General features: G+C 39.0%; 4 protein-coding genes across 8 annotated transcripts; 3 read left to right on the top strand and 1 right to left on the bottom strand.

Annotated features, from left to right (window-relative positions):
- The first annotated feature begins 146 nt into the window (after nucleotides 1-146).
- Nucleotides 147-4,560, top strand: LOC145949994 (uncharacterized). Its single transcript, XM_083060906.1, has 4 exons — nucleotides 147-235; nucleotides 1,103-1,241; nucleotides 2,785-3,908; nucleotides 4,011-4,560. Exons 1-4 carry the CDS (start codon nucleotides 147-149, stop codon nucleotides 4,558-4,560), a joined length of 1,902 nt encoding a protein of 633 aa, XP_082917032.1.
- A 20,214-nt stretch (nucleotides 4,561-24,774) lies between these two features.
- LOC145949993 (uncharacterized) lies at nucleotides 24,775-26,784 on the top strand. The gene has a single exon (XM_083060905.1). The coding sequence runs from the start codon at nucleotides 24,775-24,777 to the stop codon at nucleotides 26,782-26,784; it is 2,010 nt and encodes a 669-aa protein (XP_082917031.1).
- A 2,928-nt stretch (nucleotides 26,785-29,712) lies between these two features.
- Nucleotides 29,713-30,099, top strand: LOC145949992 (uncharacterized). Its single transcript, XM_083060903.1, has one exon. The coding sequence runs from the start codon at nucleotides 29,713-29,715 to the stop codon at nucleotides 30,097-30,099; it is 387 nt and encodes a 128-aa protein (XP_082917029.1).
- Nucleotides 30,100-37,381: 7,282 nt separating this feature from the next.
- On the bottom strand, nucleotides 37,382-60,715 carry PRR7 (pseudo-response regulator 7). 5 transcript variants are annotated; one of them, XM_020349965.3, is made up of 10 exons: nucleotides 60,441-60,714; nucleotides 60,243-60,356; nucleotides 59,478-59,918; nucleotides 46,126-46,287; nucleotides 45,875-46,008; nucleotides 45,430-45,591; nucleotides 44,033-44,213; nucleotides 42,409-42,775; nucleotides 41,512-42,325; nucleotides 37,382-37,787 (listed from the first exon to the last, which is right to left on the bottom strand). In XM_020349965.3, the coding sequence occupies exons 3-10, from the start codon at nucleotides 59,812-59,814 to the stop codon at nucleotides 37,680-37,682; spliced, it is 2,265 nt and encodes a 754-aa protein (XP_020205554.2). In that variant the 5' UTR covers nucleotides 59,815-59,918; nucleotides 60,243-60,356; nucleotides 60,441-60,714; the 3' UTR covers nucleotides 37,382-37,679. The 5 variants fall into 5 exon arrangements, with proteins under 5 accessions (XP_020205554.2, XP_020205555.2, XP_020205556.2 ...); XM_020349966.3 differs by having other exon boundaries at nucleotides 59,478-59,908; XM_020349967.3 differs by having other exon boundaries at nucleotides 42,409-42,763; nucleotides 59,478-60,356; nucleotides 60,441-60,715.
- Nucleotides 60,716-72,089: the final 11,374 nt, after the last annotated feature.

The following is a 72,089-nucleotide window of genomic DNA, read 5'->3' as shown; positions in this document are numbered from 1 at the left end:
AGAGAATTGCAGCCATAGTTGTAGATTCTCCGCTAAAGTGTTGAGGCATGGGAGATCAAGAAAAATTCCAGAAACTCACAGCCATAGCTATGGTTTCACAACTGCAACGCTGGGGCTTACTTCACCATGAAATATTTGTCACAGTTATGGTTGTGGATCTACAACTGCAGCGTTGGAGGTTACTTCACCTTGAAGAACTCTCCACAACCATAGCTGTGGATTTACAGTTGCAGCCGTGAGAGAAAAAATCTCATTTTGGCCCCTGTTTCAAAGCTAATATAAAAGGAAAAAGAGAGAGAAAACAGGGCATCACAAAAATAAGGAGAGAAAATAGGATTAGGAGGCACGAAAGGAGAAAAGAACGAAGATTTGGGCAGCTGGATCATTTGGGAACGAAGTCTAACCTCTTCTCTTCATCTTTCACTTTGTAATCTCTTCTTTCACTTCTCTTATCTTATAATGGCCATTTGTGGCTAAATCTATTAAGGATTGGTTGGATGTAACTACTAATTCTTCTTCTTCTTAAATATATGCATTTTAATCTCATTATTTGTGTTTGATTCTCACTCAATGCTTATAGCGGTTTGATCACCCGTTGTAAGACCCCCTTCCCTCTCTTTTTCCCCTTTCTTCACTTCCAACCACTCCAACTCTCTCTTCTTCCCTCTCATTCTCTTTTCTCTAAATTGGTGGCTTTAGGTGCTGAGCCAGGGGCGGGTGGAGCTAGTTGAGGGTGGTGCTTCCTTTCAAGTTTAACATTCTCCTCCGGACAAGCTCTTTCTTCTTCTCCGCTCAAGCTCCCAGAACTCGGAATCTTCACCCGAGGTAAGGGAAGCTAGTAATTTTGTTTCCTTTTCGCTGTTCTTGACTGTGGACGAGTTTTATAAACTCGTTAGATGCTTGTTGGTGTCTGATTCATGGCTGGAATTGAAAGAAAGCTTGTTTTCTTTGGGGTTTCGGGGTTGTTGAGAAATTTTGCGGAAAATCCTTGATTTGTTGTTGCATGTTGAAAAAGGTGGTATTTTTGGACTCTTGGATGAAATTGTAGTGATTCGAACCGATTGCATGTGAAGTTTCTGGTTATTTTGCAGATTGTTTGAAGAGTTTTTCGAAAATGGTTGGTTGCTGCTGAGCTTCGCGCTGAGCGCGATTCTTCGCGCCTGGGCGCGTGGCCACCAGGAGACCCCATTTGGCCAAGCTCGCTGAGCGCAATGATGAGTGCGCTGAGCGGGCTTGAGAATGTGGGTCTCTGGCTGGCCCGCGCTGGGCGTGACTTGGACCGCGTTGGGCGCGATACCAGTTGTGGCAGGTTTTGGTTCTTCTTTTGGGCGCTGAGCGCGCCCCTTGTCGTGCTGGGCGTGAGACTCCTTAGGAGTCTCTGCCTTGTGGGTGCTGGGCGCGGGACCAAGGGAGGTCTCTGCCTTCCCCGCGCTGGGCGCGGGTTTTGGTGCGCCGGGCGCATGAGACTCCTTGAGTCTCTGCCCGGCCAGCGCTGGGCGCAAAGACTATTGCGCTAAGCGCGAGATAGTTTTGGGTTCTCTGGTTGAGTCCCGCTGGGCACGGGCACACCTGCGCTGGGCGCGCAGGCCCCCTGGTGCTCTCTGGTTGCGCTGCGCCGGGCGCGGAGATGGGATGGTTATGTATGAAGTTTTGTGCTGAGTTGAATTGAAATAGAAGGTTATGAAATGATGTCTAGTAGATAAAGTTATTATTGATATTAAATTGTATCTGATGAATGTGTTGAGAAGTGGGGTTATGTTGTGGCTGATTTGTTAAACTGTGAGTTGATATGTTGAGATGTATAAGTTATGTTGTGCTTGAATATTGATGTGAGTTGTTGTAGGCCGCAAGACTGAGTTGTTGTAGGTCGCAAGGGTGAGTTGTTGTAGGCCGTAAGGCTGAGTTGACGTAGGCCGAAAGGCTGAGTTGTTGTAGGAGATCTCCGAGTTGATATGCGTGACGACGCATTGTATGCTTATTGATGATCATGTTGAAAAATCGATGGGATGTATGTTGATGAAGTGTTGATAGTTGTAGTTGTTTGTATTACTTAAATCTTTCTACATGTTGTTTCTTTTTATGCTAGCTTACCCTTTTGTTGTTTCCATGTGGTTGGACTGCAATGATCATACTATGTATGGGAGCAGAGCAGGGATAGGTGGTGGATAGTGGTGAGTCTGCAGCTGGTAGGCGGAGCTGAATCCTATGGATGTTTTGCTTTGTTTTGTTACGGCTACTTGATATAGTGGCTTTGGATGTATTTTGTATTCTACACTCTAACTCTAGTCGGATGTAGGACATTGTATATATTTATATTCTAGACACTATATTTATATACTCGTTCTATCCTGTCTCGAGTTTCCGGTGTACTGTGATGGTGAGTGTAGTGATCTGCCGGGTCGTTACACTTTAGTGGTATCAGAGCAGGTCGAGTCTAGTGGACACTCTTTGGGGGTGGTTCCTTTAGGCTTTTGTTGTGTTAACTCTGTGATGTGTTGCCTTGTTGTGTTGCTTGCTGTGCTAGTTGATGTGATAAATTATTGTGTTGATAGTTGTTGTTTGGGTGATTGGTAGTGTACTAAAGATACTGTTATTTTGTAGACGATGACTAGAACCAACGAACAGATAGCCCGTGCCATAGAGATGATGACTATGGCTATGCAGCAGCAGAATGCATATTTTGCTAGGATGGAAGCTGAGAGAGCTGCAGCTGGTGCAGCAAGGCCCACGGGGTCACAGGAGAGCCGGGACTTAACTAAGTTCCGGAAGTGTCATCCCCCGCAGTTTACGGGTGAAGCGGATCCAGAGGTAGCTGACCGCTGGATACGTGAGTTAGAGAAGATTTTTAATGTTCTGGGGTGCTCTCCAGAAAAGAGGTTGGCATATGCTGTGTATATGCTGGTAGGAGAGGCCGAGCACTGGTGGAGAAACACTTGTCAGATGCTTGTTGCTAGGGGAGTTACAGTGGACTGGGAGTGTTTTAGGATAGTGTTCATGGAGAAATACTATCTGGAGAGCGTGAGGCACGCCAAGGAGGCCGAGTTTTTGCGATTGATTCAGGGTGGGTTGACTGTATCAGAGTATGCATTGAAGTTCGAGCACTTGGCTCGTTTCTATTCGCAGGCTATTTCTGAAGCCTGGAAGTGCAGAAAATTAGCGGAAGGGCTGAAATATGAGTTGAAGAAGGTGGTGGTGCCTATGGCCATCACCGAGTTTCCTGCCTTAGTAGAGAAGGCGAAGATTGTAGAGAGGTTGGAAGGGAGTAACCGGGTAATCAGAGCTGTTGAGGGACCATCTGGGTCCAAGAGAGGAAGTGGAAGTCAGGGGAAGCCGTATGATAGGCCCCAGCCACAACAAAGGGGTCCTATTATTAGGCAACCTACTAAGACTACCAGAGGAGGAGGACAGGGTGGAGGTGCTGCCCTTAGGTGTTACAGATGTGGTGAATCCCATTTGATCAGGGATTGTCCACACATTGAGAGCAGGTGTTTCAGATGTCAGCAGATGGGACATGTGTCTTTCAACTGTCCCACCAGGGGTAGACCTGAGAGGAGTACTCAGAGGAGCGATGCACAGAGAGCCGATACTCCGAGGAGTAGCGTTCAGAGGACTGAGACTCAGAGGGGTGACCGACCCACTGCAGCTGGTAGGGTGTTCGCTTTGACTGGTGCTGAGGCTTCAACTTCTTCTGACCTAGTGAAGGGGAAGGGCAAGGCTGCTAGTAAGGATGTGATGCTTTTGTTTGATTCTGGGGCTTCCCATTCTTTTATTTCCTATGCTTGTGGTGCTATGTTGGGAGTGCCTGTGTCTGATTTGGGATTGAGACTGCTAGTGTTGACGCCCGCTTCTGCTTCAGTAGTCACTTCTAAGCTGTGTGTTGGCTGCCCCATTGTTGTGAATGGGAAGAAGTACAAGGTAAACTTGATTTGTTTGCCTTTGGTTGATATTGACATAATCTTGGGGATGGATTGGTTATCTGCCAATCGTATTCTTATAGATTGTGCCAATAGACGGTTGATCTTTCCGCAAGAAGGAGATGAGTTATTGATTTCAGCTGGTCAAGCTGAATCATGGTTGAGGGATGGAGCAGAAGGTTGCCTTCTGTTTGCTATGATGAGTGAGGAGACTGAGAGAATCATTTCTGAGATAGATGTGGTGAGAGACTTTGCTGAAGTATTCCCTGATGAGGTGCCTGGGTTACCTCCTGTTAGGGAGATAGAGTTTGGCATTGATCTGGTTCCAGGTGCGGGGCCAGTGTCGGTGGCTCCCTACAGGATGGCTCCTGCCGAGCTGAGTGAGTTGAAGGGTCAGTTGGAAGACTTATTGGAGAAGCAGTTGGTGCGACCGAGCGTTTCACCGTGGGGTGCTCCTGTGTTGTTGGTGAAGAAGAAAGATGGGGGCAGTCATCTTTGTGTGGATTACCGACAGTTGAATAAGTTGACCATCAAGAACAAATATCCTCTTCCCCGGATAGATGACTTGATGGATCAGCTAAGAGGAGCATCGATGTTTTCTAAGATCGATTTGAGGTCGGGGTATCACCAGATTAGGGTGAAGTAGGGTGACATACCGAAGACTACTTTCGGGACTAGGTATGGTCACTATGAGTACGTCGTGATGCCGTTTGGTGTGACCAACGCCCCTGCAGTGTTCATGGATTACATGAACATGATCTTCCGGCCGTTCTTGGATAAATTCGTGGTGGTGTTCATTGATGATATATTGGTTTATTCAAGAACCCGGGAAGAGCATGAAGAGCATTTGAAGATGGTGCTAGAGGTTTTGAAGGCGAAGCAGCTATATGCTAAGCTTTCTAAATGTGAGTTTTGGTTGGATGAAGTGAAGTTCTTGGGCCACGTGATTTCAACTGAGGGGATTGCTGTTGATCCGGCTAAGGTGGAGTCGGTGTTGCAGTGGGAGCGTCCGAGGACTGTCACTGATATTCGGAGCTTTGTGGGATTGGCGGGCTACTATCGTCGGTTCATTGAAGGATTCTCTAAAATAGTAGCGCCTCTGACCTAGTTGACGAGGAAGGAGCAGCCGTTTATTTGGACAGATGCCTGTGAGCGGAGCTTTGAGGAGTTGAAGAGGAGGTTGACTACTTCCCCTGTGTTGGTGTTGCCAGATTCTGGTGAGCCCTTTGATGTATATTGTGATGCTTCTCACCAAGGTCTTGGGTGTGTACTGATGCAACATGGGAAAGCGGTGGCCTATGCTTCAAGGCAACTGAAGAACCATGAGAGGAATTACCCCACTCATGACTTGGAGTTGGCAGCTGTTGTTTTTGCCTTGAAGATATGGCGACATTATTTGTATGGAGCTCGGTTCAGCGTCTTTAGTGATCATAAGAGTCTGAAGTATCTGTTTGATCAGAAGGAGCTGAACTTGAGGCAGAGACGATGGATGGAGTTCCTGAAGGACTATGACTTCCAGTTGATGTATCATCTTGGTAAGGCCAATGTTGTGGCGGACGCGTTGAGTAGGAAATCCATCCACATGTCGAGCATGATGGTGAGGGAGATGGAACTAATTGAGAAATTCCGAGATTTGAACCTCGATGTGGAGTTAGCTCAGGATCACATTAGTTGTGGGACAGTCACCATAACTAGTGAGTTCTTGAGGCAGGTAGGACTTAAGCAGTTGCAAGATGTCGAGTTGGTGAAGCTTCTTGGGTTGTTGGGTACCAAGAAGGCTGTTGGCTTCGAATTAGGAGGAGATGGAATCTTGAGGTTCAAGGGCAAAGTCTGCCTACCTCAGGATGCTGAGTTGGAGTTGAAGAAAGCTGTGTTGGAGGAAGGCCACAAGAGTAGACTTAGCATACATCCGGGTATGACTAAGATGTACCAGGACCTCAAGAGGACTTTCTGGTGGCCTGGCATGAAGAGGGAAATAGCTGAGTATGTGGCGGCCTGTCTGACTTGTCAAAAAGAAAAGGTGGAGCATCAGAAGGCGAGTGGGTTGATGCAGCAGATGGAGATTCCGGAGTGGAAGTGGGATAACATTACTATGGATTTCATTGTCGGGTTACCTAGGTCAGCTAGGAATAGTGATGCTATCTGGGTGATTGTAGATCGGTTGACCAAGTGCGCCCACTTCTTGTCTGTCAACATCAAGTGGTCCTTGGAGAAGCTGACACAGTTGTATATGCGGGAAATAGTATGGTTGCACGGGGTGCCTTCCAGTATTATTGCAGACAGAGATCCGAGGTTCACTTCCAGATTTTGGCAGAGTCTACACCAAGCCTTAGGCACGAAGTTGAAGTTGAGCTCTGCTTACCATCCACAGACGGATGGTCAGTCAGAAAGGACAATTCAGTCCTTGGAGGATCTACTTAGGGCTTGTGTGTTGGACCACTTGGGTAGTTGGGAGGAGGTCCTACCATTGGTTGAGTTCACTTACAACAACAGCTTTCACGCAAGCATTGGGATGGCACCCTTTGAAGCATTGTATGGCAGGAGATGTAGGACTCCTTTGTGCTGGTACCAGGATGGTGAATCAGTGGTGGTAGGCCCGGAGCTAATCCTACAGACCACTGAGAAAGTGAAGAGGATTCAGGAAAGGATGAAGACTGCTCAGAGTAGGCAGAAGTCGTATGCTGATAAGAGGAGGAAGCCTTTGGAGTTTGCTGAAGGGGAGCATGTATTTCTGAAGGTGACTCCGACTTCGGGTGTAGGTAGAGCACTGAAAGCAAGAAAGTTGACACCGAGGTTCGTGGGTCCCTACCAGATCATACAACGTGTGGGTCCGGTTGCCTATCGGTTGGCTTTGACACCGTCTCTTTCAAACCTGCACGATGTGTTTCATGTCTCCCAGCTGAGGAAATACGTTCATGACCCGAGTCATGTGGTGGAGCTAGACGATGTGCAAGTAAAGCAGAACTTGACGTTTGAGAAGTTGCCGGTAGCGGTGATTGATCATACGTTGAAAGAGTTGAGGGGCAAGTCCATTTCTCTGGTGAAGGTGTTATGGGATGCAGCTACTGGTGAGGCTACTTGGGAGGTGGAGCAGCAGTGCAGGGAGCGGTATCCATTTCTATTCCCAAGTAAGTCTATTTTCGGGGACGAAAACTCTTGTTGTTGGGGAGGTTGTAAGACCCCCTTCCCTCTCTTTTTCCCCTTTCTTCACTTCCAACCACTCCAACTCTCTCTTCTTCCCTCTCATTCTCTTTTCTCTGAATTGGTTGCTTTAGGTGCTGAGCCAGGGGCGGGTGGAGCTAGTTGAGGGTGGTGCTTCCTTTCAAGTTTAACATTCTCCTTCGGACAAGCTCTTTCTTCTTCTCCGCTCAAGCTCCCAGAACTCGGAATCTTCACCCGAGGTAAGGGGCTAAAGTGTAACGACCCGGCTGGTCACTACACACACACCATTGTACACCGGAAACGCCAGACAGAAGGACAAGTATATAAATATAGGGTTTAGAATATAAATATATACAAAGTCTCTATCCGACTAGAGTTAGAGTGTACAACACAAAGTACAATCAATGCTACTATCCCAAGTAGCTACATAACAAAATAGTCACAAAAATGATCAGCTCTACTGGTCCGCCGAAGACTCATCCTTAGATGCCCACCTATTCCTGCTCTGCTCCCATACATAGTATGATCATCGCAGTCCAACATCATGGAGACAACAAAAGGGTAAGCTAGTGTAATTAAAATTCAACATACAATATATATATATATATATATATATATATATATATATATATCAATATAAATAAATAGCAGATACAATTATCAGCACACTTATACAGCTTATACCACTCAGCAATATCAGCACCGCAATGCGGCAATATCAGCACTGCCTTAGCGATTAGAATCAGCACCACATATGTGGCTAACAACAGCACCGACTTAGCGGCTATAATATCCCCCAACTCAGCACAACCCAGCACAGCACAGCACATCACTTCAACACATCAATCAATTTAACAAAATTCATTTAAAGTACCACATTATTTAGCCATAACAGCACACATCTTCAGCATACAACTCATCGATCTTACAGCATAATCAGCAATCAGCACACAATGCGTCGTCACGCATATCAACTCGGAGATCTCCTACAGCAACTCAGCCATTATGGCCTACAGCAACTCAGCCATTATGGCCTACAGCAACTCAGCCATTATGGCCTACAGCAACTCAGCCATTATGGCCTACAACAACTCAGCCATTATGGCCTACAGCAACTCAGCCATTATGGCCTACAGCAACTCAGCCATTATGGCCTACAGCAACTCATATCAACATTCAACACAACACAACGTTTGTAACTCAACATATCAACTTCCAACACAACACAACTATACAACTCAACATCAAATTTCAACACAACTCAACTGTACAACTCAACATGTCAACTTGCAGCACAACACAAATATACAACTCAACATCAATCAACCAACATCATCCATTAGTCATCACATTATATTCGTCTACAACTCAACTAAGCATAAAACAACATTAACCAACATATATAAATTTCTCATCTCCGCGCCCGGCGCACTCATGGTCGCGCCCAGCGCGGTACAACTAGAGAGCACCAGGGGCTAGCGCGCCCAGCGCAGGTATGCCTGCGCCTGGCAGGGCTCAGCCAGAGAGCCCAAGGCTCACACGCGCCCAGCGCATGCCAGGCAGAGACTCCCAGGAGTCTCGCGCGCCCGGCGTGCCCATACCCGCACCCAGCGCGGGGAAGGTAGAGACCTCCCCTTGGTCTCGCGCCCAGCGCAATTCAAATTGCGCCCAGCGCCCACAGGGCAGAGACTCCCAAGGAGTCTCACGCCCAGCGCGACAAGGGCCGCGCTCAGCGCAGCACACCAATATCAGCATATACATATGTATCCATTACAGCGTAGCATTTCAACATCAACAACATAAAATAGCATGATCAACAATTTCACAACGTACGACATGTTCAACACATACTACGACCCAATCCTCTTATTTACAACTCATCTATCTTGTCAAATTACCCACCCAAACAACACCAATCAACCTAAGCACCTAAAACAACTTTAAACTTAACCAAATCATTGAATGGAAAATGGCAACCTTCACAGAAAATAGCACATCATGAGTTATACTACTCCTACCATGCTCATCCTTATCTCATATGAAAGATAATCAAATTTCCTACAACTCTCATGAATACACCAAGTCTTAATTCATTCATCTACCTTGTTAAATATTCTAAAAACCGCAACAGCTATAGGTAAAGCTGGCAGCCTGACCCCTCTTCACTAAAACGGCCATATCTGGAGTTCTAAAACCCCTTTTTGAGTGATTCCAGTGCCATTGGAAAGCTGACATCCAAGGCTACAACTTTTATGAAGACTATAAAGTCAAATTCTGAAACACAAATGCGCGCCCAGCGAGTTAAGTTCGAGCCCGGCGCAATTCTCAACCAGAGACCTGTAAATTCTATTGCGCCCAGCGCTGTCCTCATCGCGCCCAACGCGATTCACCCAGAAACTTCCCATTTCAAGTCGCGCCCAGCGCGAAGAACTGCGCCCGACGTGAATTCAAACGGGAACTCTCCCCAGTTCGAAAAATTTCATCAAACCTGCACAAATCAACTTCCCAGGCACATGCAATCGGTTCAAATTATCACATTTCCATCCAAGAACCCAAAAATACTACCTTTTTCAACATGCAACAACAAATCAAGGATTTCCCCAAATTTTCTCAAAAACCCCAAAACCCCCAAAAACAAGTTCTCATTCAACACAGCCATGAATCAACCATCAATAAGCATCTAGTGAGTTTCTAGAACTCATCCACAACCAAAAGCAGCGACAAAAGAAAGGAATTTACTAGCTTCCCTTACCCCGGTTCAACGGCTCCGAGCTTCGGGAAGGAAGATGACAATGAAGGAGGAGGAGAAGTAAAGGGGAGAATGAGAGACTTGAGAAGGCTCCGCACAGCTTCAGAAACAATCACCTACTCCGCACCTATGAATCAATTCGGCCACCACCAAGAAAGGATCAACAAGAGATAGTGAGAAAAGAAAGAGTAAGTGAGTTTAGTGAGAGTTGAGAAGGAGAAGAAGAGAAGGAAGGCACAGGTCTCACAACCTCCCTAACAACAAGAGTTTTCGTCCCCGAAAACAGACTTACTTGGGAAAAGAAACGGATACCGCTCCCTGTACTATTGTTCCACCTCCCAAGTAGCCTCACCAGTAGCTGCATCCCACAACACCTTCACCAGAGCAATGGACTTGCCCCTCAGCTCCTTTAGCTTATGATCAACTACAGTTACTGGCAACTCCTCAAATGCTAGTCTCTCCTTCACCCGCACATCATCCAGCTTCACCACATGACCAGGGTCATGAACATACTTCTTCAGCTGGGATACATGAAATACATCGTGTAGGTTTGAAAGAGACGGTGGCAAAGCCAACCGATAACAACCGGACCCACACATTGTATGATCTGATAGGGACCAACAAACCTCGGAGTCGACTTCCTTGCCCTCAGCGCTCTACCCACACCAGAGGTCGGGGTCACCTTCAAAAACACATGCCCCCCCTTCAGCAAACTCCAAAGGCTTTCGCCTTTTATCAGCATAACATTTCTGCCTACTATGAACCGTCTTCATTCCTCTCCTGAATCAGCTTCACCTTCTCAGTAGTCTGTAGGATCAACTCCAGTCCCACCACCACGAACTCACCATCTCGATACCAGCACAGAGGAGTCCTACATCTCCTACCATACAAGGCTTCAAACAGCACCATCCCAATACTGGCATGAAAGTTATTATCATAAGTAAACTCCACCAGCAGTAGGACCTCCTCCCAGCTCAAAACCAACAGCCTTCTCAGTTCCTAGTAAACCAAGAAGTTTCACCAGCTCAATACTCTGCAACTGCTCAAGTCCAACTGCCTCAAGAACTCACTAGTTATGGTAATTATCCCACAACTAATGTGATCCTGAGCTAACTCCACACAGAGGTTCAGATCTCTAAACTCCTCAACCAGCTCTAGCTCTTTCACCATCATACCAGACATGTGGATGGATTTCCTACTCAGCATATCCACCACATCATTGGCCTTACCAGGATGATACATCAACTCGAAGTCATAATGCTTCAGAAACTTCATCTACCGCCTCTGCCTCATGTTCAGCTCCTTCTGATCAAACAAGTACTTCAATCTCTTGTGATTACTGAAGACGCTGAACTGAGTACCATACAGATAATGTTGCCATATCTTCAAGGCAAAAACAACAGCTGCCAACTCCAAGTCATGAGTGGGATAATTCCTCTCATGATTCCTCAGTTGCCTTGAAGCATATGCCACTGCTCTCCTGTTTTGCATCAGCACGCACCCCAGACCCTGGTGAGAAGCATCACAATACACATCAAAAGGTTCACCAGAGTCGGGCAACACCAGCACAGGAGAAGTAGTCAACCTCCTCTTCAGCTCATCAAAACTCCGCTCACAGGCATCATTCCAAATGAACGTTTGCTCCTTCCTTGTTAGCTGGGTCAGAGGCGCTACTATCTTGGAGGATCCCTCAATGAACCTTCGATAGTAACCCGCCAAACCCATAAAACTCCAAACATCAGTGACAGTCCTGGGACATTCCCACTGCAATATCGACTCCACCTTAGCCGGATCAACAGCAATCTCCTCAGCTGAGATCACATGTCCCAAGAACTTCACCTTCTCCAACCAGAACTCACATTTTGAAAGCTTAGCATACAGCTGCTTCACTTCCAAAATCTTCTAGCACTAACCTCAAGTGCTCTCCATGCTCCTTCGGTGTCCTTGAATAAATCAGGATGTCATCACCACCACCAATTTATCCAAAAACGACCGGAAAATCCTGTTCATGTAATCCATGAACACAGCCGGGGTGTTGGTCACACCAAACGGCATCACAACACACTCGTAGTGACCATACCTAGTCCTGAAAGCAGTCTTCGGTATGTCACCCTCCTTCGCCTTGATCTGGTGATAGCCTGACCTTAAGTCAATCTTCTAGAAAACAGATGCTCCCCTCATTTGATCCATCAAGTCATCTATCCCGGAGAAGTGAATATTTGTTCTTAATGGTCAACTTGCTCCACTACCAGAAATCAACACACAATCGACAACCTCCATCTTTCTTCTTCACCAACAACACGGAAGCACCCCATAGCGATACACTCGGCCACACCAACTGCTTCTCTAACAGGTCCTCCAATTGACCTTTCAGCTCAACCAGTTCAGCAAGAGCCATCCCATAGGGAGCCACCAACCCTGGCCCCGCACCTGGAACCAAGTCAATGCTAAACTCCATCTCCCTAACAGGAGGCAACCCAGGCACCTCATCAGGGAACACCTCAGTAAAATCCCTCACCACATCAATCTCAACAATGACCCTCTCAGTCTCCACACTTATAGCAGCAAGCAGAAGACAACACTCTGCTCCATCCCTCAACAATGATTCAGCTTGACCAACTGAAATCAACAGCTCCTCCTCCACCTGAGGAAAGATCAACCGCCTATTGGCACAATCTATAAGGATGCGATTGGCAGACAACCAATCCATCCCTAAGACTATGTCAATATCCACCCAAGGTAAACAGATCAAGTTCACCTTGTACCCCTCCACCAATGCTCAGCCTCCCCAACCAGCATGTAAACAGCATATGCCAGCCTCCTCTCTTGAGAACATCCCAACACAATGAAGATCTTCTCCATCTCACAGATCCAGTGGTCAGCTACCTCTGGGTCTGCATTTCCCTTGAACTGAGTAGGACGGCATTTCCGGAACTCAGCTAGATCCCGACTCTCCTACGACCCCAAGGGCCTTGCTGCACCAGCTGCAGCTCTATCAGCGTCCATCCTAGCAAAATAGGCATTTTGCTGCTATATAGCCATAGCCATCATCTCCATGGCACAGGCTACCTACTAATTGGTTCTAGTCATTGTCTACCGAAGTAACAACATCTTCAGTATACAATAACTAAACCAATCAACCATCACCAGCACAACAAAACACCACAACAACCAATACAACAAACAACACAACAAGACAGCACAACACAGAGTTCAGCACAACAAAAGCCTAAAGGAACCACCCCCAAAGAGTGTCCACTAGACTCGAACTGCTCTGATACCACTAAAGTGTAACGACCCGGCTGGTCACTACACACACACCACTGTACACCGAAAACGCCAGACAGAAGGACAAGTATATAAATATAGGGTCTAGAATATAAATATATACAAAGTCTCTATCCGACTAGAGTTAGAGTGTACAACACAAAGTACAATCAATGCTACTATCCCAAGTAGCTACATAACAAAATAGTCACCAGGAGAACTTGACGTTTGAGAAGTTGTCGGTAGCGGTGATTGATCATACGTTGAAAGATTTGAGGGGCAAGTCCATTGCTCTGGTGAAGGTGTTATGGGATGCAGCTACTGGTGAGGCTACTTGGGAGGTGGAGCAGCAGTGCAGGGAGCGGTATCTGTTTCTATTCCCAAGTAAGTCTGTTTTCGGGGACGAAAACTCTTGTTGTTGGGGAGGTTGTAAGACCTCTTTCCCTCTCCTTTTCCCCTTTCTTCACTTCCAACCACTCCAACTCTCTCTTCTTCCCTCTCATTCTCTTTTATCTGAATTGGTGGCTTTAGGTGCTGAGCCAGGGGCGGGTGGAGCTAGTTGAGGGTGGTGCTTCCTTTCAAGTTTAACATTCTCCTCCGGACAAGCTCTTTCTTCTTCTCCGCTCAAGCTCCCAGAACTCGGAATCTTCACCCGAGGTAAGGGAAGCTAGTAATTTTGTTTCTTTTTCGCTGTTCTTGACTGTGGACGAGTTCTATAAACTCGTTAGATGCTTGTTGGTGTCTGATTCATGGCTGGAATTGAAAGAAAGCTTATTTTCTTTGGGGTTTCGGGGTTGTTGAGAAATTTTGGGGAAAATCCTTGATTTGTTGTTGCATGTTGAAAAAGGTGGTATTTTTGGACTCTTGGATGAAATTGTAGTGATTTGAACCGATTGCATGTGAAGTTTCTGGTTGTTTTGCAGATTGTTTGAAGAGTTTTTCGAAAATGGTTGGTTGCTACTAAGCTTCGCGCTGAGCGCGGTTCTTCGCGCCTGGGCGCATGGCCACCAGGAGACCCCATTTGGCCAAGCTCGCTGAGCGCAATGATGAGTGCGCTGAGCGCGCTTGAGAATGTGGGTCTCTGGCTGGCCCGCGTTGGGCGTGACTTGGATCGCGTTGGGCGCGATACCAATTGTGGCAGGTTTTGGTTCTTCTTTTGGGCGCTGAGTGCACCCCTTGTCGCACTGGGCGTGAGACTCCTTAGGAGTCTCTGCCTTGTGGACGCTGGGCGCGGGACCAAGGGAGGTCTCTGCCTTCCCCGCGCTGGGCGCAGGTTTTGGTGCGTCGGGCGCATGAGACTCCTTGAGTCTCTGCCCGGCCAGCGCTGGGCGCAAAGACTATTGCGCTAAGCGCGAGATAGTTTTGGGTTCTCTGGTTGAGTCCCGCTGGGCGTGGGCACACCTGCGCTGGGCGCGCAGGCCCCCTGGTGCTCTCTGGTTGCGCTGCGCTGGGCGCAACCACGTGTGCGCCGGGCGCGGAGATGGGATGGTTATGTATGAAGTTTTGTGCTGAGTTGAATTGAAATAGAAGGTTATGAAATGATGTCTAGCAGATAAAGTTATTATTGATATTGAATTGTATCTGATGAATGTGTTGAGAAGTGGGGTTATGTTGTGGCTGATTTGTTAAACTGTGAGTTGATATGTTGAGATGTATAAGTTATGTTGTGCTGGAATATTGATGTGAGTTGTTGTAGGCCGCAAGGCTGAGTTGTTGTAGGCCGCAAGGCTGAGTTGTTGTAGGCCGTAAGGCTGAGTTGACGTAGGCCGAAAGGCTGAGTTGTTGTAGGAGATCTCCGAGTTGATATGCGTGACGATGCATTGTATGCTTATTGATGATCATGTTGAAAAACTGATGGGATGTATGTTGATGAAGTGTTGATAGTTGTAGTTGTTTGTATTACTTAAATCTTTCTACATGTTGTTTCTTTTTATGCTAGCTTACCCTTTTGTTGTTTCCATGTGGTTGGACTGCAATGATCATACTATGTATGGGAGCAGAGCAGGGATAGGTGGTGGATAGTGGTGAGTCTGCAGCTGGTAGGCGGAGCTGACTCCTATGGATGTTTTGCTTTGTTTTGTTACGGCTACTTGATATAGTGGCTTTGGATGTATTTTGTATTCTACACTCTAACTCTAGTCGGATGTAGGACATTGTATATATTTATATTCTAGACACTATATTTATATACTCGTTCTATCCTGTCTCGAGTTTCCGGTGTACTGTGATGGTGAGTGTAGTGACTTGCCGGGTCGTTACACCCGTGGTAAGATTTTGGGTTCCGGATCTAGTTGGAAAACATTTTTGAAAACCTGAACTGAATCTTACACCTAATCATCTCATGTTCTAGGAGTAGACTTGATGTGGTTAGTCACCCTTGTTCAAGTTATTGTTCTTAACGCAAAGTGTTAAACTCAAAACATAGAGGAATCATGTTTGAAGATTAATAACTTCAGGATTCAACTTTGAGGAATCTTGTTGGATTACTAAATGAACGTGGAGATAATGAAATTGAAATCATATTTATTTTAAGAAGATCTACGAGTTAGCAAGTACTTCTGAACCAATCCTTGTTTCTTAAAATAGTTTTTGCCAATTTTATTTTATTGTGTTGTTTATTTCATCTTTGTTCAATTGAAATCATATCAACATTCTCACGCAAATCATTAGAGCAAGAATTACTAAACTCTCAAATCCCTGAGGACGATACTTAAACACTACATCGAAACTTGGTCCGCTTGCCAAGTGGAGTGTTATCAAAAACCTCATCACCAACACAACAAGTTCTCAACTTACAACACAATCATATAACCATTAACATATCAACATGGTATATGAACAACACAACTCAACAATTCAACCACATATATATAACATAACAACTACATGCATCGTCATGCATTCAACTAAACACAGGTGAACAATTTAAGTTATTTGACCCTCCCGAACCAACTAACAATGTGATCTTTTTAGGCTAGCTAGATCAACATCTAATTTGATAAAAAAAAATCCACAACATAATATGGTTTCTCAGATTTTGTTACTTAAACTAGGAAAGTCTATTCCTATCAAGGTAGAACAACTTAGGTGTGTGTCTACCACAATCTTAGCATGCATAACTAAGTCTCTTATGGGATCAGTCTACCGACTATCCTCCAAACATTGTGCTCCTTCTAGTACTTAATAGGGATTATGACCATCGACCTTGTACCTTACTCAATTTAGTCACTTTGTACATGAATGGCTCAACCTAGTCTCATATTGATCAACATTTGGTTGCTTTATAATCAGTATAATTTGATCTATCCCCTATAATGTGGTCACTTATAGATGGTATGGTTTGACCTTACTCCCATACCATTTCAACTAAGGTCTTAGATGAGACTCAACAATCCACTTCAAAAGTCAACTTCTCAATAAAGATTTTTAACAATTAGGCTTGTAAAGTACCACAACACAATATCTTCACAATGGAATATTCAACTTTTAAATACTCTATCCTCTAATCCTAAGTTAATCAACACAACTTAACATAATTCCTTAAACATTCTCAACACAACCACTTCAACATTACACATCATACAACTCAACTTTCATTCTACTACAACTTTCAATAGTTTAGTCATCAATATACATAATTCTAAAGACATTATATATCCTTTCCTATTGGTCAACTTGACATTTACATAGAGCAACTCCCCAAACAACATAACTCATTAGGATTGTGAACCTTTAAAGTTATACAACAGTTAATCAACTAATCACAACAATATTTAAATTTAATAAAATCAATAAAACTCACAAAATTCACAATGTTACACAAGTAATCATAATTTTGTGTCTCTACATAGTCCATACAAACATATTAATGAACATCTCTATATAGTCCATACAAGCATATTGATGAAAAATTTACAAATTTTGAGACACAAATTTACCTATAGTAGCATTAAACAACCAACACAACAATCACCAAACACCACATTAATAATGACACCTCTATGTGTGTGTTTAGTTTATCATTTAAAAAGTATTTTATACTTTTACACATTCCAATACATAAAACGTAGAAATAACTTGTTTATCTCATTTGATCAAAAACAAATTACATTAAACGTAACTTTTTCACAAATACAACCTACATAGTCCATATAAGAATATTAATGAACATCTCATGTTCACAAATTAGAAGTTACTAGTTATTAGATAAATGTTAGAAGAAAAAAAACACACTCTAATATATGCAAAGTGTGACTAAAATTTGAGCATTTGATACAAGTCCTATATATAACAATGATGTAATGAAATAATCAAATAGTTATAAGCTAGTCATGCATAGACTCGTATCTTACAACTTCCTCCCTCGTGAAATTAAAGTCTAACTTTGTTATTTTACTCCAATTAATCTACCCACTATGTGACCTTACAAGTTCTCTTAATGTCGAAAAATATATTAAATCTCATTTAATAATAAACAATGAAGGGTATGTACTAACATTTCACTGCCACTCAAATTATATTAATTAGGGGTGGGCAAAACGAACTGAACTGAACTGAACTTATAAAAACTATACTGAACTTAAAAGTAGTTCATATGAACTGAACTAAACTAAATATTAGTTCAGACGAACTGAACTGAACTATTCTTTTGTGTCATTGAACTGAACTGAACTATACTATAAAAACTTGAACTGAACTGCAATTTAAACTGCACTAAACTGTTATGATATTTTGAATTGAACAATTTTGACTCATTTATCTATCAAAATAGGACACATTTGTCAACTTTACTTTATTTTCCATTTTATTTAAATTTTTCAAAGGAAAAAAATATAAAATTAAGTCAAACAAACTGAGTGAATTTTAAGCCTAAAAATAAGTAGTTCAACATAGCTCAATTGATCCGTTAAGTTCAACAAAATTGATACAATTTTTTTTCAAATCACTTTTTTTCTAAAATTTTGGTTATTAAACTATCGAGTTAATCTATTAAGACATAACATGTTAAACATATTTAATTTTTATTTTTTTATAAAAATAGTTCAATTTTTATAATTCAGTTCAGTTTTTATAGTTCAGTACAGTTCAACTTTATAACAGTTCAGTTCAGTTCAGTTTTTTTTAAATAGTTCAGTTCAGTTTTTTTTACAAACAGTTCAGTTTTTTATAGTACAGTTCACCACCAGTTCAGTTCAGTTCAGTTTAGTTTTTTTTGCCCACCCCTAATATTAATGTCAATGATTTGACGTAATATTTTTGTGATCAATATTTATTTATAGTTTTCATATTCTCACCCAGGTATCATAATTGAATAAAAGACATGAATACATATTATCCTATTATAATTCCATAATTTAGTGTGATTGTATTTTCGTGACACGTTCTAATTAAGACACTAAAATTGACTTGAAGATTTTGTGGATCCGCACTAAATGTAGTTTCAATAGATATTCAAACACACTTTAGTCCTTGATACCTGTTCAAAATACTCTAACAACAAATGATTTTGGTCAACATCCCACATTGTCACACATTTTATGGTCTTATTGATGGACACAGATAACAGAAACCTTTGGATAATGCATACTCAGATCCAATTCAACTCGTTGTCAAACTAGTCACAAGAATATGCACAACGATATTTAAAGAGATACTATAGTATTGGGATTTCATTTCCTTTTCATACTTTTTATTATTATTTTAGGAATGGACGTAAGGCTTTAATGTCATTAATTAGGCTTGTTTTCTTAAATTTGGATTTAACGAGGGGAATTAGTTTAAATTTGATCGGATAATATCTTAAAAAAGTATTTTATATATGACTTGGTATTTAATGTAAAATTGAATTTGAATTAGGGAATTAACTCATATTTGATTAAATAATATATTTCTCTTTTAGGGTTTTATTTCTAGATTTATTTTAGATTCGATTTATATAGTTTTTAGTTCAAATATGAAATTAGATTTTTTTTTATAATTCATTTCATGAATAGATAACTGATTTATTAATGATAAAATGTGAGTATAATTCTCTTTCATTCTCATCGTAGTTATTTGGATGGAGAATTTAAATAGAGTAATTTATTTATTTGAATAATTTCAAATTTCTTAAAGTGAAATACTTTGTTTAGATAGAGAGTTTACAAAAAATTTGAAATCCAAACATTTATGAAATTCTTTATGATAATAGAATTTCAAATTCTCCCAAAAAATGTAAGAATTTGAAATTTCTCATATATATTTTCTTATTTCACTTATATAAATTATCTTATTTCTTATCTCTTTATTCTTTTAATTATTGAATATTCAAAAATAATTTTAAAATTATTAAATATTATCTAATATTGATTTTTAAAATTATTAAATATTTTAAAATTGACATAAATTTATTTTTATAAAATTTAATTTAAAAATCTCACATATAAATATATTTTTAAAATCAATTTTAGTTATTTGTGGTGATTTTCATTTGTAGGTTCTTTTTATCTGAACTAGCAATATTTCACTTTAGGCATGTAAAACGCGATAAGTTCTTACAATTTTTCCTTGATGAATCATACACGCAACATACAGAGTTAATTATTTAGGGTACAATTATACTTGCTTAATTAACATACAAGAATCTCCAGTTGTTCATCGATATTTATCATACAATCAATTTCATGCATATGAACATTAATATGAATCGAATAAACAACACGTATATTGATTGCGAAAATCATATCCTTCATTCAATAATGAAAAACTTACAGTGCATAAGGATAATAATGAGTGATTAACAAACTACATTAAACTAAACTAGACCTAAACTACAAAGAAAAAAAAAAGTGGTCAAGAAATCATACTCAGCAGTCTCGTACACAAGAGCCATATATATGCGCAGGCAGAGAGTGTTTGTGAGCTTTCGTGAGTACACTATTTCTGACCCTTTTTCATGAGCACGACTCATTAATTTATGGAGATTTGAGGAATCATAATAACTGTATATGTCGTGCCATGAATGGTATAACCGTTTTAAACTTCCATATCATGGGGTCTTTTATGCACGTCTTCTAATAACTTCCAAAACTGTTTATAACCCCCAAACCGCTCTGTAGTCTCTTATATTTATCCCTTCGATTTACTTCGACTTGTATCTAACCGTCTCTCTTCTAACTCCTTCATTTCGAGAGGTTGCGAAGCATGCTCATGAATGGCCGGGTTTCGAGACTTTCAAGTGCTTCGTCTGTTTCTAACCATGTCTCTTCTAACTCTTTCTCTTTGAGAGGTTGCGAAGCTGCGAAACATTTTTATGAGTGGCAGAGTTTCAAAGATTTCGAGTGCTTCGCGAAAGATGTATTCGAGTGTGTCCCGATTCTTCTTATACTTCGCATGTTTCCAAAGCTCTCTTTTACTGTTTTCCGATCCCCCACGATTTCGAGTACTCTCAGGTTTCGAGTACCCTCAAGTTTCGAGTATTCTGGAGCTACCTTATTTTGTTCTAACATTAGCATAGTGGAATTAAATTATCATATCTAAACTAAAAATTTAAAATTTTAAAATTAACTTATTCAAACAAAATATTTTAAAAATAATAGAAATTAAAATTAAAATAATTTGAATATAAAAAATTTTAAATTTATAAAATTTCTCGTCCAAGAAGTTAATCATATTCTTCTATAACGTTGAAAACAATCAACTTATCAATCAAACTATCAATAGCTAATTGTGGTGTTGTAACTATTTTGAGATTTATGGTAATTGTAAGATATGGTTATTAGATTCACGTCCCTCATAGAACATTGGGTTGTGGACTTGTGGTCTTCCATAACATTCAGTTATTGCTCTTTCTTACATTAAATCAACGTTTTCACACAATTTTTCTTAGAGGATAGTCTCGAAAACATCAATTTGACTATAATTTAATTCTCGACAAAGGTTTTAATTGCTTACTCTTTTAAATGGCCCAAAAATATCACTTTGCATACGTAGAAGGCATGAATCTGATCTATGTTACATCCCTCTAAATAACTCATTGCATATCTAATAACTGACTTTATATTATTCTATTAGTTATAACATCTATTAACATCGAAACGCACAACTCCTCGTATAAGAATCAATGATTTCAAGTTGAAAGAATATATATATATATATATATATATATATATATATATATATATATATATATATATATAATTACTTCTTTTTTGACACCAATATAGTATAATTACTTAGAGAAATGTTTATGACACTCATGTTTTATGCAATACATTACATTAATATGAGTTTATATAAAGACTCAATATCTTATTTTAATGATTACCGGTACATACATTATCAATGTCTTTGTTATAGCAGCCATACTTAACTAAAATTATTATAAAATAACATTCTTTTATCCAAAAAAGATTTAATGATCACTGATCAGGTCATGTGCTTGATGTTTTATGACATACTATTCTAAGGAATTTTTCATGCTCAAACAAAACAATATAATAAATGGAAAGTCACATAAAATCATTAAATAAAAAGAGAGATACAGATTCATGTATGCAGACTTGGTCAAATACATTAATTACTCTACAACTTGCACTCACATAAAGTGTATATAAAACCTTTTGCAATCATAAAATTAAACTATATCAATCTAATTAGAGTTTTAGATGCAGTCATGCATCATGAATTGATATATAATTAAAATTTGTTAATTTTATAATATTATTTTTAAAATTATATATAAATTAATTTTTATTTTCTACAAATTAAACATCTTTATACTAATAATATATTAAAACCAAATACCATCAATTAAGTTTAATTAAAATAAACTAAAAATGTAAAACTTTTACTCTATCTCTCAATATTGTGAATTCTCATAAAGTTGGATCTCTTGTTCACATAATTTTCAAAAAAAAAAAAAGTTAGAATTTGTCAAATTTTATAATAATTATTTTAAAATTATTTATTTTAACTATTATTTTACAAGATAAAAATATTTATATAGAGTGTATCAAAATTAAATTCTTTGTCTTCCCTTTCTTTCTCTATATATAAAAGACATATCACATAAATTTTTTATTAAAATAAGAAAAATAAATATTGACCATTAAATCGTACTGCAAAAAATTAATATTAAAATACAAAAGTCTTACAGAAAATCTAAGTGGTCAAATTACTTTATCTAATTTTCAGTCTTGATTATTTAATGCACGATTGTGTGGTTTAAAATTTATTTATTTTATTTCCATAAAAAAATTTATCATTAAATACACCTCACACGTATATATATATATATATATATATATATATATAGATATATAAAAGAAAAGATCAATCAATACCTAAATATAATGTTTGACAAAAATGACAGTCTTTGTCGTCATACTCGGAGATAGATCGAGGTAATCAATAATTTGTTTGTTTGTGATTATTTCTCTACAAAAGTAAAAACTATAGGTCTTAATAATGAATATTTTTCTTTTAAAAACCCTTTAAATAATCGATTGGCGTTTCTAAAAGTTGAATTGAAAAACATAGTGAATAAGGTAACTTTTGTCGGTAAGTTAGAAAATTTTAATTATATGACAAAATAAAAACTGTTACAAAATATTGTAAAATAAAAAATCTTGACTATCCTTAATTAAAGTTGAACAAAATCTTATCCTGTCCCGAATTAATGTTAATATATGATGTTTTTTGTTTATGTACTGCAATGATTGTAGTTCTGGTCACCCTCAAAAGTTCAACTTTTTAGTAATCAGTTGAAGAAGTAATAACAGCTGTGGATCTTAAGACATTCCAATAATTATTAGAAGGTGGGACTCTTAAGACCAACTCAACTTTTGTTTCCTTCTAGTCAATTAAAGTATATAGCACTTTAGAAAGAAAAAAAAAAAAGTTATTATGGTATTTTATTTTTTTCAGTTGAAAGTAAGCAAAAATAAACAAATAATTAAAGGGGTCAAACTAAAGCCTGGATAATGTTCCTATCTAAACTAAAGGAACTTTAAGTGAAACACGTACAATAATGATGTGATAAGAACCCTTGTGTTTCTTTTTTCAAACCTTTAAATTACCCATTTTTAAGAAGAAGTAGGTTTTCTATTAAATAAATTGAAAATATGGATGGAGCATGGAGGTTTGAAAAATCAACTGCTGGAGATAGTTGGTATGAAGCCGGGGCAAGGAGAATAAATGAAAGTGCCAACTATTTTGTGAAAATTTATTTACAAAAATTCAATAAAGTTATTAAGGGATTTAATAAAAATATAATTTAGTGATTTCATTTTTCTTTAATTTTTAATATAATATCATATCATATCATGTTTTCTTTTAAATTTAATGAATTTAATAAAATTTCTCAATTCAATATTGAAGAAGATTTTAATTATCATTTGTAATTTTTAATTTAAAATTGTGTTTGACAATAATCTTTAATTAAATTTTACTTTTCATTTCATCGAGATAAATTAGTCTAAAATGAAAATTTAAAATATTAATACGAAATTAAAAGCTGTGTTCAACAAGATATTTTATAAGCTAATTTGTCTAATTTATAAAATTTAATATCAAAATAAACATATTTATTATGCAAACTTATTTTAGTAGTTTCTAACATATAAGTTACTAAAAGTGATATAATAAACTAACTTACAAGTTGCTAACTTTTTTTTTATCCTTATTAGTTTATTTAAAATTTATTTTCAACTTTAAATAACTAAATATGTTTTTAAATCATTTTACGTTTACCGATTACCTTATCAAAATTTTCGATTCAACCAAAACCAGTTAACTTATAACTTAAAAAATTTATGGATTTTTAACCCTTAACTTATTGCTTACAAGTTTGAATTAGCTTGTAAATTAATTTTCCCCAAACACATCCGAAATCACTTCTAATCCTCCATAGGACTAGAAAAAGGTGTGCATAAAACACGGTTTCAAGTGGTTAACCTTTGCGTAATAATTACGGACTTTATATTCCTTCATTTCTAATTCTATTACACACCATGAATTTGTTCACATACCAGTCAAGATTTTCTAGATTTCATGTACAACATACGTACAAATTAGTGATCATCAATCTTTTCTTTGTTTAGCTATAATGACGTCAAAGGAGTTTAAATTTACAAATCACTCAAACCCCTTGTCATGTACTAACTTTTAGTTTGGGTTTAAGCTTGTACTAGTAAGGCCATTCGGCCACCTGGTTCGGCCACTCGGCCACCTGATAGCCGACACCCAATCGGCACCTGAATGACCGAACCAGGTGGCCGAATGCCGTTCGGCTACCAAGTGATCTATGAACTCAGATTCCTACTAATAGAGGTAAGAATGTACCCATAATTAAGGATTAAGGGTTAAGCATACCCGTAAGCCGATTAGGAGCGTATTACCTAATCTGGTAATCTTGTTACAGGGCCCATGGAAGTCCGGGCCCATAAATGTCAGTATAAATAGCTCTTGTCACGAGGTAAGGTCACTGTTCATTAATTGCTATCGATATCTGCGCTTTGTCCTGACTTGAGCGTCGGAGTGCCTTTTGCAGGTACCTCCCCCATACCGGAATATTGGTTCGGAACACTCGTTCGGCCCTCAGAATACGAAAGGATTATTGGTGTATCCTTTAGACAGGTACATTTTGGCGCCCACCGTGGGGCCGAACCGAAACGATTCTAAAAGATCAACTGAGCGAAAGCAATGGCGATAACTAGGAGAACGAACATGGAAGAACATCAAGCCGAAGGAGAAGAGCATGTGGAAGTGGTAGATGAAACTGATCTTTCGGAGACTGTTCGACTGCTGAAGCGAGAGATGGAGGCAATGAAGCAGCAGCGAGAAAAGGATGCGAGGGAGCTTTCAGCCTTGAGAGCCGAGAATGAGGCGTTGAGAAATCAAGATTCATCGTGGAAACCTACTCAGGCCACTAACACGCAAACCCAGGGGTCATATCAATCCCAGGCAATACACACCTCGGCCCCTCATGCCTCGGCGGTGGCACCTCAAAAATTCCCTTCGGTCATACCAACAGTAGGCCGACCCACAGATTTGGCAACTATCGGATCGCACCGACACCCATTCACTTCATCCATCATGCAACTCTCTTTGATGGACAATTGGAAATCTTTACCTATCGATAAGTATGATGGTACCACTGACCCTGATGAACATCTCGATATTTTCCTTACGCAGGTAACCTTGAGCACTACGGACGACGCTGCTTTATGTCGTATTTTCCCAACGTCTCTCAAAGGTAGGGCCTTGAGTTGGTTCACCCGACTACCTCCCAATTCAATCGATTCTTTCAGCACCTTGTCGTCACAGTTCACTATCCAGTTCGCGACAAGCCGTCCCCATAGCTTGACCTCTCTGTCACTAGTCAGCCTTCGGCAAGACAAGAAGGAGACGCTTCGTGCGTTCATGGATCGGTTCAATAAGGCAGCCCTAGAAATTCGAGACCTCAACCCGGCCGTAGCGCTTCATCATCTGACCACAATGCTAAAGCCGGGGCCATTCGTCAATAGCCTTTGCAAGAAACCTCCTACAGATATTAACGACCTGCGAAGAAGAGCAGATAAATATATGCAGATGGAGGAGTTGGCCGAGTTCCGAAATCAAGCCCGAGTTGAACCGTCGGGAAAGCCCGAAAAACCGGTGGAACCATCCTATCGGGGGCGAGGTAAGGAGATCACTCTTCGGGATCGGCCAACGCGGGGTCCGAAGTACACTCACTACACTCCACTCAATGCAAGCCGCGCTGCAGTCCTTGAACAAGCTCTGACATCGGAGGTTCTGGCCGTCCCAAAAAGAGCTGCCACGCCACCGCGCGCCGATACTAGTAAATCTTGTCGGTACCATCGCAATAGGGGGCACTCTACCGAAGAGTGTGCGGCCCTCAGAGATAAAATTGAAGATTTAATCAAGCAAGGGCAGCTTCATAAGTTTGTGGATCGATCTGATTCGCAACGCCAACGTCAACCTAGACATGACCCACCTCGGCAAAATCGCGCCGATAGACCTCGCCGCGAGCGAAGCAGATCACGTGAGAGGAAAGATGAGCCGACATCTTCCCATAGGCGAGTCATCAACACCATCGCAGGGGGATTTGCGGGAGGAGGTTCAACCTCTTCGGCGCAAAAGAGGCATTTACGCGCCGTCCGGTCGGTCAATATGGTCAGTCGGCAACCTGTTCGAAGGTTACCCGCTATAACCTTCACTGACGCTGACTTCCAAGGGATCGATCCCATACAAGACGATCCAATGGTAATTAGTGTTGAAATCCACAATTGCATAATCAAGAAAACCTTGGTGGATCAGGGCAGTTCGGCCGACATTTTGTACTGGAATACCTTCAAGCAGTTGGGAATCTCAGAAAAAGAACTCATGCCATACGATGATCCCTTGGTTGGATTCTCGGGAGAAAGAGTCAGTACCAAGGGGTACATTAAGCTTTTCACTCGCTTCGGTGTCAACGAGCAAGAGTACAAGGAAATCCAAGTTAAGTACATAGTGGTACATGCTAATACTTCCTACAACATTCTCCTCGGTCGGCCGTCATTGAATAGGTTGGGAGCTATTGTCTCAACACCACATCTCGCAATGAAATTTCCATCCGACAAGGGAAAAATTCTTACAATGCATGCCGACCAAAAGGCAGCTCGAGAATGTTACTTCGCTAGTTTGCGAGTAGCCCCCGTAGAAGAAAAGTAATCGAAGTCAAGGAGAGTTCACGTGGTAAACCCTATGGTAGCAGATAAATCCTCGGCATGGGACTTGGATCCAAGAATGAATGCAGATGAGCGAATGGAGTCAATAGAAGAAAAAGTTGCAGTCCGGATCGGCCCCGATACATCGCAAGTCACGTACTTGGGAGCCGGATTATCTGAATCAGATCGCCGTGCGTTAAGCAGGGTCATTCAGAAGCACGGAGATCTTTTTGCATGGATCCCCTCAGATATGCCAGGCATCGATCCTAAGGTTATGTGCCACAAGCTCTCTGTTTGCCGAGAGGCCAAGCCTATAGCCCAACGAAAAAGGAAGATGGGCACCGAAAGGAAACTAGCGGTTGAAAATGAAGTGGCCAAACTACTTGAAGCAAGGTTCATCCGGGAAGTACAATACACAACATGGCTCGCTAACGTAGTTATGGTCAAAAAACCAAACGGAAAATGGCGAATGTGCACGGATTACACCAACCTGAACAAAGCCTGCCCAAAGGATGCTTATCCTTTGCCCAACATTGATCGTCTGGTTGATGGTGCCTCGGGGCACAACATGTTGACATTTCTCGATGCCTATTCAGGATATAATCAGATCCAAATGCACCCACAGGATGAGGAGAAGACGGCTTTTATCACCGACTCGGCTAACTATTGTTATCGAGTAATGCCATTCAGCCTTAAGAACGCCGGTGCAACGTATCAACGACTTATGAACAAAATATTCAAAAGTCAGATCGGCAAAAATATGGAGGTTTATGTGGACGATATGGTTGTCAAATCCAATAACCTTAATCATCACATCACAGACTTGAGTGAGATCTTCCACTAGATTCGGCATTATAACATGAGACTCAATCCGGAAAAGTGCGTCTTCGGAGTCGCAGGCGGCAAATTCCTTGGCTTCATGCTTTCGGCCAGAGGCATTGAAGCCAACCCTGATAAGTGCCGAGCCGTGATCGAAATGCGAAGTCCTCAAAATGTTAAAGAAGTACAACGATTGGCTGGTCGGCTTACAGCTCTGTCAAGGTTTCTCCCATGCCTCACAGAAGTAGCAAAACCAATCCTGAAACTTCTAAGAAAAACAAAGAAATTCGCATGGCCTGAAGAGTGTGAAACGGCTTTTCAAGCGTTGAAGTTGCGTCTCGGAACGCCCCCAATACTCTCTAAGCCCGACCCATCATCGGCCCTTGTGGTATACCTGTGTGTCTCCCAGGAAGCCATTAGCTCAGTCTTGATACAAGAAAAAGAAACTCAAGTGCCCATTTATTTTATCAGTCGCATGTTGCAAGACTCGGAGAGTCGGTACCAATTACTTGAAAAAGTGGCACTCGGATTGGTTCACACGGCTCGGAGATTGCGGCAATATTTCCAGGGACATAAGATTGTGGTTCGAACTGACTGTCCTATCGCTAAGGTTTTACGGAAACCCGAGCTCGCAGGCCGAATGATGGCATGGTCCGTTGAACTGTCGGAGTTTGACATATCATTCGAACCAAGGGGGCCGATTAAATCACAACACTGGGCTGAGTTCATTAATGAGTTGCAACCTAGTGGTCAATTCCAAAGCGATCAATGGACAATGCATGTTGATGGCTCTTCGAACAACGTTGGCAGCGGGGCAGGCATAATTCTTGAAGGACCAAAGGGGATTATCCTTGAGCAGTCAATGCACTTCGGATTCCGAGCCTCCAACAATCAGGCCGAATACGAGGCGCTATTAGCAGGGCTAAGATTGGCAGATGATATTGGGGTTCGGCGTTTAATTTGCTGGACAGATTCACAAATTGTGTCGGAGCAAGTTAACAATCACTTTCAAGTAAAGGATCCCAACCTGCTCCGTTATTATCACCTCTTCCACAACATGTGCTCCAAGTTCGATGAAATACAAGTACGACACACGCCAAGAGAAAACAATGAACGAGCCGATCAACTAGCCAGGTTAGCAAGCAGTTCCAGAAAACCAGGTCAGCTAAGAACTACCTTGCACCTAGAATTACCCACTCCAAGCACCGCTATGACCGATAGCATGGTGGTAGAAGAAACAGGATCAGAATCACCCGATACATCTTGGATGACCGAAATTCTTAATTTCATTCTCCATGGCAAGGAACCGGATGAACCTTTATCCGCTAAAAACCTACGGACTAAATCTGCTAGATATTCGGTCATAGGAGGACAATTGTACCGGAGGGGTTTCTCAACCCCGTTACTCAAATGTGTAGACTCGGCACAATCTGATTATGTATTACGGGAGATTCATCAAGGCATTTGTGGATCACATTCAGGTGGACGAACCCTCGCAGCAAAAGTGTTAAGGGCAGGTTATTATTGGCCAACCCTCAAGAGTGATTGTGCACAATTCGTCAAACAATGCATTCAATGTCAAAAGCATGGAAATTTGATCCACGCCTCGGCAGAACAGCTTCATACTATCAGCTCGCCTTGGCCATTTGCTCTGTGGGGCATGGACTTGCTCGGCCCATTCCCCATAGCCAAGGGCCAGTGCAAATTCTTGTTGGTAGCAGTTGATTACTTTACAAAGTGGATTGAGGCCGAGCCACTTGCTACCATTACGGCAAGTAATGTTCAGAAGTTTCTTTGGAAGAACATTATTACGCGTTTCGGAATACCATACGCCATCATCACTGACAATGGACTCCAGTTTACAGATCGCAAGCTCAACAAGTTTGTGGAAGACTTGGGTATTCGACACCGCTTCACCTCAGTCGAACACCCACAATCAAATGGGTAGGCTGAAGCAGCAAATAAGGTTATTCTTGGTGAGTTGAAGAAACGCTTAGGCGACGCCAAAGGAGCTTGGACCGAAGAGCTGCTGGAGGTCCTATGGGCCTATCGGTGCACACCACAGTCAACAACAAAAGAAACTCCTTTTCGGCTAACGTATGGTACGGATGCTATGATTCCTGTTGAAGTGGGAGAGCCATCGTTTCGGAGGCAATATTTCAATGAAGACAGCAATGAGGCATCCCTCCGGGCCGAAATTGACATGGTCGATGAAGTTCGTGCCCAAGCTCAGATTATGGTGGAAGCTTGCAAACAGCGAATGGCAAGGCGATTCAACTCATCACTCGTCAAGAGGGAGTTTCAGGTAGGAGACCTCGTGTGGAGGGTTCAAGGGTCGGCGAGACGCAATCCTAGGGAAGGCAAGCTGGCGGCTAATTGGGACGGCCCGTTTCGTATTCGCCATAACCTTGACAATGGAGCGTATAAGCTCGAGGAACTGTCGGGCAAGGTCATTCCAAGAACATGGAATTCGTCTCACCTGAAAGTGTATTTTAGCTAGGTTTTTGAATTCAAACATTGTAATCACAGCATATTTTCTCGGTGCACTCTTTTCCTTATCGGTCTTTTCTCCCCTTACAAAAAAGTGAAAAGGGGTTTTGGCCGATAAGGTTTTTAACGAGGCACCTATTAATGAGAAGCAGTTTAACTCAACACGTTTTATCTTCCACTGATTACAATAAGGATGTGCCTTCGGAATCGCACAACAAGGCTTCCCTCCCAAATGACCCCATTCGGCCAAGGATGTGCCTTCGGAATCGCACAACAAGGCTTCCCTCCCGAATGACCCCATTCGGCCAAGGATGTGCCTTCGGAATCGCACAACAAGGCTTCCCTCCCGAATGACCCCATTCGGCCAAGGATGTGCCTTCGGAATCGCGCAACAAGGCTTCCCTCCCGAATGACCCCATTCGGCCAAGGATGTGCCTTCGGAATCGCACAACAAGGCTTCCCTCCCGAATGACCCCATTCGGCCAAGGATGTGCCTTCGGAATCGCGCAACAAGGCTTCCCTCTCGAATGACCCCATTCGGCCAAGGATGTGCCTTCGGAATTACAAAAAGACAAGCAATCCGAGTGAACCCACTCGGCATTGCTCAAAAAGACAGGCAAGCCGAGAGAACCCACTCGGCGTTGCTCAAAAAGGTAAGCAATCCGAGTGAACCCACTCGGCATTGCTCAAAAAGACAAGCAATCCGAGTGAACCCACTCGGCATTGCTCAAAAAGGTAAGCAGTCCGAGTGAACCCACTCGGCATTGCACAAAAAGACAAGCAATCCGAGTGAACCCACTCGGCATTGCTCAAAAAGACAAGCAATCCGAGTGAACCCACTCGGCATTGCTCAAAAAGACAAGCAATCCGAGTGAACCCACTCGGCAGTGCTCAAAAAGACAAGCAATCCGAGTAAACCCACTCGGCAGTGCTCAAAAAGACAAGCAATCCGAGTAAACCCACTCGGCATTGCTCAAAAAGACAAGCAATCCGAGTAAACCCACTCGGCATTGCTCAAAAAGACAAGCAATCCGAGTGAACCCACTCGGCATTGCTCAAAAAGACAGGCAAGCCGAGTGAACCCACTCGGCATTGCTTAAAGACAAACAAGCCAAATAACCCACTCGGCATTGCTATAAAAAAAAAAATATATATATATATAGTCCAAACCACAAGTTTCTTCAACAAGTACTCTTTCATTCATAGAAGGAATAGGCTCTATCGGCCAAGTTCTACAAGCAAAAAAAAAAAAAATGTTAAAAAGGCTCTATCGGCCCGACATACAAGAAGCCTAAGTTTCCTACAAGACTACTCTTCGACATTGTCATCAGCATTCCCTTGTACCTCCGGCTCGTCCTCCTGAGTCGGTCGCGACTCTTAATGAATTTCAGTGTCACCATCTGAAGCGGCATGAGTCTCCTCATCCTCGCCATCATCATCGTTCGGTGCGTCACCATCAGGAGTGGCCCCTTCGGGCATATCTTGAAAAGGCATGATAGAACCTTGGTAAAAGTCTTTTGACATGTCAAATTCAAAGTCCTCCGGGAAACGGCCGAAATGTTGCGCTTGCCGAAGGGCATGACGGAAGCCAGCTTCATGTTGGGCCACAATACGGTCCTTGGCCTGCTCCTTCACCCTTTCCAACTCTGCCTTTGCCTCCTCCAATCGGCGCTTCTCTTCATTTGCAGCCTTTTGCATGTCCAGCCGAAGAGTGTCATTGTTGCGCCGTTGAACATCCAGCTCGGCCGCGAGTTGCCGATTCCTCTCTAGCGCTTCCTCGGCAGTTGCCACAGCCTCGGCTGTTGCCCTATCGGCATCCTCAACTCTTTGTCTCAACTGCACCAACTCGCCGAATGGCTGCAGGGCGAGATGGTGTGCAAGTGCCATTGACCGAGATTGCACCTCACAAAAATACTTCCACTTGGCCGCAACATCTAACTGGTCCAGAAACTCCCGACCATTATCCGAGATGGTGCTTGGCCGAACCAGCATCTCGGCCGAAACTTCTTCACTCAAAAAAGCCCTTGACATTATCATGGGGGGCACACATATAGTCGTCCCGCCAGGAGAAGACATGGTCTGTTTGGACTTCTTGGCTTTCTCGGGCCGTTCTTCATTGTTTTTCCGTTTCGACCCTTCATGAGCGACCTCCTTCCCTTTCTTCACCTTTCTCCGCTTCCGTTCGGGAGTAGGAGGGGTTCGGTTGTCACCGGCAGGACGAGGCGTTTGGGCAATTACCGAACTGCCTATGGCTCCCGAGGCCTTAGCCTGTCGAATCCGCCCGGCCAGAAGGTTACGAATGTTAAACTCGTCGGCTCCACTCTTCACCATGATTCCTGCATGAATAAGCCAATGAACATCAATATGAATTTAGACAAAGGCCGAAATGGGAAAATCACGTACCTATTAAGTCACTATCCCATTTGGGAGAGTCAACCACATTTATCAACGACCTCGTCGGCAAGCGCCGAGGAAGCCGAAGTAAAAACTGCAAATCCCGTTGCTCTTCGGCCGTGAGAAGCTCATCCGGCACCACATCATAGGGACGAGGGGCGTGCGTCCAGTTCAAAGGAAAAAGACTTCGGCCGTCAGCCCCGAAGAAGAAACGTCTTCCATTCGGTCGGACAGTCACTCTAAAAAACCCAGCTTTGAAATTCTTATACGACGAAGTAAAACTATCCAACAATAACCGAGTCCCTACTCGGCTAAGAGATAGCCACTTGGCCAAATCGGAAGGACGGGACGAATAAAAAGATAGAAAAAGCAAAGGTGACGGCCTAATATTTATACATACGCATAAATGCTTGAAACCTTGAAGTTGAGCCCAACTATTAGGGTGTAATTGGGTCGGCGCAACATTCAAAACCCGAAGCACTCCCATGGTAAATTCGTCAAAAGGCAACTTCACCTTTAAGTCTCGGAGAAGACAGTCATACATGTAGAACGAAGCCATCCTCTCGTCTTGCTTATCCAAGCACACAGTGTCCGGATTGGGAAAAGCATCGTTTCGGCATGCCCGAACCCCGATCGGATATGGCTCCTCTCGAGCATCAAAGGTCAAACATTTCGTATATTCCAGCAAATTTGTGATCATGTCCGTATCTCGATACCGGGAATAATACGAAGTCACTTCTCCGTTTACCCATTCGTACCCAGGAACTCCCGATGGTCCATATCTTTGCCGATTTGAGACACGCCTCGCTTTGGTTGGCACCTCTTCACTCCCACTAGTTGAGGCCTCTTCTCCTGTACTTGCATTTTCGCTCGACCTATCCGTATTCGGCCCCGAAGCCCTGGACGACGACCCCTCGGATGACGCCGACCGAGCCACACTAACCGAAGAGCCCTCGGAAGAAGTAGCCATTCAAATAAACTTACCAAGAGAGTCCAAGATTGAAAGTCACTCGACACGCGTTGCTCAAACCTTGAACCTGCTAAAAGATAACCCTATTCGGCTGAGAGCAATACGGAGGAAAGACCCCACCACGCATCTCTATATATAGCAAAGAAAAAGGGCGGGAAAATTCAAAATTCAGAAAAAGTGTAACTGCCTGATCTTCAAAATCCAACGATGTAGATCCATCCAACTTTTCGACTTCCTCCACAACTACACTTAATCTTTGTACCCTTGCAAAAGGTAACCCTTACGCAAGGCTAGGGGGCAAGTGTACTAGTAAGGCCATTCGGCCACCTGGTTCGGCCACTCGGCCACCTGATAGCCGACACCCAATCGGCACCTGAATGACCGAACCAGGTGGCCGAATGCCGTTCGGCTACCAAGTGATCTATGAACTCAGATTCCTACTAATAGAGGTAAGAATGTACCCATAATTAAGGATTAAGGGTTAAGCATACCCGTAAGCCGATTAGGAGCGTATTACCTAATCTGGTAATCTTGTTACAGGGCCCATGGAAGTCCGGACCCATAAATGTCAGTATAAATAGCTCTTGTCACGAGGTAAGGTCACTGTTCATTAATTGCTATCGATATCTGCGCTTTGTCCTGACTTGAGCGTCGGAGTGCCTTTTGCAGGTACCTCCCCCATACCGGAATATTGGTTCGGAGCACTCGTTCGGCCCTCAGAATACGAAAGGATTATTGGTGTATCCTTTAGACAGGTACAAAGTTAAATCTTTTTATAATGTTATAAGTTCAATCTCATGACACATGCAGCAACAAACCTACCCTGTGCAATGTTAGGCCCGTGCCTAATTCATTTAATTTTAATTTTTTTAACACGATTATAGTATTAAATTATCATTTATCAAGGTAGTAACTAATTTAGTTGGTTGGGTAAGATGCATGAGGATAAACTCTTTTGTTAACTGTGTTGGGTTTTCATGAATAAAAAAATAGTATTAGATTATCATTTAAATTTTACTTTTAAATTTGTCTATATTTAATTTTTTTTTTCTCATGTGACCTAAGAGATTATTATGTATTGATTAAGGAGTTGCATTTTTACACTGGCCTAACAGTTGTATGGTTGAAGACTTTATAGATATTAAAGTTGTAAATGTTAGTACTATAGTGGTAGGAATGATCAACTAGATGGTTAGGTACTATTATTTATTATCCTAGGAGTTTAAACAGGATTTAACCATATGAATCATATTAGGAGTTGTTTACTTCTAGGTACATGATTTGTAAAAGGGTTCCGGTACCCTTATACCATTTCAATTTATATAATTTTTGCTTGCTGATTAAAAAAATATATTGATTATCTAAACTTTTAAACCAAATGTATTTATTAAACACAAATTATATTTTTTTTATTAAATCAAATGGATCAGTTTATTTTGATTCAAATTTCTTATAAAATACTTATTTTTTTTTACTTAGGGTCAAATTGAAACCTTTTTTTATCTTTATTTAAATTTTTTTTAAAAAAATAATATCATGTATAAAAATCATGGATCTAACCTAAACCTTCCAGTCAAACCAAGACAAATTGGCTCAATTTTTTTTTTTTGATATTTATTTTGGGGATACCACTCATTGGATTAAGTTTTTTTTTTTTTGACAAATCTAATTATTCTTATTATGGTCCATTGATAATCATATGATTGATATGGTTGGATAAGATAATTGTCATATCTTATTAAAATCAATGTTTATCATATCATATTGATGTAATGTATTTTTTATTCTTTTTTCTTCTCTCTTTTTAATTATATATCTCAAACTTGTCACTATTATTATCATTGTCGTTATTATTATTATCATTATCACTATCATGTGTCACATCATTATCACTACTATCATCACCAATTATCACTATTACTATTGCGTCAATTTGTTTGTTATGTTTTAATTAGTTTCTCTAATTTGAAAATACACAACTTTTGGTCATCAAAGTATGTAAGATAACACAAAAACAATCATAAAAAGTTATACATTTTCAAATTTGAAAGACCAAAATAAAACAAAAAAAAAAATTGAGAGACAAAAACAAAAGTTCAAAAATATTAGAAAAATTAAAAACATATTTTATCCATTATTATTAACTATAATTTGTTAAAATATGAAAACAATAAAATTTTCAATGACATAACTATCTAGAGTCTAGACTAATAAAGAACTTTCCAGCATGCAAGAGTGGAAGCTTTGTTTTATCTTTGTTTTCTGTTTAGATCCAACAGAAGGATTTATTATTGTTTGTTTTTCTAAATATGATTTGAAGTGCACAACACATGCCTTGTCTAGAGAAATATATACACAATTCACTATTTATCAATGTTTTTAAAAGGAACAAAAAAGCACCAAGGATAGAAGTTACGCCTAGCACGCTAAAGATTAACGTACCAAGTCATGTCCCTTTCCTTTACATGAATTTGTCACTTGCACGTGACCAGTCAAAATCCAAGATATGAGACATCCGTTGCTACTCTTTGTTTCAGTGATTTGTTTGTTCTTGTAATCTTGCATAGTACATATCTTGTTCGAATCACATTTTCCATTTCCTTGCATGTCACTGTTTCTTTCCCAAGAGTGTGCATGACCAATACTGACTACATACATACCTTTTGACAAATAGAAATAGTTTTAATATATCAAGTCTGATTTTCTGTCAAGTAATTATTGACTTAACGCTTTCTCTGAAAAATCAAATTCATGTGTTCATATGCATATTGTCATGATACAATCAAGAGTAGTTACTCCACGACAACTGAAAAAGCCAATATTCGCGTATGAACTCGACCCTAGCGTAGTGTTTGAGTTTCATACGAATATGGGAAAAAACTAGCTTACTACATATTAAGAATCAGTTGTTAGTTGCAATAGCGCAGAATCAGCAAAAATTGATGAATTATGGTAGAATCACATGGAGGATTGTGAGTCATAAAAAATTATTAGAGAAACTCTTTGTCATATTTTTTTAAACACGCTTTCTTTTTAATTAAAAATTATTTTAAAAAAATACAAAGTTTAATGAATTTTACATTTTATTTAATGACTTTTTCCTAATTTTTTAATTTTTAATAAATTATAATCAATAAAAATAATATGTTAAAAAATGTCTTAGAAAATCTACACTAGCACTCCTCAAATATTAGTTTATTTAGATACAAATTTAAAATATTTTTAAAATTTAATTTATTGAAAACAAAGTGTATTTTTTTGCTAGAAAAACTGTAAAAAGCATTTCTAAATAGTTGAAGGAAGGTTTGTTGTTTCTGGAAAGTGGAAAGTACTTCACCGCAATTTATAAGATTTCCGAAAGAATTCGCATCGAAATATATGACAATTGCTCAAGTTTTCTTTTCGGTCAAATCTTGGAAATCATTTGTCGGAAAATAGAACCAAATTAAGTATTCATTTAGCGTGTTTGGGAAAAATTATTTCCCAACTTTCGGATGTGTTTTTTTTTATAAAAAAAAAGTAAAATAAGCTAATTGTTAAGACAACTTAGTTTAGTAAATTTCTTTTTCTGAAATAAAATTTGATTTACTTTTCATGTCCTAAAACTGATTTACAACTTTAAAACTGATTTTTTTATTTATCTAAACAAAATTTAACATTTCATATAACTTTTTATCAAATTTACCCAAACAAAAATTCACTCTTTAAAATAATCTAATTTTCATGACTTTCCAAACATACCATTAATACTCAATAGATTATGGCCGTTTTGATTCAAATTTTCACTAATAAACATCTGTTTATATCTGTTTATTTCTAAAGAACCTATATTCTGTTTGCTGCGTAAAATTTGTTCCAGCATGTTTATTTTCCGGTTTTCATTTTTCACCGTCGAAGATAGTAGAATTTCTTGATCCTGTTCTACCAATACACAAAAGAAGTAACCACTTGATAAATGAACTACACACATTTGATTCTTCCAGCACAAGATCAGTGAGAAAGTAATAAGTTATTGGGTCACAATAAGTTTTCCGAGCACCAATCAGCATGACAATCTCTCACCACATAATTGATACAGGTTCCAAATGAACAAGTTGCAATAACCAGAGTCGTTATACATCAACACAACACACAGACAGACAGAACAATTCCCAAATTCTACATGAAGGCTCCTCGACCTTTCCCCTCGCATGTCTCCATTATGCCATTGTGCCAAATGCTCTGAATCAGCTATCTGTTGCTTCACTTGCATTTTCATTAGAGGACTGTCGCACAAATTGTCCACGAAATCGAGGTCGTTGTTCAGCTAATTTCTTTCTGCTCTGATATCGAACCTAAAACATAAACCATATTGAGTTAGCTCCACAAGACACACCACACCATCCTAACACTATAAAGGGTAACCGCATGATAATCCTCACTCTATCAATGTTTAGAACCTGTCAATCTCCCATTCTGCTAAAAGATTAGGACCAGTCTGATTTTTAAAAATTTGTTTTCTTTATTTTCCATTTTTACTAGTAATTACAGAAGTGTAATCTTATATTCACCATGTGTCCTTCCCTCTTTTTTCCAAATATTAGTATATAAAAATACAAAAATAACAAAAATATTCCCTTCATCATTTCAAGTACTAATCTTCGAAAATAAGAAACAAATGAAAAAAAAAATTGTAATACATGGATAAAACAAGAAATGAAAATAGAAGCGTTTTCCCAAACGCAAAAAAGTTGTGATGTGAAAATTCATGCAAAGTTTTATATTTAACAGAGTAACAAAACTTAAGAAAATCCAATCTCCTATCACAAACTAGGAAAACGGATTGCCTAATATAGAATCACAAATGTAGCCAACTTAAAAAAATATATACATGTACATATAAAGTAACATTAATGACATATTCCCTTAAAATCCCAACTTAAATAACTCAAACCACAATAATTGACTTCCTACAACGCCCTTGAGCTTTACAAACATTTTTGTGTATAAATTGCTTCTTAATGCACTAAAAGAACAAAAATCGGTCACTATAAAAGATTCCAATAGCACCACAGTAATGTCATATTGGTTGACTAATGCGTAAGGGGTAGAAAAAAAGGACGAGGGAAACCAAAGCGATGATCTGTTCCCTTATTTCTTGTAGTTATGACAAGTTTTCTTATCTTTTGTAATCTGGGGCAGATTTGTGGCTTAAAAAGCCCAGTTTAGCCATTACCATTATGTTGCAAATATTGAGATGTTGCCTAAAAGTTCATTGAGTCTGCAAACGAACTAAAACCGTAACCACCTTAATTGCAACCTCACTTTTCCATTCTATTAACCTAGCCACCTCCACTGTGGCCACCCCTAGGTTGTCTTCATCAAAACCATCTTGAGACTAGCCATTACTATTATGTTGCATATATTGAGATGTTGCCTAAAAATCCATGTAGTCTGCATCCGCACTAAAACCCTAACAACCTTAATTGCAATCTCACTCTTCATTCTATTAACCTAGTCACCTTCATCGTGGCCACCCCTACGTTGTCTTCATCAAAACCATCCTGCTCACAGACCATGATTGTCAATGAGTGATCTCACTCAATCTTAAGCAAGCTCACCCCTTCTGTTGCTAAAAACAAAAATTAGTCTTGGTTTTTTATTTGTTATTTTAAGTTATGTCTTGTGTGAAATTTTGCATGATTTGCTATGAAACATTGCTACTTTAATATTGTAATTTGCTATTTTACTTTAATATGAAGTTGAAATGTTAAGTTATTATATTATTTAATATTTATAAGTATTATAACATTTTTTTATATTAAGTGAACTCTTACAAGTATACTATTCAAGATTATGGAACCTCAATGAGATTACGTAAACTCTCAAGATTGAGAATCCTGCTCACAATACTAACTGCTTTTTTTTACAACCACCCAGCCACTGTGGATAGACAGCAGAAACTTAATAACTGTGTGGGTAGGTGGCAAGTCACGAAACATGGCACACTGGCCGGTATTAAAACGACGATCATCCTGGACAGGTCATGGTCAGATTGGAAATGAATGGGTGACATCGGCAGATGGTAGAAAGGTAGTGGTCGGTGACATGTGACCGAGGCACAATAAAGGTGCCCAACCGAAGTGATAGCAAGGAAAAGCTTCAAAGAAGGCAGCCTAAAGTTGCCATAAAAAGGGCAGCTAGGGTGCTAAGGCAGAGTCTCCCAGATCCGGAGCTCGGTTACCAACTTGAAAATAAAGCATTAAAGAGAATAATCTGAGTATTATTCCTTCCTGGAAACACAATCACAAGTCTGTTTATATAGGCTACTGCTACTCATGAATAACAGGAAGTAGGGAGTAAAATCTCTTAATTATTCCTGGTAATCAATCTCTGTCCCAAATCCATGTTAATTATAGGAAAATAGTATTTTGTCCTAAATTAATTACATATTTACAACAAAGATCATACTTGAAAACCTCATAATAACTAATGAAGTTCCTATGAAGTTTTGTGACAATAAGTCTGCCATTAGCATTGCAAAAAACTTGGTTTAGCACGATAGGATGAAACAAATGGAGATAGATTAACACTTCATAAAAGAAAATTTAGAAGTTTGTCAGAGACTAAAAATAGAATGAGACTGTGTGTTTTATTTATAAAATTGAAATATTACAAGTTTCCCCTAATCCAGAGCCTATCTCCTTTAGATACTGCAAAGAACCTTTTCCCAACTTACAGCCAAAAGGAAAGATAATAGGGTGCCAAAAACTCACTCCTACCTCTACCTTCCTACAAGGATCCCCTGTACATGATCTCCCACTAGCAGACTAGCTAACTATGACAACCCAACTTCCTACTTTTTGAACATTTTCCTTCCAACCATTCTAGTGTATTCTTGCAAAATCTTATGCCCCCGTCCTGCTACTATGATCGGCTCTTTAAACTCCTAGGCCATCATAGTGTTGTCTTATAGCTATTACATACATCCCTTCAAGATGTCAATTGGAAGATGTATTGACAAAGGGACTTTCCTCGTAGAACTTTCAAAATCTTAGTAGCAAGTTGGCAATCATACACATCCATAATCCATTCATCAACTCAAGGGAGAGTGGTGTACCATATGATCTTTTTTTATTGTGTACAAATTTGTTTCCTATTTAGTAATCAAGGGCAGTTTAGTTGCCTAAAAATCCTAGGTTAATCATTACTATTTTTCTGTAAATTTTGAGAGCAACTGTTGTACAATCGATATCAGAAAATAACATTTTACCTTCCAATTTTTTTAAGTATACCCATCCTTTCTGTTTAGGGAAGTTACTTGGAAAACATTGTATAATCCAAAAATATAGTAAAAAAAACATGAAATATTATTTACGAGCTGCAGGGATCTGAAATTTAATACATCCCTAAATTAAGTCTAATGACAGACACGGACATGTCTGTGAGTGTTGATCGTGGCTCCCATCAACCTTTCAAATCAACCACGTAGTCATGAAAATGAGATGAAAGAGATGTATGGAAATTAAAAATAATAAATGAATAGTGAAAATATAGGGAATGGTAAGTCCAAGCAAAGGTAGCACCACATGACCAGAAAATATCAGATTATGCTAGGTGCAGGAGCCATGGGCATCACTCAAGTGTGCTGAATGAGTAGACTGGGCTCTGTGCGAATTAAAGGAGTGACAAGGACAAGGAGGGAATTGATGGGATTGACACTGTCGTTACATGTAACAGCAGAGAAAAGGACAAGAATATTAACAGTAAGGAAAGCTCGTGTGATGCCAATCAGACAATGGAGAGTGATCATGGTATCACCACAAGGTAGGATAAATTTGAAGAGGTGGGGGAGTGAGGATTTGAAAGGTTTTAGAAAGGAGTGGAGTGGTTAGGAATTCTCCCGTGGTTTATCTTTGAATTTCTTTTTTTAGCAATTTTCCTGAGAATTTTGTGTTAACAGAGGTCTACCACTGAATGAAGGAGGTAAAGTCTTCGATATATCTAAAAATAATTTCCAGTTCCTTTAATATCATAAAAATAGATAATAAATTACTTATATACTCTATGGACCATTACCTTTTTATGGAAACACCTCTCCTTTCTCTCTTTTCTCTTTTGGCGAAATTTAGTCAAGGCTGCTTCCCTTTGAGTAGTCTTGTTTGGTTCTACTTTGTTGGCACTTCCACTTCCACTAGCATCACCACTGCCACTATTTCCGGTGAGTCTATTGTTGCTTTCCATGTTTGTCCCTCCAGCATTAACTGCTGTGCTGCTCCCATTTTGTCCATTGCTTCCATTGTTGCTGCCTGAAACACTTCTATTGATACTGTGGTTTCCAACATTACCTTCAACTAGCAGTTCAACCACATTTGATGACCCACAATGTGGAGCAGCAATAGCCATTTTCTTTACAGATTCAGCATCATGATCAGGTGGCAGCTGGTGCTGCATGTTGTCAGCAATACAGTTATGGTTTTCACAATGGAGATGGAATTCCAGAGCTGCAGAATCTTTATGTCTGTCTACTTTAGGTGGTGCTAACATTGTTGCTGTCGTATCTTTAGTATTATGTAAGACAACTTGTTGAGAGGTACAAACAAGGTTGTTTTTCATAGGCTGGAAAGAAGATGTTTGGTACAAGCATTTAGTTGTTGATGCCACTGCTGGCTCACTTACAACTGCAGATTTAGCGAAAGCATTATTAGTAGTGGAACCCGTATCATTGTTATTGCTAGCACCATTTGAGGTTTGGTTAGGTGGATTGCCGCTAGAATGAGATTGAAGATCACGAGACGAATCTTTCTTTGTAACTTCTAAGCTATTATTATGTGGAGAATTGCTTCCAACACATCCAGTGGGAGACTTCTTAGTGTTAGAGGCTGCATTGTACCTGTAGCAAAAAGACTTTGACAATTAAACAGTTATCCATCTTAAAATTAATTCAGAAAAATACAAATAATGTTCAATCATCACCTTGAGAAAGCAGACTGATCAGAACGTCTTAAAACATTCCGTTCATCCTGAATTGTAATGCCAGCATCTTTAACTCCTCTAAGCCTCTTTAAACTGAGCTCAAGAGATGGCAAATCTTCATCATTATTAGTACCTTTATTTTCAATATCTGAGGATTTGGGTCTTCTATTTAGGGCTTCAAATTCTCCACTATGCATCTGAGAATCAGAAGTGCTAGTAATGGCATCGGACAATGATAAACCTTTGCACCTTAGCTTGCTAGATTGATTTTCACAGTTAACGTCCAGTTGTCCTCTATTAATTTGCTCATTGAATTTAGAGGGGCTGACATCAGGTGCATTGCTATGTTTAGAACCTGCAGTTTTGACTGGAACCCCATTGATATAGTTGACCATCAAGTCAATATCTCTACTGAGTCAACTTTCATCTCTTCCAGGGAAAAGAATTAAATACAATAAATCATCCCAAAATAAAGATACATGCATGTGCAATAGGTACATGAATTCATATATGAACAGCTGTCCACCCAAACTTAAGGAGTCAAATTAACATTGTCCAGCAAAAAGAATCAAATACAATAAATCATCTAAAATAAAGGTACATGCATATACATGAATCAACAATAGGTACATGAATGCATATATGAACAGCTGGCCCACCCACAATTAGGGAAAAGGCTACATATATTAATGGAATGAGATCAGTAGGCATGAATCACAATAAGAAACAAGTAACCTTAACAAAACAAGAAAAAACATCAATTAAAAACAGGCACTCTAATGCAGTTGTATGACAGACTAACAGTAACAATGCAATGCAAAAGCATGTCAACCAGAGAAATTGAACAATTATAGATGCAATGTTAAGAACATCCAAGCATGGATGAAAAACAAAAATAGGAATTTCACAAGCATAGAAAAGTGTACTTTGAAATATTATACTCACAGTACTGGATTCAGGAATAGAACTCATGATTTTAGCATTGTCAATTCATATGACTCAAGGAATCAAGATAACTAACGGTACATTGGAAATATTTTCAAAATTGAAATATCTTTTAGGGTTAAAATAATCATTTGGTCCCTATAGGTGAAACTCATTGAGAAATGAATCCTTGTATGACAAAAACTTAAGTTTTAGTCCCCATACTCCCAATTTAGTACACATTGGTCCTTGTTCTTGTGTTTCTTAAGCTTTAGTCATTATACACCCTTATTAGCAAGAACCAGTGTGTACAAATAAGGGCCGCATATAGGGACTAAAACTTGAGTTTTGTTAATCTAGAGATTGATTCTTAAATGAATGTAGCCAATAGGGAGCAAATGATTAATTTAACCTATCTTTTAAAGAATCATGGGCTACCCAAATAAAGCCCCTAATGGCAAACCCAAAAGCAAAGCAACATAATGAAAACAAGGAAGAGAACATTAAAGCCAATGCTATGGAAGAAATTGGTCTTCTAGAAATTCCTTACTGAGATAGGAGATACAATTAATATCATAGAAAATCTTCAACCAACACACCATAATATTACCATAATCATCATATACTCATACAATTTGGATGAATGTGAGGGAGAAAGATTTAATGCAGTGGCAGGAAGATCAAGGCACTTTGGTCTTACCAAGTTGTTCCTTCTGTTCTGGACACTCCTTTGCGGCTATAGGAACCACCTTGTTCCCACCTATTTCAGCATTGGAGTGAACAACTTGAGCACAGGTACTGTCAGGGCACTCAGCTATTTGATCCCACTGAGAGACTGGTTTGGGACTATCAACTTCTATAGCACGTTTGGTCCATGAGCTCTGCAAAAGGAGAAAACAAAGAACTTGACAAGTAGCTTCTGTTTACCAGGATTAGAACATGACCTCTATTGGACAATACTAGCTAGTTAGTCCAAGCCAGAATGCTGATGATTTGCCGTGGTGTTCACAGTTAAACTGTTTTATTTCATTACTAAACATTTAAATTTCACGTGTCTTAATGAATGACCATAAATTATGAAGGTTTCTAGCCCATTACTTTTTCATATACTTGCAAGTGATAACAGTATTCTGTGTTAGTCAAACAGCAGCAACCACATGAAACACTTTTTTTTGCATTAAATTAGTCAAACACAATGTGCCACACTTCCTACTCAATCAACAAATTGTTTTAGAAACATTCTAATTAGAGAAATATAAAACTTTCACATTAACAGGTTAGGTTCAAAGGGAACCATTTTTAAATGATGTACAGTAGATAAACCCAGACACTGACAGTTCACAATTTCAAGTTTTCAAAACAGAATAAAATGTCGGTATAATTAATTTCTCAGCCATGTACATCAGATTAGTAATAATTTCTCCTCTAACATAACTGATACACACTCAAATGAGAGGAGTCCTGGGGGATTTACAGAAAACCAACATGTGGCTCAAGGCCATCCCTTAAACTTAGCAACAAAAGTGTTAATAAGTGGACAACAGGGATAGGTAACAGAAGTGGATAACTTGAACTGACGTGCAACAAAGAAACCACAGACAGGCAAAAATACATTTTCATTCACAGGTGGATGATACAGACAACCTTTTAACCCCTAGATGGTTTATGTGTGATATATAGATTCACAGAACACTTTCATGAATCTCTCCTAACTCGGGAAAAAGAATTAAAAGAAGAGATTTATTTTTATCAACATCCTTTCTTGCTGGTTTTCATGACAGTATCTTCTTAGTGGTCCATCCTAGTAAGCAAGTTGCAACAGGCGGACCTAAACTTCTCTCAGTCATTTTTATTCTTCTTTTATGTTTAACATATTATATAGAAAAACAGGGGGGAAGTTAGTGAATCTGAGGATAGATATGACAAATTGAGAAAGAATCCAACAATTGTGGGTAGTTCATATCCTTGTATAAGTTTTACAAACTATGAATTAACAAAAAAATAAAACACATCCATAAAACCTAACTTCAACCTTAAGGCCTGTTTAATCCATGAATGAGTTTTTCCAACAAAACATCACGAATGCAGAAGCTATACCTGAGTGCCACTACCATTGTCACTTCCATCCCCATTATTCAGGCCTACACTGCCATGATCATCTTCATCATTGCTTCCAGAATTATTATCAGACTTTTCAAGGCTCCTTGATTTTACAGACTTCTGGGTTTGGGTGCCACTTTCACTGCCACTGCCACTAGACTGCAAGGAAAGAAACAAAATAATAGTCATAATTGACAAAGTAACTGAATGCTCGTGACATATCAAAGAAATCATTTTAAGCATGAAGGAATATATCATAAATCTGTCATTGACATTGAGCAAAATTCCATCTACATTTAATGGTAATAATAATAGGTGGTTTTCACATATACATCAATCCTGCAATGATATGATGATTCCTCAGATTTAGCAAAGGCAAGAGACTGCTTATATTATCATAAGTATTATTGGCCAGAAAAGAAAACAAAGTAAGTCAGCTTACACTGTGACATCTTCTCCAAACATGCTGCCACAGGTTTTTAAGCTCATTCTTCCGTATGGGTTTAACTAGAAAGTCAACAGCACCCTTTGACAAACACTTAAAGACTAAACCCATAGAATCATGAGATGACATCACTGCAGACCAATCCCATTAGAAGCCATAGAAAAGAGTATCTCTTTTATAACATGTGATGAGAAAAATAAATGTTTCAAACCAAACATATTTATATATAAGCACTTGGAAAAACTTACTAACTACTGGAATATTTTTCCGGGTCTTGTGGCCCATGATCTTGTATAGAAGACCAATGCCTGTTAAGCCAGGCATTGCCACCTCAGTTAAAACGAGGTCAATATGATTGGTTAAATCATCCAATATCTTCCAAGCTTGCACTCCGTTTGCTGCTTCAATAACTGGAAGGAAAAAAAATGAGATCTTATGTAATAAAATTAGACTCTTGATGTAGAACTATATTAACAAAAATTATATATATATTCACAATAGCTATTATAATCATGCCATGAGCAAAATATTTGCTCATAAAGTTAATATATAGATGTTTAAGAACATCACCTTTTAATTGCAAATTGTTGCAATGCTATCCGAGAGAGAATTCTAAGAGAAAAATTATTGAATCTGAATTGAAAACAATAATGTACATTGAGTAGGTAGTTATAGACTACTTTGGTCAGTTAGACTGATCCAACAGAAAATACAGCTAGTGATACCTACCATAAAAGAGTACAGCTAAAGATAACAGAAAACAGTTACATGACAGCTGTACAAGAGCTAAATTGTGCGCCTAGCTACTGGCTAATATACACATACTTGAACACAAATTATCAATGCTATTACCTCCTGTTTTATTTCTAGTTTACAAATTATTGTAAAAACAGTTTATATTTAGGATAGGAAAACTTATCTTTCAGTTAATCTTTTAGATATAATATAGTTTAGTATTTGTATATATGTGGTTACAATACTGAATAACAGACACTAGTTTCTTCTCTTTCAAGTTGGCATCAAAGCTCCCAACCTTGGAGTCTTTGCTTCTGTGGCACTGTTCATGCACCTCTTCAAACACCACCTACTGGACAGCAGTGGCGACATTATCTAATAAAAATTGTAACCGAGCCATATATATAGAAATGGAGGCTTTGAAAAAGAACATAATGTGAGAGTTGGTTTCTTTGCCCCAAGAAAAGAAGCAAGTTTGTTTTAAAGGTATATACAGCAATCAATACACTTCTCAAAAATTAAAATCATTTATGTAGTATATCTGATATTCGTATTAATGTACTGAATTGTCTAATATGTATGTGTTATTTAATATGAATATCAATACAAATTCAAAATGGTAGTTTATAATTATATCAAGTATAATTTGACAGAGGGTTACAATTTGTAACATTCTCACAATTTGGAGGGCAAAACTGGCCAAAAATTATTTAGGGACCAAATTCATGACAAAATAAAAACTTTGGGGGCACAAAAAGTAATTAAACCTAATGAAACATTCTCAAAAATTAGAAGCAAAATCCACAAAAAAAAAATATTTTGTCACAACAAAATGAAAGTTTAGAAGCATAAAATGCAATTAAGCATACACACACACATTTTTAGTACCAAAAAGCTTTTGACAATATTTATTTCAGTGACCGTAAAATTGGCGAGCGAACTCATAAAGTCATGAGTTCACATGCTTGCAACCGTCAAGTTGTTCAACTCAAACAAGCTCATTTTTTGGTGGGCAAGGGTAAACTCGGTCGGACTCGCTCAAAGTCACAATTGTAGGGGTGAGTTGGTGAGTTTGATTGCAGCCAAAAGAACTGACCCAAAAGAATGTTCATTAGTGTCATTTTGAGGCGCAATTGAGACAACACGCTAGCACACCAACAAAGGCAAATTTTGTGACACCCATCTCTTTCTGCAACACCCAACTCATGATTTCAATCTCCATTGATGACACTCATCTTGCGATTTCCATCTCTGTTCAACCTGTATTGTGATTCCATCGTCTGTGTTGAAGGCTCTTTATTCTTCTATGTTTTGTTTAAGGCTTCAATCTTCTGTTATAGTATTATCATATATAGAATAAAGGAAATTAGAATAGTTACTAATTAGAGGGATATCATGAGCTAGGACCATCATATTATCTATAAGGAGGATCCTAGGGCAGAGGGAAAGGCATTCATATTAGTAAGTCTTGGTGGGAATAGAGCAGTAGCTCTATGTAAAAGGGGAAACCCTTGGAGAATATATTTCTACCTATTCCTTGTTCTTTTCATGTGGTATTGTTAGGAGATAGAATAAAGGGAATTAGAATAGTTACTAATTAAAGGGATATCATGGGCTAGGCTAGGGATGGCAATGGGCCCCGTGGGGGCGGGTAATAGTAAACCCGCCCCCGCCCCGCTGAATGAAAATTGGCCCCATACCCACCTCATATCCGTGTGGGTATCCATTAAGGCGGTATCCATGAATTTCTTGAATACCCACGGATATCCACGGATATCCATGGATATTTATAAAATTTTTAAGAAATTAAAAAAATTATATTACAAATAATTTTAAGTTTATATTTTAATGTCATTGAAATATTAAAAATAAAAATTCAATGTTAATTTTGAACTTCTATTTAACGTTAATTTTGTTGAAATAATAATAAAAATTCAAGATAATCAATAAATTAAAATACATCAAGCTCACAAGTTAAAGTCTCATCACAAAGCTACAATAATTCAATCTCATAATTTCAAATGAAAGTAAATAACTTAAAATACATAAATCTTATTGGTCCAATCAAAGCTAGAAAATTAATCAAATTACATTCAACATAATTCTATAACATGCTTAACACATGTCGGTAACTTCATCAACCGCACTTTTGTAAGAAAATAAGATGAGAGAGTGTAGTTTTAGGGTTATGTGGTACAAGGATAATTAGGATATTTAAGAAATAATATTAAACGGGTACCCGCGAGTATGGATATCATCATACCCGCCCCCGCCCCATTTATAAACGGGTAAAACATTATCCGTCCCCATTATCCGCGGGTACCCAATTAGCCTATGCATTTATTATCCGTAGCGGGTTTTATCCACAGATACCCGCAGGTGCGGGTATTTTTACCATCCCTAGGCTAGGCCCATCATATCTATAAATAGGAGGATACTAGGTCAATGCGGAGGCATTTAGATTGGTTAGTCTTTGTGGGAATATAGCAATACCTTTGATGATTAGCAAGGGGTATAGCACTTTGGCTGTCACAATGAATTGTCACACATTTTTTTGTGATATACCCAATTCACAAATCATCCCTTTTAAGAGTTTCCTTCACTCCTTCAGCAAGAGCAATAAATTATGCTTGTGTTGTAGACAAATTTACCACAAGATGTAAATTTGCTTTCCAACTAATAACAATCCCAAACAAAGTGCACACATACCCAAATAAAGGTTTCCCATAGTCTATATCAACATACCCCATAATAGCATTCCATCTTTAATTGTCTTCTTATACCTCAAACCAAATTTTGGAGAACCATTCAAATATCTCAATACCCACTTCAAAACCTCCTAATAGCATAAGCCAAATCAGGTCTGCTACAAACCATGTCATACATGATACTCCCTACCCCACTTGCATATGGAATAGAACATATCCCCCTCCTTTCCTCTTTAAGGCTAGGAGCTTGTGTGATAGAGTTTTGTGTGATGACCTAAAGGAGCGCTATTTGGTTTAGATTGATGCATCCTAAAACTCTCCACTACCTTTTGTATGTACCCATGTTGAGATAAAAGCAATTCTTTCTCTGATTTGTTTCTCACAATATCCTTTCTAAGTATCCTCTTAGCAACACCAAGATCTTTCATCTCAAACTCATAATTTAATTTCTCTTTTAGCATACCAATCTCATCCTTGCTAGAGCTTGCTACTAGAATATCATCCACATATTGCAACTTCTCCTTTTTTAATATGTAAAGGCAATTGTCATAGTTGCTCCTCAAAAAACTCAAGTTAAATAGAAAATCATCAAACTTCTTATACCACATACGTGGAATTTGTTTCAAGTCATAAAGTGATTTTTTCAATAGACAAATCTTAGACTTATATCTACCAATCCCTCTGATTGTTGCATATAGATAGTCTCCTCAAGGTCCCTATGAAGAAAAGTTGTTTTAACATCCAATTGTTTTAACTCTAGATCATACTAATTTACAATTGTCACAAGCCTTGCCTTGTCCACACCCGAAATACCCTCCTTTTTCTTAAAGGTCCACTTGCATCTAACTACCATTTGATTCTTGGACAGATCCACAAGCTCCCAAGTTTGATTTTTATTCAAGGACTCCATTTCTTCATTTATAGCTTACAACCAATACTGTTTTTCCTTACTCTCCATAGCCTCTTTAAAACTTCTTGGTTCCGAGTCTTGTATCTCTTTAGCCACAATAAGAGCATAGCAGATAAGGTCAACATACCCAAATCTCTTAGAAGGTACAATATTCCTCCTAATCCTATCTCTTATCAGTTGATAGTCTAAACTAGCAGATGATACATTGTTTGTTGGTACACCATTCATTGATGTAATACTATTTCCAAAATCACCAGTAGGAGACTCCACCTCTTAATGAGTTTTCTCCTTAATTGTTTCTAAGTAGCTTTCTTCTATTAAGTTTGAGAGATAGAGAGAGAGAGAGAAAGATTGAACAGTAAGATGTAATTTGTAAATTATTCAAAAGTAAAAATATTACAGAGTACATAAATTACTTATAAGACTAACTTCCTAATCGAAGCATTAACAGCCTATAACAATCAAATAGACTAAAGGGATAATTACACAAAACAAAAAATATAATTGGACAATAAAGGAGTAAGGTTATACTCCAAAACCACCCCACAAGCTCAAGTAGGTGAATCAACCAACTTGAGCTTGTCACGCAACTCACAAAATTGAGACGGAGATAGAGCTTTGGTGAGAATGTTAGCAAATCGATCAATAGAGGGAACATGAACTACTTGAAGTTTCTTAGCAACAACTTTTCCACGAACAAAGAACAAGTCTAATTCCATGTGTTTTGTGCTAGCATGAGGAATCAGGTTATGTGCCAGAGCAATTGTACTCAAATTATCACAAAGTATAACCAAAGTCAAGTGGGACACATGGAGCTTAGATAGCGTTTGAACCCAGATTACTTCAGTAGTGACCGGTGCCAAACTTCTATACTCAGCCTCTGTGTTGAAACGAGCTTCTATTGTTTGTTTCTTGGACCACCAAGACACTAGATTTGATCTAAGAAAGATAGAGGCACCTAATATAGACCTTCTATCATTAGGATCAGAAGCCTAGTCTACATCACAATACACATGAATGGATAAGGGAGAATTTGCGGGTGTTGGTTGAAGATGCAATCCCAAAGAAATTCTACCTTGTAAATATCGAAGAATCATCTTTACAGCAATCAAGTGTTGCTCAAGAAGATTTGACATAAATTGACAAACTTAATTAACAAAGAAGCTTATTTCTAGTCTAGTTATTGTTGCATATGCACCGACAACTAATCTATAGAGAGAAATATCTAGAAACTTATCTGAACCAATTTTTGATAGCTTACAACCACTAACCATAGGTGATGAGATAGGTTTAGAACCTTCCATATTAGTACGATTGAGGAGATCCCTAGTATACTTGCTATGGGTTAGAACAATAGAACCATCCGCTCTAGGCTTGACTTCTATTCACAAGAAGTAATCTAGATCACCAAGGTCCTTAAGAGAAAATGTTGTATTGAGTTGCTAAATCAGATTTCGTAGATTGGCAGAATTATTTCCAACAATAATAATGTCATCAACATAAATTAGAATGTAAATGACATCATTATTATTAGAATAAACAAACAAAGAAGGATCACATTTACCAGGTTGAAAATGTAGATGCAATAGAGTAGTTTTCAATTTATTAAACCAAGCACATAGACCTTGCTTGAAGCCATAAATTGCCTTGTTGAGTTTAAAAGCTAGATTTTTGTTTGAAGATTCAAACCCTTGTGGTTGAGTCATATAGACTTCTTCTTGAACCTAACCATTGAGAAATGCATTATTTACATCCAACTGTTGAATCTACCAATGATAAGTTAATGCTAACGTGAGAATTAATCGAACAATAACAGGTTTAATAACTAGTGAAAATGTCTCATTGTAATCATATCCAAATTGTTGATGAAACCCTTTAGCAACCAGTCGAGTCTTGTGCTTGTGAATAGATCCATTCGAATTCTCCTTATCCTGAAAACCCACTTACATCCTATAATAGTTTTGTTGGGAGGCAGAGGAACCAAAGACCAAGTTTTATTGAGCAAAAAAGCATTGTATTCTTCATTCATGGTAGCACACCAAATATCATTAGAAAAAATTTGTTTTGTATTTTTAGGTTCAAAATGAATCAAATTAGTGTTGGTTGTAGCTTGGTTTTAATGATACTTGACTTTGACCGTGTTATCATAGGATGTAATTTTGATGGTTGAGAAGTTACAGCAACAGCAATGTCTTGCTAAGGGAAGGTTGATTCTTCTGATAAGGAGTTAGATGGTTGAACAAAATTACTAGTAACAATGGATGTTTGTGAGTTATTTGCAGACACAAAATTTGTTGTTGGAGTTATGGTAAGAAGAACATTGACAGCTTGCTATGAAGACGTCAAGGATTCAGAATAAAACATAGTTTCATACAGGAACTTTGACTCATTAAATGCGAGTAGGTAATTTGAGACACTGTGGGTTTCAAGATTCGTATTACGAAGATCATTTCAGAGTTAGCGTGCTTTCGCATTTGTGTGAACATGGAAGGAAGTACAAGTGAATTTTGTTCCCAAAGTTGAAAAGAAGATTTGCAGCCAATTACACGAGTGAGTATATCCTTCAACATATAAGATTGAAACCTAGATAGAAGTAATTGATCTTACTGTTCCTAAGCAAGATAGGATTTAGAAATACAACCAGCATCATGATCAACAACTGAGGCAAACTTTGGAGGTATTTGCAGATTGACCAAAAAATGAAGACGATGTCCTTTGGTGACACGTTCCACTTGTGGACACCATAGTAGGTAGTTATTGTTGTCAAGTTTTTCAAAGATGGTGTGCATGAACATGAGAAAAGGTGATGTTGTTGAGCAGACTGGCTAAGGAGAAATGTTGTTGAGAGGTTCCACATGGATAAGTGAAAAAGACGATGATGGAGGCGATGGACTAGAATTAGCCATAAGAAGAACAAAGAAGCGAAGCGTCGAAAAGAAAATGAGAAGGAAGGAGGATTGGACCTAGCACTATGATACCATTTTAAGTTTGAGAGAGAGAGAAAGATTGAACAATAAGATGTAATTCGGTATATTATTCAAAAGTAAAAATATTACGAAGTACATAGACTATTTATATGACTAACTGCCTGACCGAAGCATTGACAGCCTACAACAACCTAATAGACTAAAGGGATTGGTTACATAAAACAGAAAATATAACTGGACGATAAAGGAGTATGGTTATACTTCAATATCTTCCAAACTTTTGCACATCATCCCCATTTTGGTTTCATCAAATGTGACATCCCTACTTATAAAGCATCTTGACTCTCTAAGATCCACCTTCCACAGCTTGTAACCTTTCACATCCTCTGGATAACTAATGGAGATACACTTCACAGCTTGAGCCTTAAGTTTGTCTTTCTTGATATGAGCAAAAGTTAGAGCACCAAAAATCTTCAAATTATAGTCTGGTTTATCACTCCACTTTCCATAGGTGTCTTGGAATTTAAAGTTGAAGACAAACATCTGTTTATTAAATACACGTATTTGCAATTTCACCCTAGAAACTCTTAGTCAAACCTGCACCAAACAACATACACCTCACACATTCCAAAATGGTCTTTTTCATCCCTTCAACTAGGCCATTTTGTTGGAAATTATGAGCTACAGTCTTATTCCTTTTAATTCTCAATTTCTTGCAAAACTCATTAAACTGCTCTGAAACAAACTACAGGCCATTGTCAATCCTTAAAACCTTTAACCTTTAGTTTGGTTACTATTTGATTTTCTACAAGGGTGTGGCACTCTTTAAATTCTTGAAAAGTTTCAGATTTATTTTTTAAAATATAAATCCACTCTTCTTGAAAAATCATCAATCATAGTGAGAAAATAGGAACCCCTTCCATGAGTCTTCACCCTTGAAGGAACCCATAGTTCCGAGTAAACATACTCAAAAGGTCTACTAGAAACATGCATACCAATCTCAAACTTAACATCATGAGATTTTCCCAATAAGTAATAATCACAAAAACCTAGTTTATCCAATTTTTCACCATTCACTAGATTTTTTTTTTTTAGTTCCACTAAACCTTTTTCATTGACATGCTCAAGCCTTAAATGCATGAGCAATAACAGTATGACCATCAAGAATGTACAAACCATTCCTTTTAGCTTCCTTAACAACTATTAAGGCCTCATAAGATATCTTCATCATACCATGTTCAGTTTTAAAATAACCCAAACCATCAAACATGCTTATTGACATAAGATTCTTCTCAAGTTCATGGGCATACCTCACATTTTGCAATAGAATTTCATGATTATGAAACATTCTCAAACGGACAATACCCATACCTTGCACCTTGCAAGCTTTGTTGTTCCCAAAAAGCACCATTCCACGTTCTTTGAGTTCCAAAGTCTTAAAGAAATCCTTCACAGGACACATGTGGTAGGTACATCCAAAATCCATAACCCAATTCCTTTGCACTGCTAAAGTTGATACCACCAGCACTCTTACACTCTCATAACCATCTAAAACAACGACAGCCAAAAAAATTCAAAGCTTTTCGATTCCTTGCCTCCTTTCTTAGAACAGTCTCTCTTGTAATGACCAATCCTACAATAGATATAATATCTAGACTTAAACTTTGTTTTACTCTTCCATTTTGATGTAAACTTCTTTCCCATTGGTCCTTTCTTCTCGCTCTTCCCCCTTGAAACATTCGAGCTTTCACCATTATCATCTGTCTTCAATTCTCGCTTATTTTGAAGTTATTTAGTCCAAAATGAGGTTAGAACCTCATCCAAGGTAATGGCTTGATCTTTGCCATACAAAATAGCATCCTTGAAATGATCAAAGGATTTCGGTAAAAAGTTGAGTAGGAGCAAAGTTTTACCCTCATCTTCAAGTTATTCTTAAATCGATCTTGCTTCTATCATCTTGAAAGAATAAACTTGTTGATTCAAACTTAATTGGTTTGTCAAAGATTTTGTTATGTATAAAGATTTTAGTTTGACCCACATGATAGAAGTTGTCTGTTCTCGTGCAACCTCCCTCAAGGTTTTATCACCAAGACACAATGATGGAATCATGCCTAGGAAGGCAAGGGGTGACACATTGAAAGAGCCAAGAGGAATGGGCTAGACATGAAGGTTTGGGCCAGACAAGGCCCAATGGGCCCGATGGGCTTGGAAGGCCCAAGTTGAGATTCTCATGGGCCATATCTTGTTTTATCTATTTTTCTTATGTCTTGTATATATCATGTTAGTATAGGTTTTCTATATTTTGGGTCTTGTATTTTGGACCATCTAGGATAGCATTTTAGGCTATAGGCTTATTGGGCCTAGTTTTGGGCTTCATGGGCCTTTGGGCTTTTGGTACCCAATATTGGGCTCATTTTCATTCTTGTAATTTTTACTTTCCATTGTATTTGCTTGGCCATTGTATTTAGGCCATTAGATTAGGATTATTGAGGGATTACTTAAATAGGTTCATTAGGCTAAACTAGATTTAATTTAGAAGGCATTTAAGTTGAATTTGGGATCACATGGATGGTGCCACTTGTGGCTGAACATGTACTTAGCCAAATCAACCCTAAATGCTTCCTAAATCAAATTAAGATGCAGGAGGGCACCTAGATTCACGGACTTGCACATGGGAGTGAAGATTTGAATTCAAATTTCAAATTTGAATTCAAATCTTGGTGCCACATGTGGTGTTTGAATCTTGGCACCAAAATGCTTCCCTAGCCAAGCCTATATATGCATGATCCTTCATAACTTGTATTCACTTTTGATGAATGAGAATTTCTGAATTTTGCTTCAGCCCAAATTCTCTCAAAGGTCACCGAAATCTCACCTTCCCTAGTTCTAGGAAAACCTCCATTTCTAAACTTGAAAGTGAGCTTTCTTTTGGTTCTTGAACTTGGATGCTTCCTTCCATAGTTTAGGGATCTTCTCCTTCTGAATCACTCTTCTTCTTTGCTCATCTATTCGGTGGAAGCCTCAAGGATAAGGTCATTGTTTCCGGAGAAGTCACAAGAAGCAAGAATCCATCCATTGCTTCAACCTAACTCCATCACACAAGATGAAAACACTTCTAGTTTTATCAATCATTTCGTTCTTCTCTTTCTGTAATAATGATCCGACATTTTTGCCTCACCCTTCAAAGCTTTTACAGCACGTTGTGGCACCAAGTTAGCTTTCATCTTTATCTTCCATAACCCAAAGTCATCGTTCCCCAAAAACTTCTTAATATTGTAATTGGTTGTTCCCATGATTCAACCTTTCTTTTTCTTACTTCCTTCCCAAAGACAATGTCACTTGTTGGTTCTAAAACAAGAAAGAAAGCAAACCAAAACAAACCATATGGAAGAACAAACCAATGAAACTATAGAAACGAGAATAGCCAACAACAAGGTTATCGAAAAACCATTACAACGCCAATATAACAATATGGCGAGGCAATTTTGAGCCTCGCCACCATTCGCCATCCGCAAAATGGTGTTTTGTGGTGTCGTCCGCCATTTCTGCCGTGGCGGCTGCCATGTCCGTTTTGACCCTGTTATGTTATGAAGGTGATAGCGGACATACAGGTCTAGGGCCAGTTTTGGGCTTCGACCTAGGCCCAACAAGTGTGCCCAAATGGTTTCGGGGTTCAAGAGTGAGAAGTCGTGATAGCCACCCACCCAAACGCAGTTCATTTACCTTCAATCCGTCTCCGATGACATTCCTTCGCCATCGCCCACCACTCGCCAGTCACTTTTCCAACCGACGACCTAGACTAGGTGGTCCACAACTCCGACGACCAGAAACATAATGGCGAACAAGACTTAGGGAAGTTGAAACCACCTCTGATCACCGTTGCCCACCACCCCTTAGTCACCTTTCTGGCTAGCGACTTGAATCGTGGTGGTCCAGCACTCCGACGACCATAGCCAAACTTAAAACTTGAACAGGTATTTTACCCAAATTTAATCCTCCTTCTTCCTTTATTTTCTCCTACTCCTTTGAATCCTTTCTTAATTCTTAATGAGTTTGTTGTTGCATCTGTAACAACAATTTTTTTTAATCTTAATTTTTCTACCAATTGAGTCAATTTAAATTTCTATTTTGTTCTAAATTCTAAACTAATATTAAGTTCCTATTTTATTATTGTTCTTATTCTTATTTTTAGGACAATGTCTAGCAATCCTTCTCAAACTCAAAGTCAGACATCCTCAAACTCTGTTAAGAGGACAAATATAGGATGGAAACATTGTCATCTTACCAAAGAGAATGATACAAATGAAATTGTTTGTAATTATTGTCAAAAAATCATGAAAGAAGGAATTACAAGAGCGAAGCAACATCTAATGGGAAAGAAGGGAAATGTTGCACCTTGTCAAAGTGTTCTACAAGAAGTTAAAGATGAGTTGTGGGCACTTGAGAAAAATAAGAAGATGAAAGAAAGTGAGTCATGCCAAAGAATAATGGAAGACGTGACTTTTGATATAAAAAATAAATAAATAAATGAAGGGAACAGAAGACAATCAAAATGTTCATATTTTAGTATATTTCAAATATATATAGTACGTTAATTTTTATATATATAAATGTAAAAGAGACTTTGAATTCAATGGTTGGGTTGACAAAATTCATTTTTTATATAAGTTATTAAACAGTGTAATAATTGGTAAAAGTTACACCAGTATCATTTAATCTCTTCACAATATGTATGTGTATATATATGTGTGTATTAAGGATTCGGTTGGACCATGGTTCTCCTGGCTACTAAAGAACAAAATCGCACAAGTAAAAAAAAAATTAAAAGGAAAATATAAATAAATAAAGGGAACAGAAAAAGGAAAGGGAAAAAAACTAACAGAAAAACAAAAGAGAGAGAGAGTTGCCGGAGCCACAACAAGAGGACCCGCTCGAGAAGAAGAGAGGAGGAAAAGAAGTAAGGTCACACATGCACAAGGTCAACAGCAAGCCAGGAGCGACACACACACAATAAGAGATATAAAAAATAATAATAATAAATTTTAAAAAAATTTATAAAAAAAAAAGATTTGAAAGTGGAAAGACAAAAACCTACTGGTTTTATTATACTAATTGTAATGGTGGCAACACAAATCTAATGGTTGTATTATACTAAATGTAATGGTGGCTACATAGCAATCATACTAGTCATACAAGTATATTTCACTTTAACCATATTAGTTGGTTTCATGTTTCAACACTTATGGTTTTCATATTTCGAACCATAATATTTTTTGTCTTTCATACTTCAGCATGGTTTTTATATTTTGAACCATAATCTATTACAAACTTTGTTACTACTTTATTGTTGTAGTTTGTTATTTTTTTTTATACAATAGAGTTGAAATATTGAATTATTGTATTAAAAATATTATGTTTCATGCATTTTCAGGTATTTTCATACTATTTTTATATTAATTTTACATAGACTCCACGTATACTCTCAAATTTGCTAACCTTGTTTATTTTAATTAAAAGAAAACATAAAATGTGAAAAAAGAAACTTACAGATTGTCGAATAAAAAAGCTGAACAAAGAAAACAATAGAACTATTATCGTGTCTCCCAATTACAAACAAGGAATGCAAGTGGTGATGTCAGCATTGTAGTGAATGCTTAGGACTACTCAAAGTCAAAGGTCCAGTGCACAATCAACTCACATAGGAATCGGGGTTGCGGACAATGATGGCATGTTAATATCCAACAATTGTAAGGTATAAAACTTAAGTCAACCGTTGAAAGTATGGGATTCTAGCGTGAGATTTATAAAGCCTTGGGCTTTTCAACTACAATGGCTGACTTTTGTGGAGTGGTTGTCCTAAGAAGGCAAGACTCTTAACACTAATTCAGAATAACCTCAGAGAACCACACCACAAAAGCTAGTTACTTAAAAACTAGTGATAGTGCAACTATTGGAAAACTACGGTAACTTATCCAAAATAATGAAGTGGATGCATAAAACAAATCCCCAGCCAAACATCAATAAAAACTATTTAACAAGAAACGACATACAGGTGCAGTGTAAAATTTGAGTAGGTCGTTGAGTGACATGCAGATATTATTAAGTCAGACATCACATGTGAACAATCATCGTATCAGCACGAGAAAGGTAATAATACACCTATCATTCTGAGCATGCACTGGTATGTATGGCTAATCAACATACAAAAGGAGGCAAGCAACTTCAAATTTGACAAGTAAACAGTACTCATTGAAAGGTTGTCATTGTCCAGGACTAACCAAATAAATAAGGGATTCAATTAGAAAAAGATAATAACTAACCTTCATAACTACAATTGCGAAGCAGTGCAGTGACAACATGGCGGGTAGAGTCATCATACTCCACAAGCAATACCTTAAGGGATCTAACATGCAAAAACCTCTCCCAACAAATTATTGCCCCTTGAGGCTGTGGTATATTCTGCTGGACAGAGGAGGATTCCACAGTCCCCCCCTGTCCAACCTTAACTTCTTCAGCTACTCCATTACATTTCACTTCATTGCCCTCACATAAACCATGCTCCCCACCAGAAACCTTCTTCCCATCTCGTAAGCGCTGATTCAGTTCTTTCAGCTCTTTGCTGTCGCCATCGACACTCATCTGGACAACCCTTGTCATCCAGAATGCCCAAATTCACACTGACTATAACCCGTCCTCATCCAAAGGAAAACAGCACATGCAATAATCTTCAGGAACCCCAACCCAAATGCAACTGCAAATCACTAGATATGCAGTCAAAAGAAAATAACAAAACCTTTACAACTAACACAAGTAAGAGTTAAAAAAAAAAAACTCCCTGACCAAAAATATCCACAGCGCTCTCATAAAAAACCCTATCAGCTGTTCTCACCCTGTAATAGCAGAGTATCCCTTTCTAAAACCATTCAATTCAAATCCAAACGAAAAACTATTCAAAGCTAACCATAGATCTAGTGCAAATACTAATCCCTATACAAAGTGATGTTATTTTATTTTACTTTTTGTAAATATCTACCAAACCCTAACTGAGCTGAAGAACTTAACCCCACATCCGAGATTTGACTTACTGAAAATCCAAAACGTCAAAGCTGTAACCGTACACAAACAAAGGATCCTTGCTCGAACATGAACATCCAGAACCAGAAACGATGCATCGTATTCGTTATGCTAAACCGCTGGCACTGTCAAGAACGAGTAGATTTGAAAATAGAAACGAGATATCCTCATTCCAAATCAAAAAGTTCAAAAGAAGAGACAGGGATTACCAGCCCAGAAACTTCACTAATCGCCATTATCGAGTCATCATAAAACGATTGAAATTACATCATATCATAATAATAATAATGATAACTAGTAATTTAAAAATTTGTGTTAAACCTCAAAGCCAAATCGAGTTAGCATAAACAAAATTTCGGAAAATAGAGAGAGAGAGAGAGAGAAAGAAAAAAAAAAACTTGAATTAGGTCGTGTTTGGTTGTAAAAGGAGCTTGACTAATCTGAAAATACGGTGAGGAAGGAGATAACGCCGACGTTAGTTTAGGGAAGAGGAGAGAGATAATGGGTGGGTTCGGACCGCGATGACCGAGGTTGGTGACGTGGACAAAGTGGAGGTGTGGAGTGCTCGCGAAGTGACACGTTGGAGGAAGATATTTCCACGTCAGCATGGGGTTTGGGGACGCCACGTTGCTGACGTGGATAAAATCAAAAGCCGGGTGCTGGAGTGCGTATCAGGCGACGGAGAAGATCTTCAAGATTTCGAAACGAACACGTGGCGCAATCTCGCTTCACAACTGTCTGCCTTTTGTTTACGGAGTTTCATTCAAACATAATGACGGTAATGACCTTCGTTATGCATTGCGCAAGTTTTCTGCAAGCAATTTTTCTCGGAAAAAAAAAACATTATCTGTGCTAAAAATGCGGATACACAAAAATTAGATAATTCAATCACATAAAATGTCACCATTCTATACCAAAATTAAAATAAAATAAAAAAAGTTTTGACAAATTTGGTTTGTCTTCGTATGTAGACGGATTAAGACAAAAAAAAAAAATAGGGGAAAAAATAGATGAAAAATATTACATAAAATCACAAGTACATTTTTCATAGTCAGACTCAAAAACTTTATAAAATTATAATATACTTTGACTTATTTACATACTATATTTTAAAATGGGATAAAAATCCGACACCTTTATCTTTAATAATAACACTCCTTTTTTTTTAAGCAACATACTTATTATTTCATTATACATAAAAGATCCAATACAATTTGAAATAAAATCAAAGAGTTGATAATTAGTAAAGAGTCTAGACTCCTTTGCAAATCACTTGATTAACTTGATTAAATTGAATCACAAAATTAATAAAATTTTTAATATATAAATAAAAGTTAAAATATATATTAATATAAAAATTAAAATTGTACATATATTTACTGCTACTAAATAAAAATCATATAATATAATATTAATAATATAATTGATAAATCAATACTAATAATTTTTTAGTTTATTAATATATCATTAAATTATAATTTTTTGATAATATTTTTAACTTGTACAAATATATATTTGTTATTACCAATTGAAAAAAATTTATACATTATTATTAATTATTAATGATTTATTGATAAATTAATATTAATAAAAGTATTAGTATATCTATAAATAAATTAAAAAATATATTAATATATTTTATAAAAATATAAACATATTAGATAAGATAGAAATATATTAGAAGACTGATAAATAGAAATATATGATGTAAATATAAATTTTAGTTACTAAAATATATAAATTAGATGCTCAATATTTATATCAAGTATTTTTAATTAATCTTCTTATATATTTATATTTGTTAAATTACTAATTTATCAAAAATATACTAATAATATTTGATAATATTATCAATTATTAATATTATTCATATAATTTACCAATTATATTATTATCAATAGTAAATATAGGTGCAATTTTGATTTCTATTGAAAGTATATCTATTATGTAATGTAGTAAGTATTTCAGAAGGTGATGGGTGATTTAGTAACCCAGAACGGGTCGTTCCCAAACTGGAACGGACCATTCCAAACTACTAAATTGGTCTATAAATCCTAGACTGGAACGGGCCGTTCCAAATGTGGTTATTATGAGTTAAATTCAACTCTAGAACGGGTCGTTCCGGTTTAAAAATGGGTCGTTCTAGACGTGTCAGAACGGGCCGTTCTGGTTTCCAAACGAGTCGTTCTGTATGTGAATTTTACACATGATAAAGGAGTCCAGAACGGGCCATTCTAGATTTAAAACGGGTCGTTCTGGCCACTTCTGACCTCTATAAATAGGCGTTAAGGAGGGAGAGAAAGGAAAAGAAAGAGGGAGAGGAAGGGAGAGAAGTTTAGAGAGAAGGACTCTGGTCCGCTAGGAAACTTGATTTTCAATGATTGAAGTTCGGGAGTCGAGCTCGGAGGAAAGTTTTTCTTATTCCCGAATTCTTGGCTATTCGGAGCCAATATTCAGGTTAGGGAAGCTTTATGCATTGTTTAAGTTGGCATGATAGATGAACTTTAAATATGTTGGTTGATTTGTAATTTGTGTCGAATATGTTGTATATTGTTGAAGTTGTTTATAAAGTTATTAAGTTTTCTGATGAAGATGAGTTGAGTAGTTGTTGGCTTAAGTTGTTTATAGGTTGTGTGGTTGATGAAACTAAGTTGTTTACATGTTGTCTATCGTTGAAGTACTAATAATTTGAGATGTATAAGTTGAAGTAGATTATTGTTATAAAGTTGTTTAAAGTTATTAAGTTGCATTAAGTTGATATTGTAATGACTATAGTTGTTCTAGTTGTTTAATTAAGTAGTATAAAGATGCCTATTGCTGTAAAGTTGAAAGTTGCCTTAAAGTTGTTAAAGTTGAGATTGATGACTATAGTTGTTTATTGTTGTAAAGATGCATATTGTTGTAAAGTTGTTATGATGCTTATAGTTATAAAGTTGTTATGATGCCTATAGTTGCAAAGTCGTAAAGTTGTAAAGTTGTCTATTGTCGTAAAGTTGTAAAACTGCCTATTATTGTAAAGTTGAAAAGTTGGGGACATATGGTGAAGATATATGTCCTATGTTGAGATACATAGTACTAAGGAAATAAGTTGAAAGTTGTTTTAAAGTTGAATCCCTTAGTACTGTGTGGGCGACATGGAAGTAGTCGATCCATGTCCTGGTTGAATGACCAATTTGAATAAGGTATCTAGTTAGAGATGTAGTCTTTGACTAGGTACTGGAGGGTACATGGTACTTGGAGGACAATGGGTGGGCTAATTTCATATGTAGATTGGTGATGCTAGCCAAGGCTGTGGTAGGCTCATACCCAAACCCTTCTGTCCTAACATAGTACTGGACCTCCAAGTCTAAGTGGCAAACCTGAGCAATTGCCTATTGTTGTCTATACTTGGTTCTCTTCGGAGTTCCTAACGATGTCCTATACCTGACTTGGTTGAGATAGGTCAAACGCTAGATTCGGTAGGGTTTATGCCACTTAGACTGCTCAACCTCAGTTGTTAGAGATCTCCTAGTTGTATATGCGTGACGACACATTAGTTGATGTTGCATAGGTTGTTGCATTCAAGTTGTATATAATGTTGTATGAATGAGTTGATAGTTGAGCTATTGTGATAAATACTATGTGATTGTGTTGTGATGAGTTGTTGATTAGTAGGACTAGAGGAGAAGTTTTCAAAGTTGCTCATCCCATTGTGCGGATTGAGATAGTTGTGGTGCTCTGAGAGCCCAATTTGTTTAAAATATCTTCCTTGGAAATTTTTTCCTTGGAGTGGATAATGTGTCGTTCTTCTCTAGGACTTGGTTGGTCCCGTGTGTGGGCAAGGTCGAGGCACACGTATATGAAGCGACCACGATATAGGGGTCAGGCCGACCTTTACCGATTACAAGCGGCCAATTTGAATAAAGTGCGATGTGTTGAAAATGTTGTTGCTAGTAGATGATATTGTATATCTATTGTTGTAGATGTTGTGTTGCTTTAAGTTACAAGTTGAAAGTAGAATTCTATTGTTGTTTATTATATGATGATGCTATTTTTTTATGATTATTGTTGAGCTTACCCTAGCGTGTTTTCCCTGTGGTTGGGACTGTGATGACCATACCTTAGTATGCGAGTAGATCAGGATAGGTGTTCTGCTGAACTGGGTGCGCTTCGGGACTCAAGAGGAGGGCTGACGTTGTAGTTAGTTGATTGGTAGCTTTTGACTACGTAGTTGTTGTATAGGGTATTATTTCCCTACTTTAGCTTATATATATTATGAGACTATTTAGTTGTGTATTCTTGTTATATATATAATTGTTTAGTAGTGACATTTTATTTTATACTTGTATCTGAACACTAGACAGTGTGAGACCTGACGGGTCGTTACATATTACAACTTTCATTTACATAATAAAAAAAATAACTATTTAATGGTTAAATGTTCTTGTTAAATATAAAAGTTTTGAGGGTTTTAATATCGTTTTTAAACATTTGACAATTTCTTTTATATAATAATTGTACCAGGAACACCTCTTCGCCTAATAGGAAAGTCAGATACCCCTTCGGCCAAGAAAGGAGCCGAACACCCCTTTGACTAATAGGAAAGTCAGATACCCCTCCGGCCAAGAAAGAAGTCGAACACCCCTTTGTCCATAAGCTTGTCCGACGAAGGTCAGGATACGCCCATCTGACTAATCAGTCTAACAAGGAGGCTGAATACCACTTCAACTAACAAGGAGGACAAACACCCCATCGGTCAAGGAGGAAGCCAAACACCCCTTCGACCAAGGGGGAAGCCGAACACCCCTTCGGCTATAAACCTGACCGACAAAGGTCAGGGTACGGCCATAGAGGACCCCTCTGACTAATCAATACCTAAAACTAATTAAAGGACAGCAATCCCTAATTACCCATATCCCAAGATAGAAGTCCCATTAGGCCCAAACAGGTCATTATAAATACGTGGGTGATGGGACAAAAATAGGTATGGTTATTTAATATAACAACCTTTATTGCTCTGTACCGAATACTTACTTGAGCATCAGAGTGCCTTTGCAGGTACCCTCCCCACCATTCGGAGATAGGACTTAGCTTGTATTTCGAACTTAGAAGACTAATCAAGAAGGAGGAGAGGAGAAGTGTTCTTAGCAGGAACATTTTGGCGCCCACCGTGGAGCCGAAACCAAAACGGTTTTTGACCCTGAACTGAGATGGTAGCAACAAGAAGTCAACAAGAGAACGCCACCGTCCACAACCTCGGAATGCCCCGGGAACCCACAAGTAGACCAATCAAATGGGCGATGGGATAGAGGAATCATATGAAGACCGTTCGCAGCCGGCTAACCCATCGTCGGCCATAAAACAACTAAGGGCCGAGATGCAGGAATTAAAGAGACTTCGGGAAAAAGATTCCCATGAATTGTCTATCCTAAGAAAAGAAAACGTGAAACTTAGGAGTGATAATCGTTCCTGGCATCCGTCCCACGGCACCCCCAACACCCTGTCAATGCATGATCAGGAGGAGTCGTCGGGATGGTACAAAGAGACAAGAATTCACAGGCCGCCTGGGGGAGTGACGACAACAACCCTCGATCAGCAGCGATGACAAGGGAAAACACCGTTCACTCCCAACATCGCCAGCGCCCGTTTGCCAGACAATTGGAAAAACTTGGTCTTGGAAAGGTATGACGAAACCACCAACCCGGAGGAGCACCTTGATGCCTTCGTCACCCCAGTCGGTTTATACACCGAGGAGGATACTTTCATGTGCAAGGTATTTCCCACATCACTAAAGGGATCCGCGTTGAGTTGGTTCATGAGACTTCCCCCAGGGTCGGTAGACTCCTTCACAACCTTATCTTCTCGTTTCGTAATCCAATTCGCCACGAGCCGACCCCACCAACTCACTTCCATAGCCTTGGTCAATATTTGCCAAGAAAAAAAGGAACCTCTAAGAACCTTCATGGAGTGGTTTGGGAAGATGACCCTCTCTATCCGAGATCTAGACCCAGTTGTGGCAATGCATCATCTTACCACGGCACTACGGTCAGGACCCTTTGTGAACAGCCTATGCAAGAAGCCACCCCGAGACTTGGACGAACTAAGGTAGAGAGCTACCAAGTACATGCAGATGGAGGAATTAGCCGAATTCAAGAATCAGAACCGACCCAATCTTTTTCAAGAAAAGAAGGAAAAAGAACTCACTCCTAGATCCCGTCTGCGTGATACTTTTGACCGGGAGAAGAATTCCCAAGGACCCCGATATGTACAATACACACCCCTTAACGCTAGCCAAACCAAGGTACTGGAGCAAGCCCTCGCCACTGAAGTCCTAACAGTACCTCACTGAGCTATGACTCCACCCCACGCAGATAAAACGAAAACATGTCAGTTTCACAGAAATCGGGGGCACACCACCGAAGAGTGCACCGCCCACCGAGACCGCATCGAAGACCTCGTCAAATCGGGACGTCTTCAAAGTTTCGTCCAATCTTCAGGAAGGAGAAATCATGACAGTTACCTAGTAGGAGAGACCAGAAAAGAGAGGACCAAGAAAGAGCCCCTCCAAGATATAGGCACCGGGAGCGTAGCAAGTCTCACAAGCGGAATGATCAGTTGCGGGACCACAATCAACCCAAAAGAGTAATAAATACAATAGCCGAAGGATTCGCAGGGGGAGGTGGAACATCGTCGGCCCGAAAGAGACACTTGAGAGCAATTCAATCGATAAATGCAGTAACACGAACAGACTCGGTTCATATGCCGCCTATCACTTTCACTAACAAGGATTTCCAAGGGGTCGATCCGGTGCAAGACGACCCGATGGTGATCAGTGTTGAAATTAATAACTGCATTGTGAGGAAGACGCTTATGGATCAGGGGAGTTCAGTTGATATCCTATATTAGAAGACGTTCGAGCAGTTGGGTATCCCCAAAAACGAGTTAACACCCTATGATGAACCCTTGGTCGGATTCTCAAGAGAACGAGTTGATACACGAGGAACCATCGATCTATACACTACTTTGGGAATGAACAAGTGGGACGTCGAATCAAGGTGCGGTATGTGGTGGTACACGCCAACACCTCGTACAACATCCAGCTAGGACGACCCTCTTTGAACAAGCTTCGGGCCATCATATCTACCCCGTACTTGGCTATGAAATTTCCCTCCGAAACCGGCATGGTGATCACCTTGCATGCCGACCAAAAAACTGCTCATGAATGCTACTTTGCCAGTTTAAAGATGCAGCCGACCCGTAAACCTCCGACCGATGTCAATACAATCGGGGAAACTCAAAAGGAAAAGCAGGAAATAGACTTGGAGTTAGACCTAAGATTAGATGATGAACACAGGGTTGAACCCGTAGAAACAACCATCCCGTTTCAACTCAGGAGAAACAGTGAACAGGTCACATATTTGAGTTCTCAATTGTCGGAGGCTGACGTAAAAGACGTCAAACAAATGCTCGCGGAGTATTCCGACTTGTTCGCCTGGACGGTAGCCGACATGTCAGGCATCAATCCAAACTTTCACTGCCACCGTCTCTCGGTTTGTCGAGACGCCAAACCCATCGCCTAAAAGAAAAAGAAAGATGGGAGGAGAGAGGGCACAGGCGGTAAAAGAGGAAACCGCCAAACTACTTAAGGTAGGATTCATAAGGGAGGTCAAGTACTCCACATGGTTGGCCAACGTGGTGATGGTTAAGAAGGCCAATGGCAAATGGCGGATGTGTACCAACTACACAATCTGAACAAAGCATGCCCGAAGGACGCTTATCCGTTGTCGCACATTGATGCATTAGTTGACGGAGCGGCAGGTCATCAAATGTTAAGTTTTCTCGACGCCTACTCCAGATATAACCAGATACCCATGTATCCTCCAAATGAGGGGAAAACCGCATTCATTACTGATTCGACCAATTTTTGTTACAAAGTCATGTTGTTTGGCCTGAAAAATGCAGGAGCAACTTACCAACGACTGATGGATAAGATCTTTCGTCAACAGATAGGGCAGTGAATGGAGGTGTATGTTGACGATAGATAAAGTCTAACTCCGCCGACGACCACATTAGAGACCTCAGGAAAGTATTCGATGAGGTAAGACGGCACCAAATGCGCCTAAATCTGGCAAAATGCACTTTCGGAGTCGCCGGTGGGAAGTTCATGGGCTTTATGTTATCAAAGAGAGATATAGAGGCTAACCCCGACAAATGCCAAGCCGTGATTAACATGAGGAGGCCCCGTAATGTGAAAGAGGTCCAGCGATTGGCCGGACGCATAGCTTCTCTAGCTCGATTCTTACCATGCATGGCGGATGAATCGAGACCTATAATGTCTTTATTGAAGAAAGCTAGCAAGTTCCAGTGGACCCAAGAGTGCAAATCATCATTTCAAGACTTCAAAACAATGCTCGCTACTCCCCCATTATTGGCCAAACCAGACCCCAGTTAGACATAATTATCTATATTTCAATATCCGACAAAGCCATCAGTACGACCCTAGTGTAGGGACAAAAGGAGCAGATGCCAGTATACTTCATTAGCTGAGCTTTGCAAGAGGCTGAAACCAGGTACCAGCAACTCAAAAAAACGGTCCTGGCATTGGTGCACACGGCTCAGCGCCTTCGCCACTACTTCCAGAGCCACAAAATCGTTGTCAAGACGGATAGCCCAATAGCTAAAATGTTGCACAAACCCGAACTAACGGGAAGGATGGTGACATGGTCCATAGAGCTATCACAGTTCGACATTCATTTCAAGGCGAGAAGACCAATCAAGGCACAAAGTATGGCCGATTTCCTGAACGAATTCCATTCCGAAGACCCAATAATGACGACTATGTGGACATTGCATGTAGACGGATCTTCGAACCACCTGGGCAGTGGAACAGGAATCATACTGGAAGGGTCGGGCAACGTGGTGATAGAACAATCACTACGCTTCGGCTTCAAAACTTCTAACAACCAAGCTGAATACGAAGCTTTGTTAGTTGCCCTGTGCCTGGCAAATGAGCTCGGCGCCACCAAAGTCAGATGCTGGAGGGACTCCCAAGTTGTCACAGAACAAGTAAATGGCACGTTTCAAATCAAGGAACAGACATTGCTCCTATATTTCCATGCATTTCAGAAGCTCAAATCCAACTTTGAAGAGGTCCACGTGAGCCACACGCCAAGGGAGCTCAATGCCAAAGCCGACCAGTAGGCAAAACTGGCAAGCAATAAGAAAACCAGCCAACTACGAAGCATGATATAGCAAGAACTACAGAGCCCAAGTGTAAGCAAGTCTGAATGCCTACAAGTTCAGCAAGGGAACGATAATTGGATGGTAGGCATAGTCAACTATCTGCTAAACGGAGAATTGCCGACCGAGCCTCTCGAGGCAAGAAAGATGAGAACTACGGCTGCCCAGTACACCTTGGTTGTAGGAGAATTATACAAGTGAGGCGTCTCGACACCACTGTTGAAGTGTCTAACACCTGAGCAGGCGCATTATCTCCTCCGAGAAATTCACGAAGGCATATGTGGAACTCACTCAGGTGGGCGGACCAAGGCAGCTAAGGTCATCCGCACCAGATACTACTGGCCAACTCTAACAATCGATTGTATTAAATTCACCCAACAATGCAAGCCTTGCCAGCAACACAGACCCTTGACAAACCAACCCGCCGAGGAGTTACACTTCATCACGATCCCGTGGCCCTTTTTGGTATGGGGAATGGATATCTTGGGGCCTTTCCCACCAGCCAAAGGATAGGTGAAATTCTTGATAGTAACAGTCGACCACTTTACCAAATGGATTAAAGCAGAAGCAGTCGCTGTAATTTCAGCAAACAACGTGCAAAAGTTCTTTTAGAAGAGCGTCATTACTAGCTTCGGGGTCCCATACGCACTCATCACAGATAATGGTCTCCAATTCACGGATCGTCGCTTCAATGAATTTCTGGAAGGATTCCAAATTAAGCACCAGGTAACATCGGTAGAGCACCCTCAGTCCAACGGTCAAGCAGAAGTTGCGAACAAAGTCATTCTGAGATAACTGAAGAGGCGACTAGGACAGGTTAAGGGGAACTTGCCCGAACACCTGCCTGAAATCCTATGGGCTTACAAGTGCACCCCACAAAGTTCCACCAAAGAAACCCCCTTCCGGCTAACATATGGAACGGACGCCATGATCCTGGTAGAGATAGTGATAGACTATGGCCAAGGCCAAGAACCCAAGAGGTGATATCTTAAAAGAACCAAGAGGAATGGGATGATCTTAAAGACCTTTTCATATGTTTGTACATATAGTAGTTTCTTTGTATAGGCTTATTTTTGCCTTTGTATAGGCTTATTTTTGCCTTTGTATTTGTGAGGCACTTTACTTGCTTTTAACTAGTGTTTGTATATTGATTTTAGGGTAGGCTACTTGAAGAGTTTAAGTCCATTTAACCTCCTTTGTTGATACATTCATTTTATATTTTTCAGTAGAGAAAAAGGGGTGCCATTTAGTAATGCTTGAGGGTGTGACTAGTAATTGGGCCAGAACTGGGCCTAGGCAATAGACTCATTTTGCTCCTAATTTTTCATAGATTTGATTTAGATAGGTCTCATCATCATATGATGAACCTAACTAATCCAAATCAAATATTTTTGAAATAAATCATGGAGCATTTTTTAGCCTTGGCCGCCTAGCTCATTCCTTTTGTTCTTGGCCAAAATTTCTAGCTTCTCCTACAAGCTTTGAAGCTTGCCTTCCAAGCTTCTAAACCTTAGTAGGTTTGGCTGACCTTACCATGGTTCTTAAGTGAACCATGGTCAAGGTTAGCTTCTCCTACAAGTTTTAGAAACCATGGATGGTTAGCTACACCTTACCATGGTTCCTAGTGAACCATGGTTAAAGTTAGCTTACACTACAAGCTACCTCTCCCTATATATTTGTAATTTCTTCACTTGTATTCACTTTTGAACATTTTGAGAAATAAAACTTCAGATTTCTCTCACTCAAGAGTCCCTAAAAATCGTAGAGAATTTTCTCTTTAAGGTTTCTATCAAAGTTCTTCCAACTTTGCCTTGGTTCCTCAAGCTTCCTTCACAAGCTAAGGAGTAACCGAACCTTCTTCAAGAGCTTCTCCTCCATTGAAGCTTCTTCAAAGGATATTTTCAAGTTCAAAACGTGTCAACTTCAAAGAGCATCTTCAGTCCTTGCATGGAAACTTGGAAGCACATCAATCTTCTCCAAGTGCTTCCATCATTTTTGGTATCTAGAGCCTAGTGCTCTTGAGGTTTTGTGTTCTAACTTTTTTGTGTGAATCCATGTTGTATCTTCCTTCTCCTATGTCTAAACTTGTGTTTGTTGCATGGATCTAGTTCTAATACATTGTTTGATGGATCCTATATGTCATGTATGAAGTAATTGATTCATATTTTGCTTGTTTCCAATTCTTATGAATCAATTCAGTTTGTGCTTTTAGAACTCTTGTTCTTGTGCGTTTTTGATGTTTGTTTGAGTCTCTCCATTCATTCACATGTGTCCCTGATTGGACAACATTCATTTAGCATTGTTTTTCTTTTTGAATCAATTGTTTTGTCATAGAAGTCATGTGTAGTCCTTTTACATGTTGAAAATTCCTAGACTAGCTTGTTTGACCTAATTTTTTGTGTTGTTCTTCAAACTTTGTTTGGTGAGTCCTTTTCTTATTAAATTTGTGCCTACCTATATGTGCTTTTGTTTTACATGTCTGAGTTCATAATTTGCTATTAGTTCTAGCAAATTTCTTAGAGTTAGGTTTCTATTATGTCTTGATAAAAGTTTTGTCAAAAAAAATTGTTAAACACTTTTTCCTATTAGGTTTCCTTGAGTCTTGTTGTGGCTGAAACCTATTCCAATTTTTAAAGCAT

This window comes from Cajanus cajan, chromosome 7, assembly GCF_000230855.2.
Source record: "Cajanus cajan strain Asha chromosome 7, NIPB_CcT2T_4, whole genome shotgun sequence".
NCBI lineage: Eukaryota > Viridiplantae > Streptophyta > Magnoliopsida > Fabales > Fabaceae > Cajanus > Cajanus cajan.
Note: the sequence above shows the minus strand (reverse complement) of the source record. Positions and strands in the feature narration are given on the sequence as shown.

Excerpts from the sequence above, each read along its gene's own strand:
- LOC145949994 (XM_083060906.1), top strand. The coding sequence starts at position 147 with ATGGTTGTGGATCTACAACTGCAGCGTTGGAGGTTACTTCACCTTGAA. Across the intron at positions 236-1,102 it reads GTGGATTTACAGTTGCAGCC|AGTTTTTCGAAAATGGTTGG; the intron begins GTGAGAGAAAAA and ends GATTGTTTGAAG. Across the intron at positions 3,909-4,010 it reads ATTGTTGTGAATGGGAAGAA|ACGGTTGATCTTTCCGCAAG; the intron begins GTACAAGGTAAA and ends TTGTGCCAATAG.
- LOC145949993 (XM_083060905.1), top strand. The coding sequence starts at position 24,775 with ATGGCGATAACTAGGAGAACGAACATGGAAGAACATCAAGCCGAAGGA.
- LOC145949992 (XM_083060903.1), top strand. The coding sequence starts at position 29,713 with ATGATTCCTGTTGAAGTGGGAGAGCCATCGTTTCGGAGGCAATATTTC.
- PRR7 (XM_020349964.3), bottom strand. The coding sequence starts at position 59,814 with ATGACAAGGGTTGTCCAGATGAGTGTCGATGGCGACAGCAAAGAGCTG. Across the intron at positions 46,288-59,477 it reads TCGCAATTGTAGTTATGAAG|TTATTGAAGCAGCAAACGGA; the intron begins GTTAGTTATTAT and ends TTTTCCTTCCAG. Across the intron at positions 44,214-45,429 it reads ACAATGGTAGTGGCACTCAG|AGCTCATGGACCAAACGTGC; the intron begins GTATAGCTTCTG and ends CTCCTTTTGCAG.